Source organism: Elephas maximus, chromosome 5, assembly GCF_024166365.1.
Source record: "Elephas maximus indicus isolate mEleMax1 chromosome 5, mEleMax1 primary haplotype, whole genome shotgun sequence".
Taxonomy (NCBI): domain Eukaryota; kingdom Metazoa; phylum Chordata; class Mammalia; order Proboscidea; family Elephantidae; genus Elephas; species Elephas maximus.
In genome coordinates, this window is record NC_064823.1 from 122,099,152 (window position 1) to 122,171,240 (window position 72,089).

Here is a 72,089-nt window from a genome sequence, read left to right on the forward strand (position 1 = left end):
CTTATCCTTCATTTTGGAAGGACTATCTTGACATGCCGCATGTCACTGGACTCCTAGAAATTTAGCTGAGGTGGAAGACACCTGAATATTTGTCAGATTAATTTCCTGCCCTCTAGCACACAAATGTTTTACCAATTAGTCCAGGGTCATTGACACTTCTTCCCTACTAGGTCAAATCAGCATAATGTGATCAATGCAGTGGACCAGTGTGATGTCCTGTGGAAGGGAAAGGCAATCAAGTTCCCTGCAGACTGAATTATGACATAGGGCTGGGGAGTTGTTACATCCCCCAGGTAGGGCAGTGAAGGTATATTGTTGACCATGCCAGCTTAAGGCAAACTGCCTCTGGTGTTCCTTAAAAACAGGTATGGAGAAAAAGGCATTGGCCATATTAATACTTGCATACCAGGTACCAGAAGATGTATTAATTTGCTCAAGCAATGAAACTACATTTCTAACACCAGCTGCAATTGGAATCACCACCTGGTTAAGTTTATAATAATCCATTGTCATTCTCCAAGATCCATCTGTTTTTCTGCACAGGACAAATAGGCAAATTGAATGGGGGTGTGGTGGGAATCACCACCCCTGCATCCATCTAGTCCTTGATGGTGGCAGTATCTCTGCAGTCCATCCAGGAATGTGGTATTGCTTTTGATTTACCATTTTCCTAAGTAGGGGCAGTTCTAATGGCTTCCACTTGGCTTCTCCTACCATAAAACACTTATTCCACTTGTCAGGAATCCAATGTGGGGGTTCTGCCAGTTGCTGAGTATATTTATTCCAATTATGCATTTTGGAACTGGGGAAATCACTACAGGACGGGTTCAGGGACACACTGGACCCACTATGAGATGAACCTGAGCTAAGACTGTATTAATAACCTGACCTCCATATGTCACCACTCTGACTGGTGGGCCACAGTGACATTTTGGGTCTCCTGGAATTAGTGTCATTTCAGAGCTGAATCAAAAAAAACAAACCCATTGCCGTCAAATCGATTCTAACTTATGGAGACCCTATAGGACAGAGTAGAACTGCCCCACAGGGTTTTCAAGGAGCAACTGGTAGATTTGAACTGCCAACATTTTGGTTAGCAGTCAAACACTTAACTGCTTCATCACCAGGGACCCAGTTCAGAGCCAGTATCCAGTAATCCCTGAAAGTCTAATTATTTCCTCTTCCCCAACGAACAGTCACTCTCGTAAAAGGCTGTAGATCTTTTTGTGGAAGGCTGGGAGAAAAATTAACAGTATAAATTTTTTGCAGTGTAGAGGAGCCCTTCCTCAAGGAGACCCAGCCTCCCCTTTATTCAAGGGGTTGTGTGTGTGTAAACTGGCTCAAGTCTGGGAATTGATTGAGGGGCTGTGACTCTATTCTGGTGAGTCTAGTTAGACTGCTATTTACTTGACTTAGAATTCTACTTGTAAGATCAAGTAAATATTTGGTAGATTTCCCATCTATTTCACTCCTAGGGACATCATCAGAATCGACTCGATGGCACTGGGTTTGGTTTTGGTAGGGACATCATGACTAAGTAGCCAGTGCCATAAGTTCATGCTAGTCAGACTATTCTTATCACTGCTTTGACTGCGCTGTCCATAGCAGTAACCAAAACCACCTTGTCTTTGTCGACTGAGTGTTACCACTTGACCCCAACTACTATGTGGTTTATTAGACCCATTGTAGTTAGGTATCTTAATTCAGTTAGGGCAGTTCCCACTGTCAAATTTGACTTACATAAAATAGCAATTACAGCAGTCTTCAGAGATGTAGAGGCTCTCGTCACGTATTTGTTCCTCAACATTGTGATAAAAGGTGTGTCCTCTGAGCACTCCATGGGTGGGTCTGTGGATCCAACCTGATAAATGCACTCTAACATGCCAGTTTTCCTAAGCTCTTGTATACCTTCTTCGAAATATATAAAGGCAGGCTTGGTACTTCAGCTGTGATCCATGCTTCCAAAAACCAACCAAATGAACTATTAGATCCTTTCTCAACCTCTTGAGCTGAAACTCTGAATGAAGAATCTGTGCTCAATAGGCCCATATCAGCAAACTCAGACTGATCTGATTTTATGTTCCTTGCATCATTATCCCATACCCTAAATAGCCATTTCCACGCATATTCCCCAGGTTTTTGTTTGTACATATTAGAAAAGTCAAGCAGCTCTTTTGGAGTGTAGCCTACCTCCTGGGTCACGCTTTGAACTTCACCTTCTAGGGCTTGCTGGTACTTAAGTCTAGTTATAAAATGGGTGGTGGGAACGTGTTGTATGGCATCTGCCTCAGGCAATGCCCCAAGCAATGACTCAGACACTGCCCCAGGAGATAGCTCAGACTAAAGCTCTTCAGACACACCTGGGTGGATCTCATTAGATAGGGGTGAAGGGGCTAATGGTTTTATTGGCAGGAGCAATTCAATGGAATTTAGGAGCTCAGTGTCCCCAGCTTCGCAATTATCTTCCCATATGTCCCCATCCCAAGTTTCAGGATCCCAATTCCTCCCAATCCTCCCATTTCCTCACTTTAACTTCAGACACCATTTGACGTTGGGAATTCAGTTGCTGTTGTAATTCAGCCATGCTTACTATAAGACTGGGTTTGAGTTTTGGCAATATCAGCTCTGTTACTACAAGAAATAAGGTTTCCTTTCAGGGAACAAATGGCAATTTTCAGGTCATTTATGTGGCACTTGAGTTTTGATGAGCCCCAAGCTCATCTTTTTCTTTTACCACTTTATCTAGTGAAAGTAGGACCAAACAACCAGCTTCCTCATACTTCTCATTCTAACAAAATTGTAGAAAGGTATCAAATATATGATTACCCGTAGCCTCACCTCTTACCAATACTTCATCTATGTTGTTGCTGTTAGGTGCCATCAAGTTGGTTCCGACCCATAGCATTCTGTACAACAGAATGAAACACTACCCGGTCCTGCGCTATCCCCACAATCATCGTTATACTCGAGCCCATTGTTGCAGCCACGGTGTCAATGCATCTTGTTGAGGGTCTTCCTCTTCTTTGCTGACCCTCTACTCATCAAGCATAGTGTCCTTCTCCAGGGACTGGTCCCTTCTGATAACATGTCTAAAGTATGTGAGATGAAGTCTTACCATCCTCGCCTCTAGTGATCATTCTGTCTGTACCTCTTCCAGCACAGACATGTTCATCCTTCTGGCAGTCCATGGTACATTCAATATTCTTTACCAACACCATAATTCAAAGGCAGTAGGCAGCAAGAACCCAAAAAGGTCCATACCCTTTAAATTAGTCATTCTCCCTGTAGGAGTTTTTCCTAAGACAATAGTGAAAAATTCAAAGATTATGTAAAAGATTTTTTTTAAAAAAAACATTTTGTGAATCTTCCCTCAGAAAGATAACTGGAGATGAGGATGATCTTTGTCTGACATGTACTCAGGTCCTGACATGCCAGTTAAGTCCCTGAGTGGTACAAGCAGTTAAGGCACTTGACTGCTAACCAAGTGGTCAGCAGTTTGAATCCACCCAGAGGCACCTCAGAAAAAAGGCCTGGCAATCTACTTCCAAAAAATCAGCCATTGAAAACCCTATGGATTGCAGTTCTACTCTGGCACACATGTGGTCACCATCAGTCAGAATGACTTAAGACAACTGGTTTGGCTTTTTGGTTTGACATACTAGTGGCAATTTCAAAAATTCGGCTGGAAAGTTCTGAGTAGTTAGATTTCATTAAGAGGTAACTGTCTCAGTGATGCCGTTTCTCATTCTCACAAGCTTTAAGGGGTACAGTTTGATGCTACGGAATCTAAGCAGGTTGAGAGGCATTATGGTGTTGGGTGTGGAGAATGGAAGGGAAATGTAAGAAAGGAACAACCACTGCTCTGCCCATGAACATGAGCCCTAACCCCATTCTGAGAGGGGCCTCACCAATAAAGGCTCTGTGGTCAGAGCATTTGGTTCCTTCCTTATTGGTTAAGAAACCACACTCTGCAAATTAAAGTTGCTCCTTAGAAGATTTGGCTGTATCAGGGTGTGTGTGTATATGTGTGTGCACGCTTACATGTTCGTGCGTGTTCAATGGTTACCCACTGGACAATTGGAAGAGGAAAAAAAGAGGAAGGCCGACAATTTGGAGTGGTGTGGACAAGCTTGAAGGGAAAAAAAGACTCAGAGTGCTATTGCATCACATTGCCCTGCTGTCCTCCCTTTCCTGGGCATTACTCTCTGGACCTGGGCTCACAAAATCTAATGCATTTGGGGGCTAGAAATAAATTCGTAGTCATACCACCCTCATCTCCCGTAATGGATGGAGAGAAGAAAGAGGGGAAGTTCATTTTTTCGGTTTCAGAAATATATTTACACACACATTTCCCTATTCAAACCTGTTAAACAAAATCTGGTCTCAACTCACTATATTGATTTCAGGAACCCCTAATGGCTTGCAGAGTCCCTGGATGGTGCAAACAGTGAAGCGCTCAGCTATTAACCAAAAGGTTGGAGGTTTGAATTCACCCACAGGTGCCTCTGAAGAAAGCCCTGGCAATATAATTTTGAAAGTTCGCAGCCATTGAAAACTCCATGGAGTGCAGGTCTACTCTGAAACCCATGAGGTCGCCATGAGTCCGAGTAGACTCTATGGCAAATGGCTAATGGATTGCAACCTACAGTGTGAAAAACACTGCTCCAAAGGCATTCTAATTTAATTCTTTTGGAAGCACTGTGTAGACTCAAGTAAATGTATCTGTACACCAAATTCAGCCCATAGGTGGCTAGCTTGCAACCTTTTTCTTAACCGGAAAACTCAGGACATGTACTGCCAGGGGGAAGAGGAAAGGTTCCTAGGGTAGAACAATTCCTGTGAGTCTCCAGCACGGTGGGTGGAGAGCCCGTGACAGAGGGTGGAGGAAGCACTTTAAAGATGGATTCAGACCTGAGGGGAAGGCAGCAAATTAGGGACTCGATGTGCCCACAAGGGGCTCCAATGGGAAAGGGCATGTTTGGCTCACTGTTTTCAGTTTTTCCCTCCTGCAAGATAGTTACTTTCAGTCATTTCAACCCTTCAATGAAACGTGACTTACCTGTGTAGCCTTATGGGATGCTGGTTTGGAAAATGAAGGGAAGGGGAATAATAAGAAGTAGCTAGGCCCACTTGCACACATCCAACAGAACTGATGGGGAAGGAACAGTGGCCTTCAGAGGGGGCTTTTTTGAGAAGCTCCAGACTCCTTAGAGTGAACAGTGGCCCATGGAGGAGCATCCAGCCCTGAGGCACAACTGGAGCATGGACAACTCAAGGGACAGAAGGGGAAATATCCTTTTTCCATGTACCAGTAGGAGGAAACTTAAAAACAAGAAAGAGTCATGCTTAGTCAACATTTATCATACTAAAAGAGTGTAAACCACTCTCCAAACAAAAGAAAAATGCCTAAAGAAGTCAAGCTACAATCATAGAGTGGAATATTATGCAACTGGGATGAGGATGTTTTAAAAAAAATAATGATGTAATCTGAATATAACGTTGAAGTTTAGAAGTTGAATAAGAAACTACAAAACTAATACAAGAATTCAACTTTTAAAATGATAAATATATAGTATGTATGAGGAGTGTATAACAATGTAACAGTGGTTGCTTCTGACTGGTGAAATTAGTTATGATTTTTATTTTCCTCTTTTTTACTTTTCTTTATTTTCCAAAATCATTTTAATAGCACAAAGTACTTGAAATTTACTGCTTGGTTGTGACTGATCTGTTAAAAAGATTGTTATAATGAAATTTTATTCCTGTAAGTTTAGACAGGATTTAACCACTGGAATTCTGGTCACCTCACCAAATGGACTTTGCCCCCTTGAGTTGCCATTATTCCTTAATATTGTTAAAGCTTAGTATGGCCAGAGATGGAGAGAGAAATCTATCCCTCTATCCATCTATAAAAAGAGAGAGAGAGAGAGCCTATTATAAGTCAAAAAAAATCGGAGGTTCTTGGTTTAGGGAAGCTGACCTTGATAAGTGTGATAGAAATGCTGGTTACAGGAGAGGATTGTGGAGGGAAAGAAGGCTCCTGGATACCATTCAATACTCGGCTGAGGACAAGTTCAGAGGCAGACAACTGATATTCCTTAGCTTTATTTGCCCATTTGCTGTTTGTTATTTTGTTGTGATCGTTGTTACCTTAAGGGACAAGAATGGTACTATCAGGAGGAGGTGGGGCCAAGAAGGCAGAAGAGACAGATGCTTCTGGTGAGCCCTCTTAGAACAAAGACCCGAGAAAACAAGTGAAATGAGTATATTTATGACAAGATAAGAGCCCTGAACATCAAAGGCAAGGTTGGAAAACGAACTGAGGGGCAATTGGAGGAAGAGATGGTTCAGAAGCAGAGAGGAGTTACTGGAATTGAATTGCTGGGAGCCCTCAGGCACCATTTCCAGGAGTGGCTGTGGAAGGCTGGTACTAGCATTGGGCAGCAGTTTCCTCAAGGAGAAGCAGCCAGCCACACGGCTTACTCATGCCTCCAGAACCAGAGAAGAATGGTGCTCTCAGCAAAAGATAAGTACTTGCGTATATTTTACCATGCCCCCCCCCCCACCCCCAAGCTGGCCTCAGCAGCTGTTGATTTCCCTGGGCCTGAGGTAGGCCCTGTTGAGCACCTAGAGCCATCCTCCAGGCCCTGGAGAAGGAATAAGTTCACAATTGGGGGGAAAGATAATTTGCCAGCTCCACTAGCCCAAAAAAAAAAAATTTTTTTTTTACTAACCAAGGGAGCTCAGGACAGAAGTGGCTCCTGTCCAGGCATAAATGGCCAGTGGACTTTCAGAACCTTACCCCCTTGCATGGACATGTGTGGGCCTATTTCAGGAGACTAGGCCCTTATTGGCAGGCTACAACTGTTTCAGCTGTGTGGTGGAGAGGTGGGTGTTTGATGTTTGACACCATTTTGCCTATTAAACAGGATCCTCACCTACCCACATCAGGGGCCTAAGGACTGGTGGCTCCACTCAGGTCACCCAGCCACCCACGACAGGGGTCCAAGGATAACTGGTACCTCCCAGGCCTTACAACCAAAAATATTGGGTGCCCATGGTCCGTCTGCAGAACCTATCCACCTGTATGCTCTAGGGAACAGGAATATGCTTTTCTCAAAGACACGTGGGGGATGATTCTCAGCCCCCTGCCTTGTTCAGAGTGTGACCCTCTGCTGCAACCAGATACCGGTACCCATACCAATCACCCCTGGCCCTCTAAGACTGTAGGACAGAGCCTGTACCACACACTTGGTGATCAGCTACCTGGACACCTGAGCTGAATTCATACAAGAAAAGTATATGGACTCTTAGACTGATATACCTGATAACAGCTCTAGCCATCTGGGGACAGGAAGTCAGAGCTCCAAAGGCGAAAATAATCAAGGTAGCTCACTCAAGCAACTCATTTGGGCATATCAAAATAAAACTAAGCAAGAAGCTACAAAAAAATAAGCAAACATAAAATAAACAAATACAATAACTTATAGATGGCTCAGAGACAACAGTCAATATCAAGTCACATAAAGAAACAGACCATGATTGCCTCAACAAGCTCTCAAAACAAAGTATTAAGGGATCTTCTAGATGAAAGTGCCTTCCTGGAATTACCGGAGGCAGAATAAGAAAGATTAATATACAGAACCCTTCAAGACATCAGGAAAGAAATCAGGCAATATGCAGAACAAGCCAAGGAATACACAGATAAACCAGTTGAAGAAATTAAAAAGGTTATTCAGGAACATAATGAAAAATTTAATAAGCTAGAAAAACCCATACACAGACAGCAATCAGAAATTCAGGAGATTAACAATAAAATTACAGAATTAGACAACTCAATAGAAAGTCAGAGGGGCAGAATTGAGTGAGTGGAAGGCAGAATTTGTGAACTTGAAGATAAAGCACTTGGCACCAATATATTTGAAGAAAAATCAGATTAAAGAATTTAAAAAAATGAAGAAACCTTAAGAATCATGTGGGACTCTATCAAGAGAAATAACCTACGAGTGACTGGAGTACCAGAACAGGAAGGGATAACAGAAAATACAGAGAGAATTCTTCAAGATTTATTGGCAGAAAAGTTCCCTGATACCATGAAAGATGAGAAGACATCTATCCAAGATGCTCATTGAACTCCACATAAAGTAGATTTTAAAAGTCACCAAGACATATTATAATAAAACTTGCCAAAACCAAAGATAAGAGAGAATTTTAAGAATAAAAATAAACAAAAAGTCACCTACAAAGGATAGCCAGTAAGAATAAGCTCTGACTACTAGGCAGAAACCATGCAGGCAAGAAGGCAATGGGATGACTTATATAAAAAATTGCCAGCCAAGAATCATAAACCCAGTAGGCGGAGCCAAGATGGCGAATTAGACAGATGCTTCCATTGAGCCCTCTTTACAACAAATACTAAGGTGAAATCAGGACATTTCTGGATAAATGGAAGTTTAGGGAATTAGTAAAAACCAAATCAAAACTACAAGAAATACTAAAGGGAGTTGTTTGGTTAGAAAATCAATAATACCAGATATCAACCCAAGACTAGAACACTGGGCAGAGCAATCAGATGTCAACCCAGACAGAGACATCACAAAAATAAATCAAGATAAGAAACCACTCAAAACAGGGTAACAGTGATGTTATTATGCAAAAGAATACAACATTAAAACAATAAAGAGGGACTAAGAAATGTAGTCATAGATCCTTCATATGGAGAGGAAGACAAGGAGATACAAAGAAATAAAATTTAGGTTCAAATTTAGAAAAATAGGGGTAAATAATAAGGTAACCACAAAGGAGACAAACTATCCTACACATCAAAATAAAATATAAGAAAAAAATAGACTCAACAGAAACAAAATAAACAACAACGAATATGAGGAAAGGACAATTTCTAAAGATAATCTACTCAGAACAAAAAATTAAGTGGGAAAAAGAAACTGTCAACAACACACACAAAAAACATCAAAATGACAGCACTAAATTCATACCTATCCATAATTATGCTGAATGTAAATGGACTAAATGCACCAATAAAGAGACAGGGGGTGGCAGAATGGATTAAAAAAAACTGATCTGTCTATATGCTGCCTACAGGAGACACACCTTAGACTTAGAGACACAAACAAACTACAAGGATGGAAAAAAATATATCAAGCAAACAACAATCAAAAAAGAGGAGTGGCAAGAATAACTTTTGACAAAATAGACTTTAAAGTTAAATCCGTCATAAAGGATAAGGAAGGACACTATATAATGATTAAAGGGACAATATATCAAGGGGATATAACCATATTAAATATTTATGCACCCAATGACAGGGTGCAAGATATATAAGACAAACTATCAGCATTGAAAAGTGAGATAGACAGCTCCACAATAAGGGTAGAAGACTTCAACACACCACTTTCTGTGAAGGACAGGACATCTAGAAAGAAGCTCAATAAAGACACAGAAGATCTAAATGCCACAAGCAATCAACTTGACCTCATAGACATATACAGAACGCTCCACCCAACAGCAGCCAAGTGTACTTTCTTTTCTAGTGCACATGGAACATTCTCTAGAATAGACCACATATTAGGTCATAAAGCAAGCCTTAGCAGAATCCAAAACACTGAAATATTACAAAGCATCTTCTCTGACCATAAGGCCGCAAGAGTAGAAATCAATAACAGAAAAAGCAGGGAAAAGAAATCAAACACTTGGAAACTGAACAATACCCTGCTCAAAAAAGACTGGATTATAGAAGACATTAGGGATAGAATAAAGAAACTCATAGAATCCAATGAGAATGAAAACACTTCCTATCAAAACCTTTGGGACACAGTGAAAGCGGTGCTCAGAGGTCAATTTAAATCAATAAATGCACACACCCAAAAAGAAGAAAGGGCCAAAATCAAAGAATTATCCCTACAACTTGAACAAATAGAAACAGAGCAACAAAAGAAACCCTCAGGCACCAAAAGAAAACAAATAATAAAAAGTAGAGCAGAACTAAATGAAATGGAAAACAGAAAAACAATTGAAAGAACTTAGAAGACCAAAAGCTGGTTCTCTGAAAAAATCAACGGAGTTAATAAATCATTGGCCAAACTGACAAAAGAAAAACAGGAGAGGATGCAAATAACCTAAATAAGAAAGGAGATGGGCGATATTACAACAGACCCAGCTGAAATTAAAAGAATCATATCAGATTACTATGAAAAATTGTACTCTAACAAATTTGAAAGCTAGAAGAAATGGATGCATTCCTAGAAACACACTGCCTACCTAAACTAACACAAACAGAGGTAGAACAACTAAATAGACCCATAACAAAAGAGGAGATTGAAAAAGGTAATTAAAACACTCCCAACAAAAAAAAAGCCCTGTCCCGGAGGGCTTCGCTGCAGATTTCTACCAAACTTTGAGAGAAGAGTTAACACCACTATTACTAAAGGTATTTCAGAGTATAGAAAAGGTGGAATACTCCCCAACTCATTCTATGAAGCCAGCATATCCCTGATACCAAAACCAGGTAAAGACACCACAAAAAAAAAAAAAAAAAAGAAAATTATAGACCTATATCCCTCCTGGACTTAGATGCAAAAATCCTCAACAAAATTCTAGCCAATAGAATTCAATAACGTATCAAAAAAAAAAACTTCACCATGACCAAGTGGAACTCATACCAGGTATGCAGGTATGGCTCAACATCTGAGAAACAATTAATGTAATCCATCACATAAGTAAAACAAAAGACAAGAATCACATGATTTTATCAATTGATGCAGAAAAGGCTTTTGACAAAGTTCAACACCCGTTCATGGTAAAAACTCTCAGCAAAATAGGAATAGAAGGAAAATTCCTCATCATAATAAAGGGCATTTATACAAAGCCAATAGCCTACATCATCCTAAATGGAGAGAGCCTGAAAGCATTCCCCTTGAGATCGGGAACCAGACAAGGATGCCCTTTATCACCACTCTTATTCAACATTGTGCTGGAGGTCCTAGCCAGAGCAATTAGGCTAAATAAAGAAATAAAGGGCATCCAGATTGGCAAGGAAGAAATAAAAGTATCTCTATTTTTATTTGCAGATGACATGATCTTATACACAGAAAAACCTAAGGAATCCTCAAGAATAACTACTGAAACTAATAGAAGAGTTCAGCAGAGTATTGGGATACAAGATAAACATATAAAAATCAGTTGGCTTCCTCTACACCAACAAAAAAACATTGAAGAGGAAATCACCAAATCAATACCATTTACAGTAGCCCCAAAGAAGATAAAATACTTAGGAATAAATCTTACCAGAGATGTAAAAGACTTACACAAAGAAAACTACAAAACACTTCTGCAAGAAACCAAAAGAGACCTACATAAGTGGAAAAACATACCTTGTTCATGGGTAGGAAGACTTAACATTGTAAACATGTCAAACATGTCTATTCTACCAAAAGCCATCTATAGATTTAATGGAATTCCAATCCAAATTCCAATGACGTTTTTTAATGAGATGGAGAAACAAATCACCAACTTCATATGGAAGGGAAAGGGGCCCCAGATAAGTAAAGCTTTACTGAAAAAGAAGAACAAAGTGGGAGGCCTCACTCTACCTGATTTTAGAACCTATTTTACCGCCATAGTAGTCAAAACAGCCTGGTACTGGTACAACAACAGGCACATAGACCAATGGAAAAGAATTGAGAATCCAGACATAAATCCATCCACATATGAGCAGTTGATATTTGAGAAAGGCCCCAAAGCAGTTAAATGGGGAAAAGACAGTCTTTTTAACAAATGGTGCTGGCATAACCAGATATCCATCTGCAAAAAAATGAAACAAGACCCATACCTTACACCATGAACAAAAACAAACTCAAAGTGGATCAAAGATGTGAATATAAACTCTAAAACAATAAAGATCATGGAGGAAAAAATAAAGACAATGCTGCGAACCCTAGTACATGGCATAATCAGTATACAAAACATTACTAACAATGCAGAATAAAAAGTAGATAACTGGGAGCTCCTAAAAATCAAACACCTATGGTCATCCAAAGACTTCACCAAAAGAGTAAAAAGATTGTCCTCCGACTGGGAAAAAGTTTTTAGCTGTGACATTTCCAATCAGTGCCTGATCTCTAAAATCTACATGATACTGCAAAAACTCAACTACAAAAAGACCAATAACCCAATTAAAAAATGGGCAAAGTATATGAACAGACACTTCACTAAAGAAGACATTCAGGTAGCTAACATATACATGAGCAAATGCTCACGATCATTAGCCATTAGAGAAATGCAAATCAAAACTACAATGAGATTCCATCTCACTCCAACAAGCCTGGCATTAGTCTAAACAACACAAAATAATAAATGTTGGAGAGGTTGTGGAGAGACTGGTGGGAATGTAAAATGGTACAAACACTTTGGAAATCGATTTGGCACTTCCATAAAAAGCTAGAAATAGAACTACCATACGATCCAGCAATCCCACTCCTTGGAATATATCTTAGAGAAATAAGAGCCTTTACAGGAACAGATACATGCACACCTGTGTTCATTGCAGCACTGTTTACAATAGTAAAAAGATGGAAGCAACCAAGATGCCCATCAATGGATGAATGGATAAATAAATTATGGTATATTCACACAATGGAATACTATGCATTGATAAAGAACAGTGATGAATCTGTGAAACATTTCATACCATGGAGGAATCTGGAAGGCATTATGCTGAGTGAAATTAGTGAGTTGCAAAAGGACAAATATTGTATATGACCACTATTATAACAACTCAAGAAACAGTTTAAACAGAGAAGAAAATATTCTTTGATGCTTATGAGAGTGGGGAGGAAGGGAGAGGAGTATTCACTAATTATATAGTAGATAAGAACTACTTTAGGCGAACGGAAAGACAACACACAATACAGGAGAGGTCAGCACAGCTGGACTAAACCAAAAGCAAAGAAGTTTCCTGAATAAACTGAATGCTTCAAAGGCCAGCGTAGCGGGGGTGGGGGGGGGGAGGTGGGAACCATGGGTTGGGGGGACATCTAAGTCAATTGGCATAAGAAAATCTATTAAGAAAACATGTTTCGTCCCAATTTGGAAAGCGGTGTCTGGGGTCTTAAACGCTAGCAAGCGGCCATCTAGCATGCATCAATTGGTCTCAACCCACCTGGACCAAAGGAGAATGAAGAACACCAAGGATACAAGGTGATTATGAGCCCAAGGGACAGAAGTAGCCACATAAACCAGAGACTACATCAGCCTGAGACCAGAAGAACTAGATGGTGCCTGGCTATAACTGATGACTGCCCCAACAGGGAATACAACGGAGAACTCCTTAGGGAGCAGGAGAGCAGTGGGATGCAGACCCTAAATTCTGGTAAAAAGACCAGACTTAATGGTTTGACTGAGACTGGAAGGACGCCGGTGGTCATGGCCCCCAGACCTTCTGTTAGCCCAGGACAGGAACCATTCCCAAAGCCAACTCTTCAGACAGGGATTGGACTGGACAACGGGATAGAAAAAGATGCTGGTGAAGGATAAGCTTCTTGGATCAAGTAGACACTTGAGACTATGTTGATATGTCCTATCTGGAGGGGAGATGAGAGGGTAGAGGTGGTTAGAAGCTGGTGGGATGGACATGAAAAGAGAGAGTGGAGGGAAGGAGCGAGCTGTCTCATTAGGGGAAGAGTAATTAGGAGTATATAGCAAGATGTATATAAATTTTTGTATGAGAGACTGACTTGATTTATAAACTTTCACTTAAAGCACAATAAAAATTATATATTTAAAAAAAAAGAATGGTGCTATCGGGATGGATTCCTTGAGCATGCTGACAACAACTAACCCCCGCCCCCAAAATGGAACAAGATACCTTCGATGGTCCTAAACTAAAGGAAGTGTTTTAAGACTTTATCTGAGGAAAGAGATTCCTAGACAGCTTTCCTAGATAGCATGTCTTTAACATAGAAACTTTTAAAATCATTTTTTGAAGGAAGTTTGAAAATATCAATAGAAAAAATTTTCTTTGAAAACCAGTTTGTCTCATAAGACATAATTAGCATGTGTTCTAGATCAGCACATAAATTATCTTCCTTTTTATGAATGGGCTTTAGCAAAACTTTGATTGGAGCCCCTCTTTTTTTCTACTCTCAGCCACTTTTAAAAGTGGACTGATAAAACACAAGGGAAAAAGCAAAGCACCTGAAACCCCGCCCCACCAGCCCCACTCCCACGTCCACCAGCATTTTGACTCTAACCATAAATGACCTGTGGATTACTAACACAGCCTCCTTCACTTTGTTAGTGTGAATCCAGAATCACCAAGATATGGTTCTATTTTAATACAGGACTATCAATTAATCCAGATGCTATTCTATATATGAATAGGAAAAAATAGAATTCTGTTGTCGCTAGCTGCTATTGAGTCAACTGCAACTCATGGTGACCTTATATATAACAGAACAAAATATTGTCTGGTCCTGAGTCATCCTCACAATTGCCAACGTGTTTGAATCCATTGTCGTGGCTACTGTGGCAATCCATCTCTCTGAGGATCTCCCACATCCTCGTCGACCCTCTGCTTCTCCAAATATGATGTCCTCCTCTAGCGATTGATCCCTCCCAATGACATGTCCAGAGCAAGCGAGTCTGACAGTGTTCTGTTGTGATCCATATGGTTTTCTTTAGCTAACTTTCGAAGGTAGATCAGCAGGCCTTTCTTCCTGGGCTGTCTTAGTCTGGAAGGTCTGCAGAAACCTGTTCACCGTGGGTAACCCTGCTAGTATTTGAAATACCAGTGGCGTAGCTTCCAGCGTCTTATTGTTCTCGTTAGGTGCTATCAAGTCAATTTTGACTCATAGTGACTCCAGGAGACAGAGTAGAACTGCCCTAGCATCATAGTAACATACAAACCACCGTAGTACAAAACACTGACAGATGGATGGTGGCTATACTCACTACCCAGTGTAATATCAGTAGAATTCAGTAGATGGCATAAAAGAGCATTTCCCGCCCCACCCCCCCCAAATGTGGCTACTCAAAGATAAATATTTGAGGAAGTGCCTAAATTTCTTTCAGACTGCCAACCAGACAGAGAAGCAAATTGTCTTGGTAAGAAACACCTTCGTTTTTCTTTAGAAGAAAGTAATGTGATGCGGCTAGTTATTGGCTAGAAAAATCTCAAAAGCCCCTAGGACTGAGTCCTGGGTGTTTGTCTAAGTGGGTTATATTTCTAATAGGCACTTACTGTGTGGTTTGAACTAGCATTTGTTTATCAGCTCCTAGTCCTGAGTCAGAGAAAGGTTTTTTTGTTTGTTGGTTTCTCTCCCTGAATAGTACCTTGTGCATGATTTGCTTTCAAGAGAGACTTTTTAGTCAGGAGGAGAATATTTGGGTCACAAATGTCTTCTCATGGTTATCTTACAGAGCTGTTAGTTGATTTCAAATGCCATTGTTCTTTCTTCTCCCACCTACGTATTCTCTTTGCACTGAGAACTTTAAGGAAAAAGGATGTGAGAAAACTACTCCTGGAGGCAACGGCACGCTTCTTTACAACTCCTCAGTTTTTATGGGCAGGTCTGTTTTAATTTTTCCTCAGTGCCATTCCCATTACTTTTTTCTCTTTTCTCAGACCACTGAAACTGTTCTGGGGAAAGCAGATTTTGAAAATGTTTCCCAGGCTACTCCCAGTTTTGTCAAAAGACTTGAAAGTGAATGGGTCTTTATAAGAAATAACAAAATTTCACGAAACCGCATAGGAATCAAAGCAGAAAATACTCTTGACCTGGTCTGATCCTTTCAAACTGTGGTTAATAGATGTGGTCTAGTGCAGAGAAGACACTCAGTAAATATTGTGGGCCTGAACTAACTGGGTCAAGCTGATTATATGGCTATTATCCATTAAGATCAAAGTTCTAATTTGATGCCTCTCCCCCATTACAAAAAATGTAACTTAGATGTATTGATTGATTCATTGTATCATATAATGTGAGGCTGTCATTGTTAGTACTGCCATCAAGTCTGCCCTGACTCTTGGCAACCCCACGTACAACAGAACTCAGTGCTGCCCTGTCCTGCCTCATCTCCATGATTGATTGTGGTTCAAACGGTTGTGATCCATAGGATTTTCACTGGCTGATTTTTGGAAGTAGATTGCCAGGCTTTCTTTCTAGTCCATTTTAGCCTGGAAGGTCTCCTGAAAACTGCTCAGCATCAGAGCAAGCCTCCACTGACAGAAAAGTGATGCCTGCAAATGTGGTGCACTGGCCAGGAATTGAACCCAGGTCTCCTGCATGGAAGGCAAGAATTCTACCACTGAATCACCACTGCCCTGTAATGTGAGGCTAAATTTATAATAATCCTCAAAATTGACACAAACATACCTAGTGATATTTTATACTTCCAAATTAAAGCATCCTTATACTAATTAACTTAGCAAATAATACTTTTATTTAGTAGTAAAATGGTTTTGAGGTTCTAATATAGATGAAATTCAGTGATGGTCATTAGGACTTTGTTTAAAAAAGCACTTATTTGGTTTGGACTGGGGAAATGAGACATTGATTTTCATTGATTTGGCAAGTTTGGTGTAGAAAATTTAAAGATCCTTTAAGTACCTAAAAATTAGTTTCTTGTGTGTACAATACTTTGATTTATCAATTAAAGAAATAAAGATGGTTTCATAAACTGAGTACTTCACATTAATGACTTTAAATGAGAGGGCAAAATGGAAGTCAGGCAAATAGAAGATATTTGAGTCAATTTATCTAGACAGGAAGCCGAAACAGTGCCTTCATTAAACGCTTAGGGACCGGAGGTTTTATAAATTCGAGTCTTTTGTGGTGGTAGTGGTTTTTAAGGAAATAAGGACAACTTTCATCTTGCTTGTGGTGAGGTCCACTGTGTGCCGTGCACTCATGTCCTATCTCTGACCCTGTCTCTAGGTCATTTTCGGCATAGCATGCCTGGTTATGCTGATCATTGCTTCTAGTCCTTGAACTCTGGAGTTGGCCAGAAGGCAAAAAGGTGCTCAGATTGGGATCCAGGTTTCGGATTAACTAGGAAACCCCTCTTAAGTCTAAAACCCAAATCACTTTTATTTCACCTCAGCGTTTATCGATGTTTCTGTTTTGAGATGTTAAGCACTGGTCCTGGCAGTAACTGGGTGTTATCTTGATCCCTATTTAATTATCGTTTCTTTTGTAAGCAGTTCTTTCAGAAAGCTGAAGAGGAAGAACTGGGAAATTCCTGGGTCCTCCAGCCAAATACAACCAAAAAACCCCAAAAAACACAAAATCAAACCCATTGCCATTGAGTGGATTCCACTCATAGCAACTGTATAGGACGGAATAGAATTGCCCTATAGAGTTTCCAAGGAGCAGCTAGTAGATTCGAACTGCCGGCCTTTAGGTTAGCAGGCAAACTCTTATCCACTACACCACCAGGGTTTCCAAATACAACTAATGCCATAAAAAAATACAACCAGTGCCATAAAAAAAATACAACCAATGCCATAAAAAGCCACCTGTACTTTTAATATACACTTTAATATCTGTACCCCCTTCCTTTCTCAGACACTTCGTAAGCAGTCATGGGGATACCAGCCCTTCTTCTATGTTAGATGACATCAAGACAATCAAGATATCCTTGGAAACCTCAAGAAAAGGGTAAGTCTAAGAGAAACTCCGAGACCCAGATAAGTTTGCACATCTAGCTTACGGAATTATTGCAACACACGGTTGTGTCAGAGACGTGAGTTATTTAGGTCCTTCTGTGACTAATTGAGATGCATGAAAAGACAGCCCCAGCTGAAAGGGCCTCTGGGGGAGAGAGATGTATCACTCTCCAGGACTCACTCCAACACAACTCCCTCTGGTTGAATGTGCCACAGGAATGGTGATGACAAAATGGTGTCAGCGATGGTGGGTTACTAACTAGTGCAATAGGTATAACCTAGAGCAACACCTAGCACTTCAGAAGGAATAAATCCCTGTTTGATAAATGAGTAAATGAATGAAAAAAGTTTTCTGAATAAGAGAGAGGAGGAAACTGCTCCGATCTTCAAAACCCTCCAGTGCCTACTGCCCCCTGCCCAGGCCCCCGGCTCAGAGCAGAAGCCCAATCCTTGCAACGATCTACAAGGCCCTCTGTGATCTCAGCCCTAACTCCTTCTCCTTACTCACTGCATGTTAACATTGACCTCCTTGCTGTTCCTCAGACAAATCTACCTCAGTCCCACCTGAGGACCTTCGCATCTGCTTTTTCCCTTGACAGAATGCTCTTCCCCTAGACCTCCTCATGCATTATTCACTCATTTCATTCTGCTTTCTTCCCAGTTGTCATCTTCTCCAAAAGACTTTCTCTGAACAATCTATCTAAAATAGCCACGACCAAGTACCATCCATGCTTACCATTATCCTCACTTCACTTACCCTCCTTTTCTCGTCTTTACAGCACTTATCACTACATTGAATTAATTTCCTCATTTCCTTGTTTATTATCTGTCTCCCCACCAGATGATAAGTTCCCTGAGAGCAGGGCTCACTGCTCTATCTCCAGGTTCTAAAACATAGCCAGTAGGTAATGAAAATATTGGTTAAATAAATAAAAAGACCAGTGAATGGCTCTTCTGATCTAGTTACCTTTTGGATAAAACGAAAGTTAGGGCCCAAACCATGAAGGTAATAAAAGGTAATGCAAGAATAGTCCCAATCTCACTACATGGGAGGAGAACTCTCAAGAAAGCCATGGGGAAATGGACAGATCACTTAGAAAGAAAAATGAATGACTTAATCACTAATGAGGAAGAAGAGTTAAAAAGGAAGAACGAAGTGACTCAAATTTTGATTACATTGATAGCACTGGAAAGGGAGTTAGAAGGAAAACTTGAGTTGTGGAGGAGTCATAAGGAGCTCCTTCTTGGACTTGTTTAGTTGGAGCAGATGGAATGACTCCAAGTAGAATTGTCCAGAGAAAAATTTTAGAATAATCAATATAATTATCTATATATCTGTAATTGACAAATTTTATAAAGTACATAAAACCAAAACCCATTGCCATTGAATCGATTCTGGCTCATAGAGACCTTATAGGACAGAGTAGAACTGCTCTATAGGGTTTCCAAGGAGCAGCTGGTAGAGTCCAACTGCTGACCTTTTCATTAGCAGCTGAGCTCTTAAGCACCACACCACCAGGGCTCCAAAAAGTACATAGTGTGTGAAATGATTTGGAAAAGGATAGTGGAAATAGTTGGCACAACAACATATTGAATGTGACCGATGTTACTGAATTTTTCATGTTAAAATTGTTGAATTGGCCAATGTTTTGTTTTACAACAATAAAAACAAAACAAACAAACAAAAAAGAAAGCCATGGGCAGGTACATGTCAAAGGGTGAAATTGCCTATCACTAGTTGCCCTGGAGTTGATTCCAAATCATGACAACACCATGTATGTCCAAATAGAACTGTGCTCCTTAGGGTTTTCAATGGCTGATTTTTCAGAAGTAGATCACCAGGCATTTCTTCCGAGGTGCCTCTGGGTGGACTCAAACCTCCAACCTTTTGTTAATTGTTTGCATCACCCAGGGACCCACCAGCTGTGAATGTTAGTCTGAGTTCTAAATGATCTTGGGAGGGCTGGGGCCAGAGGACTTTCCATGTAAAGCCATCTGTACTAGTTTCCTGTGGCTACTGTAACTGTAACAAATTGCCATAAACTTGGTGGTTTAAAACAATGGGTGTTTATTCTCGGGTAGTTCTAGAGGCCAGAAGTCCAAAAACAAAGTGTAGACATGGTCTTGCTCTCTCTAGAGCCTCTTCCAGCTTCTGGTGGCTGTTGGCATTCATTGCTTGCGGCTGCATGACTCCAATCTCTGCTTCTGTATTCACATGGCTTTTTCTTCTGTGTCTCTGTCTTATGTTCTGTGTCAAACCTCCCTCTGCCTTTCTCTTATGAGGACATTTGTCATTGGATTTAGAGCCCTCCTGGATTATCCACGATGATCCGCTTGTCTCAAATTCCATAACTTAATTACATCTACAAAGACTCTTTTTCCATATAAGGTAATATTCGCAGGTTCTAAGGATGAGTGCGTGGATGTGTCTTTTATACACCATCAGTATTAAAGTTATTTGATTAGAGTTAAAATGCTTGTTTATCAACATGTATATTTCTCTAGTTTAATGTTTTATAACCCTGAAGAAGGTAGCCTTCATTTTATGAGTCACTGCTAAAAAATGTTTAATGTCAGCCCTATCTGATCTGATGGAATCATTTAATAGGGATTCCTTTTTCCCCAGGATCTGTATCTGCATCAGGATGTTCTGAACGGCCACGACTACAGTTAGGAATGTCTACTGTTACAAAATGACTAAAGCTAGTTCGGGCATCTTCCATTTTGCCGTCGTCTTCATGTTAACACTTGAGATCAGAATTCAGTTATCTGTAGAAAGTGAACTTGTCGTTGACAGGTCAAAAAAGAATCTCACCCATGTTCCCAAAGATCTAACTCTGAAAACAACAATCTTAGATGCATCACAAAACTATATATCTGAGCTGCAGGCTTCTGACATCTTGTCACTATCAAAGCTGAGGATTTTGATACTTTCTCATAATAGAATCCAGTATCTTGACATCAGTGTTTTCAAATTCAACCAGGAATTGGAATACTTGGATTTGTCCCACAACAAGTTGTACAAGATTTCTTGCTACCCGACTGTAAACCTGAAGCACTTAGACCTCTCATTTAACGAATTTGATGTCCTGCCTATCTGCAAAGAGTTTGGCAACATGTCTCAACTAGATTTTCTGGGATTGAGTGCCACACAGTTGCAAAAATCTAGCTGGCTACCAATTGCTCATTTGAATATCAGTAAAGTTTTGCTGGTCTTAGGAGAACTTTATGGGCAAAAAGAAGACCCCGAGAGCCTCCAAGACTTAAACACAAAGAGCCTACACATTGTTTTCCCCACACAAAAGAAATTCCATTTTGTTTTGGATGTAGCAGCTAGCACTGCAGTCAGTTTGGAACTGTCAAATATTAAATATGTGCCAGATGATAATGAATATTCTTATTTCATGAATGTTCTGTTAAGGCTTCAGAAGAATCCAAGGTTATTAGATCTTACTTTAAACAACATTGAAACAACCTGGAATTCTTTCTTTAAAATCCTCCAGGTGGTTTGGCATACGACTATAGAGCATTTCTCAATTTCAAATGTGGAACTAACAGGTGAACTTGACCACCAAGATTTTAATTATTCTGACACTTCAGTGAAGACCTTGTCCATACACCAAGTTTTCAGCTATGTATACCATTTTCAACAGGGTTATGTTTACAAAATCCTTTCAAATATGAAAATCCAAAATTTCACCATAACTGGTACCCGCATGATGCACATGTTTTGCCCTCTCCAAATTAGCCCACTTGTGTATTTGAATCTTTCCAATAATCTCTTAACAGATGAGGTTTTTAAAAATTGTACAAGTTTGACTGCATTGAAGACCCTTATTTTACAAATGAATCAATTTAAAAAACTTGTAAACATAGTTAATATGACCAAGGATATGAAGTCTCTACAACAATTGGATATTAGCCAGAATTCTCTAAGGTATGAAAATGAAGGAAATTGCTTTTGGACTAAAAGTTTATTAATTTTAAATATGTCTTCAAACATACTTACAGACTCTGTTTTCAGATGTATACCTCCCAGTGTCACAGTACTTGATCTTCACCATAACAGAATAGTGAGCATCCCTCAAGATGTCACCAGCCTGGAAGCTTTGGAAGAACTAAATGTTGCCTTCAATTATCTAACTGACCTTCCTGGATGTGGTACCTTTAGCAGCCTTTCTGTACTGATCATTGACTATAATTTAGTTTCCCACCCATCAGCTGATTTCTTCTATAGCTGCCAGAAGATTAGGTCAATAAAAGCAGGGAACAATCCATTCCAGTGTTCATGTGAACTAAGAGAATTTATCAAAAACATAGGCCAAATATCAAGTGAAGTGGTAGAAGACTGGCCTGAGTCTTACAAGTGTGCCTACCCAGACAGCTATAAGGGAACCCAATTACAGAACTTTCACATGTCTCAATTATCCTGCAACACAACTCTGCTGATTGTCACCATCGGAGTCACCGTGCTGTTTTTGGCTGTTATTGTGACCTTCCTCTGTATATACATGGATCTGCCCTGGTATCTCAGGATGGTGTGTCAGTGGACCCAAGCCCGGCACAGGGCTAGGAACATGTCTTTAAAAGAACTCCAGAAAAATCTCCAGTTCCACGCTTTCATCTCATACAGTGGGCATGATTCTGTCTGGGTAAAGAATGAATTACTACCAAACCTAGAAAAAGAAGACATACGGATTTGCCTCCATGAAAGAAACTTTGTTCCTGGCAAAAGCATCGTTGAAAATATCATAAACTTCATTGAGAAAAGTTACAAGACCATTTTTGTTTTGTCTCCCAACTTTGTCCAGAGTGAGTGGTGCCATTATGAACTCTACTTTGCTCACCACAAACTCTTTCAGGATGCTTCTGATAACTTAATCCTCATCTTGCTGGAACCCATTCCACGGTACTCCATTCCTGGCAACTATCACAAGCTCAAAAGTCTCATGGCACAGAGGACTTATTTGGAATGGCCCAAGGAGAAGAACAAACATGGACTTTTTTGGGCTAACCTAAGAGCCACCATTAATATTAAGTTGATAGAACAAAATAAATAGATCAGAAATCAATACAAAAATATTCCTCTTTTCAATGCTGCTGCTTTTGGAAGTTCCAACGAGTTTCCTTTTTTTGTGTCAGTACTAATCTGAACATAATTTTGAATTTGTGATGTCATTAAAAATGTGTGCTTTCAGGTGCCAATTTACTATTGATAAGTGGCAATAAAGTTAATTAAAAGTTAATTTCTAATACATGACAGATTCACCTGTTTTTCTGCTAGACCCAAGTTCGGTGAATTTATTATGTAATCAGGAGAACACCTGTTTAAACAACTCCAGTGATGCATACTTTTGTGTATCAAGGTCAATGTTAGAAAACTCCACACTTTCATGTCTATAGCTGGGTTTCTACAGCAATGCTGTTGGCACCCTCGCTACATCCACTCAGCATTCACCTCTATATATTGAAGTTGCTTTTTGCCAATGCCAGAGACTCTATGCCTGAAGGATTTTCTTTCTGGCCACAAGAACACAGAGGCTTACACAGAGGACAATCCAAACGTGCCGGAGAGTTAATGTTCTTGGAAGCAGTCCTTCAACCAATGTCAGAAAGGGAATTGGTGAACAAATACTGCAACTTTCTCACCCATTTTCTGGGACAACTCTGGGGTGTATTCTGCATTCTCCCTGAATTCCCCAATAGGCTAGTGTTCTGGTTTCCCACAGTAGAAATGGCCTGATTTTAGAGTATATTTATTCCCTTCTTTTTCTTGTCTCATTTCTCCATTTCTCTATGAGTGTTTCCTGGGATCACCTCTGAAACAAAGTACATGCAGATACTCACCTCAGTGTCTGCTTCTGGGGAAAACTAAACAAAGACAGTGTTCCACCTCAATCCACATGGAAATTCTGACTTTGGTCTTGTATGGCTAAATATGTCACTGAAATTCTAGTTGTACGAACTAGCATGAGTGAGAGCTTTTGTTCTTTTTATTGAAAGGAAGAATACAGTTGACATACAGTGTTTCTATTCATAGTATACCACTCTTTGGAGACCTGACAAGTAGGGCATGAACAGATTGAAGCAGTGCAAGAAATGGGCTGTATGAGTATTTTTCATACTCATGAGACATCTTCTCAGTCTATCTTTTTGCTCCAGACATTGCTGTGGCAACCAGCTCTGGACAGGTGCGGACCCATGGCACCTTGCCTTAGCTACACCATGTATCTTTTACTTTATACCCTGTGGCTTCACTATTACTGCTACATGATATGCTTATAGAAGCTATTTTGGTGCATGCACAAACTTGGAAGTGCCAGGGACATCCCCTGCACTATCCATGACCATTAGGAGGTGAGAGTCAGTGAATAAATACTCTTCTATTCTTGGACAAATAAATATGAGGCATAATCTATACCATTTCTCAAAGGGTCCTCAACAGGACTGAATCTCACTTACTAACAGGGATAACCAGCTCAATAACTCCCCCTTGGATTGATTTTCCCTCTTCCCCTGATTCATTCTTCCCAGTCTCCCAGCATCCCCCACCACCACGTTGAGCCCTGAGATTACTCCCCCAAACAAATTATCTACACAAAGGCTCTTGCCTAAATCTCCACTCTTGGGCAGAAACCCAAATAAGACAGACATATACAATCAGCTTCTGTCCTAAGGAACTTACAGTGAATCAGAGGACTTAACATGTATCCAAATAACTAAAATGAAAACCAATTACAATGGAAGTTCAGTGATCATTAAGACTGAGTAAAAAATACTTTCATGGAAATGATGGTTTTTCCTTGAAGGAAGACTTTAACTTTGGATTTTTCAATGTGTGATAATGAAGAATGGAAAGACTGTTCTAAATAAAGAGTTGAAGAGAGTAAAGTTAGGAATACCTTAGACTCATTCTGGGACTGGTCTCCCAATTTGACTGATACATGAGGTTTGTGAGAAATGACAGTGGGATAGGGTGAAAAGTTAGATTGCAACCATATTGTTAAGTATCTTGAAAGTCAGGGTATAGAGCTAGAAAATAGGTACAAAGGAAAGTTATCATTTAGACTTCTATGGGTAAAATGTCTCTAGGCAGAGCAAATGGTTTGCACTTGACTGTGAACCTAAAGGCTGGTGGTTCGAACCCACCCAGCAGTACCTTGGAAGAGTAGGCCTGGCGACATGCTTCCATTAAGATCACAGCCAAGAAAACCCTATGGAGCAGTTCTACTCTGTAACACATGGGGTCGCCATGAGTTGGAATTGAGTCAACTACAACTAACAACAACAACACAAGGTAAAAACTCCTAAACTTCTGTGGGAGCTGATAGTGAAAAGCACATTCAAACCGTGAAATGAATACTCAAACAGGATAAAAGCCTTTGTTTCTTAGTAGAAGTTGCCACATTTGTTAGACTTGGATTTTCCTGTTTTCTGTATGATGATTGCACTTCCTGTATTGAACTTCAAGGTTTCGTAATCAAGTTTCTAACTGTCTAGAAGCAGCAGAAGTTAACTACAAAACTCTATAGGTGTAAATATATGCTGTTGCCGTTAGGAGTCATCCAGTCAGTTTAGGCTCATAGGGACCCCATGTACAACAGAATGAAACACTGCCTGGTCCTGCGCCATCCTCGTAATTGTTGCTATGTTTGAGCTCATTGTTGCAGCCAATGTGTCAGTCTACCTCGTTGAGGGTCTTCCACTTTTTGGATGGCCTTTTTCTTTGCCAAGCATGAAGTCCTTCTTCAGGGACTGGTTCATGCTGATAACAGGTCAAAAGTATGTGAGACAAAGTCTCACCATCCTTGCTTCTAAGGAGGATTCTGGCTGTACACCTCCCAAGACAGATTTGTTCGTTCTTTTGGCAGGCCATGGTAGATTCAATATTCTTTGCCCATACCATAATTTAAAGGCGTCTATTCTTCTTTGGTATTCCTTATTCATTGTCCAACTTTCGCATGCATATGAGGGGCAATTGAAAACATCATGGCTTGGGGAAAACACACCTTAGTCGTCATGGTGACATCTTTTCTTTAAAGAGGCCCTTTGCAGCAGATTTACCCCTACTGCTTCCATGGGTGTTGATTGTGAATCCAAGTAAAATGAAATCCTTGACAGCTTCAATCTTTTCTCTATTTATCGTGATGTTACTGATTGATCCAGTTGTGAGGATTTTTGTTTTCTTTATGTTGAGGTGTAATCCATACTGGAGAGTGTGGTCTTTGATCTTCATCAGTAAGTGGTTCAAGTCCTCTTCACTTTCAGCAAGCAAGGTTGTTTCATCTGCATAATGCAAGTTGTTAATTAGTCTCCCTCCTATCATGGTGCTGTGTTCTTTTTCATGTAGTCCAGCTTATTGGATTATTTGCTTAGCATACAGATTGAATAGGTACGGTGAAAGGATACAACCCTGACACACACCTTTCCTGACTTGAAACGATGCAGTAATCCCTTCTTCTGTTTGAACAACTAACTGCCTCTTGATCTATGCCCAAGTTCCTCATAAGCACAATTAAGTGTTCTGGAATTCCCATTCTTTGCAATGTTATTCAAAATCTGTTATGATCCACTCAGTCTAATGCCTTAGCATAGTCAATAAAACACAGGTAGACAGACATCTTTCTGGTATTCTCTGCTTTCAGCCAGGATCCATCTGACATCAGCAATAATATCCCTGTTTCTGGCTTGAATTTCTGGCAGTTCCCAGTAGATGTATTGCTGCAGCTGCTTCTGAATGATCTTCAGCAAAATTTTACTTGTGTGTGATATTAATGATATTGTTTGATAATCACCACATTTAGTAGGGCCACCTTTCTTGGGAGTAGGCATAAATACAGATTTCTTCCAGTTGATTGGTCAGGTAGCTCTCTTCCAAATTTCTTGGAATAGATGAGTGAGTACTTCGAGCACTGCACCCGTTTGTGAAACATCTCAATTGGTGTTCCGTCAATTCCTGGAGCCTTGTTCTTTGCCAATGCCTTCAGTGTAGCTTGGACCTCTTCCTTCAGTACCATGGATTCCTGATCTTATGCTGCCTCCTGAAATGGATGAACATCGATCAATTCTCTTTGGTAGAATGACTCTGTGTATTCCTTCCATCTTCTTTTGATACTTCCTGCATCATTTAATATTTTCCCCATAGAGTCCTTTGATATCACAACTCGAGGCTTGAATGTTTTCTTCAGTTCTTTTAGCTTGAGAAATGTCAAGTGTGTTCTTTCATTTTGGTTTTCTAGCTCCAGGTCTTTGCATGTATCAAAGACATACTTTACTTTGTCTTCTCCAGGCACCCTTTGAAATCTTCTATTCAACCCTATTACTTCAACATTTCTTTCTTTCACTTTAGCTATTCCACATTCAAGAGCAAGTTTCAGAGTCTCTTCTCACATCCATTTTGGTCTTTTCTTTCTTCCTTCTCTTTTTAACAACCCCTTGCTTTCTTCATGTGTGATGTCCTTAATGTCATTCCACAATTCCTCTGGTATTCAGTCATTAGGGTTGAACATGTCAAATCTATTCTGGAGATGGTCTCTAAACTTAGGTGGGATATACTCAAGGCCATACCTTGACTCTCGTGGACTTGTTCTAATTTTCTTCAGCTTCAACTTGAACTTGCGTATGAGCAATTGATGATTTGTTCCACAGTTGGCCCCTGGCCTCATTCTGACTGATGATATTGAGTTTCTCCATTGTCTTTTTCCACAGATGTAGTCAATTTGATTCCTGTGTATTCCATCTGATGAGGTTCATGTGTATAGTCACTGTTTATGTTGTGGAAAAAAGGTATTTGCAATGAAGAAGTTGTTGGTCTTGCAGAATTCTATCACACAATTTCTGGCATTGTTTCTATCACTAAGGCCATATTTTCCAACTACTGACCCTTCTTTGATTCCAACTTTCGCGTTCCAATCACCAGTAATTATGAATATATCCCGATTGCATGTTCGATCAATTTCAGATTGCAGAAGTTGGTAAATATCTTCAATTTTTTCATCTTTGGTCTTAGTGGTTGGAGCATAAATTTGAATAGTAATCATATTACTTGGTCTTCCTTTTAGGCATATGGATATTATCCTATCACAGATAGCGTTGTAGTTTAGGATGGATCTTGAAATGTTCTTTTTGACAATGAGTCCATTCCTTTTCAAGTTGTCATTCCCGGCATCGTAGACCATATGATTGCCTGATTCAAAATTGCCAACACCAGTGCATTTCAGCTCACTAATGCCTGGGATATCAACGTTTCTGGGTTCCATTTCATTTTTGATGATTTCCAATTTTCCTAGCTTCATATTTTGTACGTATATGTTCCAATTATTAATGGATGCTTGCAGTTCTTCTCATTTTGAGTCATGCCACATCAGCAAATGAAGGTCCCAAAAGCTTCACTCCATCCATGTCGTTAAGGTCAAGTCTTCTTTGAGGAGGCAGCTTTCCCCCAGTTGTCTTCTGAGTGCCTTCCAACATAAGGCACTCATCTTCTGGCACTATATCAATGTTCTGCTGCTATTCATCAGGTTTTCACTGGCTAATTCCTTTCAGAAGTAGACCACCAAGTCCTTCTTCCTAGTCTGTTTTAGTCTGAAAGCTCAGCTGAAACCTGTCTGCCAGGGGTGACCCTGCTGGTATTTGAATACCAGAGGAATAGCTTCCAGCATCACAGCAACATGCAAGCCCTCACAGTATGACAAACTGACAGACATGTGGAGGCAATATGACGCATATGAGGCGATTGAAAATATCATGGGTTGACTCAGGTGCGCCTTAGTCCTCTAAGAGACACGTTTGCAATATGCTGTTTGATTTCTTTATTGCTGCTTCCATGGGCGTTGATTGTGGATCCAAGGAAAATGAAATCTTTGAAAACGTCATTATTTTCTTCATTTATCATGATGTTGCTTATTGGTCCAGTTGAGAGGATTTTTGTTTTCTTTATGTTTAGGTGTAATCCATACTGAAGGTTGTAGTCTTTGATATTCATCAGTAAGTGCTTCAAGGCCTCTTCAATTTCAGCAAGCAAAGTTGTGTCATGTGCATAACTCAGGTTGTTAATGAGTCTTCCTCCAATCTTGATGCTGTGTTCTTCTTCTTATAGTCCAGCTTCTCAGATTATTTGCTCAGCATACAGATTGAATAGGTATGGTGGAAGTATACAACCCTGACACACACGTTTCCTAATTTTAAACCACACAATATCGCCTTGTTCTATTGAAACAACTGCCTCTTGGTTTATGCATAGGTTCCACATGAGCACATTTAAGTGTTTTAGATTTCCCACTGTTTGAAATTTTACACATAATTTGTTTTAATTCCCACAGTTAAATGCCTTTGCATTGTCAGTAAAACACAGGTAAACATCTTTCTGGTATTCTCTGCTTTCAGCCAAGATCCATCTGACATCAGCAATGATGTCTTTCATTCCACATCCTTTTTTGAATCTGGCTTGAACTTGTGGCAGTTCTCTGTCAATATACCACTGTAATCGCTTTTGAAAGATCTTCAGCAAAATTTTATTCGCAAGTGATACTAATGACATTGTTTGATAATTTCCACGCTCTGTTGGATCACCTCTCTTTGAGTGGACACAAATATGGATCTCTTCTAGTCAGTTGACCAAATTTCTTGGCATAGATAAGTGGACGCCTCTAGCATTGCATGGGTTTGTTGAAACATCTCAGTTGGTATTCTGTCAGTTCCTGGAGTCTAGCTTTTTTTTTTTTATGCTTGTGGATTTTTTTTTTAGATAATTTTTATTGTGCTTTAAGTGAAAGTTTACAAATCAAGTCAGTCTGCCACATATAAACTTATATACACCTTACTGGATACTCCCATTTACTCTCCCCCTAATGAGTCAGCCCGCTCCCTTCTTCCAGTGTCTCCTTTTGTGACCGTTTTGCCAATTTCTAACCTTCTCTACCCTCCCATTTCCCCTCCAGACAGGAGATACCAACACAGTCTCAAGTGTCCACCTGATACAAGTAGCTCACTCTTCATCAGCATCTCTCTCCAACCCATTGTCCAGTCCCTTCCATGTCTGATGAATTGTGTTCGGGAATGGTTCCTGTCCTGGGCCAACAGAAGGTTTGGGGACCATGACAGCTGGGATTCTTCTAGTCTCAGTCAGGCCATTAAGTCTGGTCTTTTTATGAGAATTTGGAGTCTGCATCCCACTGCTCTCCTGCTCCCTCAGGGGTTCTCTGTTGTGCTCCCTGTCAGGGCAGTCATTGGTTGTGATTGGGCACCATCTAGCTCTTCTGGTCTCAGGATGATGTAAGTCTCTAGTTCATGTGGTCCTTTCTGTCTCTTGGGCTCATAGTTATTGTGTGACCTTGGTGTTCTTCATTCTCCTTTGCTCCAGGTGGGTTGAGACCAATTGGTGCATCTTAGATGGCCACTTGTTACCATTTAAGACCCCAGATGCCACACTTCAAAGTGGGATGCAGAATGTTTTTCTTAATGGAATTCATTTTGCCAGTTGTGGAGTCTAGCTTTTTGCCAAGTTCTTCTTTGCAACTTGGACCTCTTCCTTCAATATCATTGATTTTATCATATGCTACCTCCTGAAATGATTAAATGTCAAACAGTTCTTTTTGGACAGTGATTCTTTGTATTTATTCCTTCTTCTTTTGATGTTTCCTGGGTTGTTCAATATTTTGCTTATAGAACTTTTCAGACTTGCAACTGGAGGCTTGAATTTTTTCTTCAGTTCCTTCAGCTTGAGAAATGCAGAACATGTTTTTCCCTTTTGGTTTTCTAACTCCAGGTCTTGCACATTCCATTATAATACTTAAGTCATCTTGAGCCGCCCTCTGCAATCTTCCGTTCAGCTCTTTTACCTCATCACTTCTTCCTTTCTCTTTGCTACTCTTTGTTTAAGAACAAGTTTCAGGGTCTCTTCTGACATCCATTTTGGTCTTTTCTTTCTTTCCTGTCTTTTTAATGACCTCTTGCTTTCTTCATTTGTGATGTCCTTGACATCATCCCACAAATCGTCTGGTCTTTGGTCATTGGTGTTCAATGTATCAAGTCTATTCTTGAGATAGTCTCCAAATTCAGATGGGATATACTCAAGACTGTATTTTGGTTCTCACAGACTCTTTTTAATTTTCTTCATCTTCAACTTGAACTTGCATATGAGCAATTGATGTTTTTTTCTGCAGTCGGCCCCTGGCCTTGTTTTTACTTATGATGTTGAGCTTCTCCAAAATATAGTCAATTTGATTCCTGTGTATTCCATCTGGTGAGACCCATGTGTATAGTCTCTATTTATGTTGTTGCAAAAAGGTATTTGCAATGAATAAGTCATTGGTCTTGCAAAATTCTATCTTGTGATATCTGGGATTGTTTCTATCATCAAGACCATTTTTTTTATGTATCTATGTATGTATTAAAATATATCTGTAAGTTTATATATAATGTTTTCAGCCCCCAAAGACAAATAAAGATCGGGTTTATAAAGACACTGATAATAAAAGGCAATAATAATGAAAAAAAAAAAAAAGAGGTATTCAATGTTAGTCAGAATGACTTACCATGTAATTGTTGGAACAGAACCCCGTCTTAAGTCAGGTACTACCTGTATATGCAATAGTGTGCTGGTCAATGTTTAAACCAGGTTCTCTGAAATAAAAAAATGTGTTGTTAAAACTTCTAAGTTTAATCTACATTACTAATATTTTTCCATTACTTTCATAAGTCTAGAAAACTAATAAAAAAAAAAGATAAAGTGCTGATTTATACAGTTTGCCAGTTTCCTTGGTGTAAATACTCCCACCATGACTGATTTCAAGCTACCAATGTGATGTCACTGAACTCGGAGTTGGGAAGAGATGCACAGTAGCCCACCATTAAATAGTACCTTCATCATATTTATGTAATAGACATATAATAATCTCAAGATCATAGATAATAATAAAATGTTGCAAAATAATTAGAAAGTGATAGCTTTTGAGTATTTATTACCTTTGTTTTTAATATAGCTTATTTAATTGCAATAGTATATAATTTTAATAAGGGTCATTCTTAATAACTAGTTCACAAAATTCCTGAAAATTTAATGCTTCACATCATGAGCTAGTTCTGGGCAGATCCAGCACACCACAGGTTGTCTGAGAAGGTAACTTTGTAAGAAGGATTCAGTGTGCAGTTTTTTTCATATTCAATCAAAAACAACGGCATGTATTCTGGATGCAAACAATGAAATTCGGGGGATTCTTTATGCTGATCATGCTTGTTACATGATTCAGTTTTTTCTAACTCTGCCTAGGCTAAATGCTAGCCAACTGATTAATAAAAACATAACAATAACTATCACCTGGATGAAAATTCCAGGCTTTCTCATTCCCTTCTCAATGCTTTTCCTTTTGTCCCTCCCTTGTTTAGCCTATATATTTTATTTTCTCTGCCCATTTTCTCTTTCCTTTTTCTCTCTATTGCCTTCCTATCCTTTGCCTCCCATCCTGTTTTTCTCCATTTTCCTCTTCCTATTCATTCTCCTTTGTTTTCTCCTTTTGATCTTCTGTCCTCTCTGTTTTTCACCTCTATTTTCTTTCTCCTGTCCCCTTTAATCTTTCTTTAATGTTTGTTTATCCTCTGTCTTCTCTCCCCCATTCCAACCTTAATTTTTTTTTCTCTTGTCTCTAAAGCTTATAGGGTAATTTCTGAGGAAACAAATCCTGATAGATGGTTCTATAACAGTATCATTAGCAGAGTAAGCAGGATTAGTTAAGCAGTGGAGCAGGAGCTGGAGTCAGGGAGTAGCAAGTTGGGGAAATGAGAAGTATTACTATCTGGCATCACTGGGGAGAATTTTGTGGGTGAATTAGAGTTCCAGCTTGTTTGTAGGATGGTCATTTATGAACTTAAGGCTCTAGTCCTAAGCTATTCAATATGGTAGCCACTAGAGGGTCAGCCAAAATGAGGGAAACCATCAATGAGATGGATTGACACAACCACTGAAACAATGGACTCAAACATAGCAATGGTCATGAAGATGGTGCAGGACTGGGCAATTTCATTCTTTATCCATAAGGTTGCTATGAATGGGAGCCAACTCAACACCACCTAACAACAACAAGAAGCTATATGTGGCTGTTGGACATTTAAATGTGGCATGTTTGAATCAAAATGTTCTGTTAAGTGTGAAACATGCTGTAGATTCCAAAGACAGTACAAAAAAGAATGTAAAATATTTTGTTAATAATTTTTTAAAAATTGAAGATTTTAAATAACATTGTTATAGGGGTTAAACAAAGCAATTATTAAAATCAATTTCATTTGCTTTTGGTCTTTTTCAGTGTGGTTACTAGAAAATTTTAAATTACTTATGTGACTCTCCTTATTTTTATATTCTATTGAATAATGCTGCTCTAGTCCTTGATGACATTTACCAAATCTCTGCAAAGTCTTCAATTAGGTTCCCACAACATATCTAGGGCCATTTAAATTTACTTATTTGAACTAAAATGTTCTTTCCTTACCTTCACCAAGTATAGTAAATGAATGGTAAACTATTTGGATTTTCTAGCCATGTGAGAATCCTATTATCTTTTATTTATTTTTTTCAGCAGAAAAATAATGTGTCAGTATTTTCACTTCCTTATACCTTTAATTGGAGCTCTCATGGTGCTGTGACAAAGAGCTATGGCTGCTAACCAAAAGGTCAGCAGTTCAAATCCACCAGCTACTCCTTGGAAACCCTATGGGGTAGTTCTACTCTGTCTTATACAGTTGCTATGAGTCAATATCGACTTGATGGCAATGGGTTTTTTTTTCCTTTTTTTATATGTCTTTCATTGGAGTCCCTGGGATGCAAAGAGTTAACATGCCTCGGCTGCTAACTGAAAAGTTCGTGGTTCAAACCCACTCATAAGCACCTTGGAGGAAGGTCTGGCTGATTTACTTCAGAAAAAATCAACCATTGAAAATCCTATGGAGCACAGTTCTACTTGGACACACATGTAGTCACCATGAATTAGAATCAACTCAACCACAACTGGCTTATAATTTTAACTAAACTAAAAGAACTTTTTCAATTAACACATGCTTCATACTAGACAGTGAGCAGCAAGAGAGCTTGGTCTGCAGTGCTCTTTAAAAGGCAAGCAGCCCCAGGACCTTCCTTCCACTAGAATGGGCAGCCTTAGGTCATGTGACTTTCTTACTTGCCTGGATTAGGGATCTAGGCCCAAACACAAACAAGACACAAAGCAAGCCAGCAGCCTATCAGGTGGTTTGATGCAGTCCTCTGCCCAAGAGAGATGCTCCATTTTGGATAGTGAAACAAAGGTCCAATCAGATTTTTCATCTTGGGGGTAATACCTCAGTCCTGCCCAGAAGCTATGACACTAAAAGAAGGCTGTGGAAAGAAGTAGAGGCAATGGCCACAATAAAAAGAAGCTGGGAGTAGAAAGAGAAGCAGATTGAGAAAGAGGCAGAGTCAAAGAGAAGCTGAGTCATAACTAGAGTAGGGAACAACCTAAGTCCTATTGGAGGGCAAACAAAATGTCTGAACACCAGGGCAGCCACTGGGTGTCCCGAGATGACAGTGTTCAGGTTTTGGTAAGGACTGGCCCTATCGCTGCTGTGCTTCCTTATCTCCTGTAGTATCTTTAAAATAAACTTCCATCTACTTCAGGTAACCCAAGGCTCTCTGTTCATTGTAATTTACATGTGAAGACAGAAGTATGGCAGGCAGAAGTCTGGAATTAGGAGAAGGTATAAAGGAGGAAATGAATGCAAGTCTGTGTTTGTGTGTGTGTGTGATTGAGAGAGACAGAGGCAGAGAATTGAGATAGAGATATCTGGTTGATATCTGAAGCACAGGATAACAGGAAGAAAAAGGATAGAAAAAGGGGAAAGATTGAAAGGGAAGAAAACAATTACATCCCAAAGTTACCAGTACATACTATTCTGAGCATACTACTCTTGTTGCTAATTGGGAATAAGGATTATAAAAAAAGAAAAAAAGGATTATAGCTACTAGAAATTTCAGGTGAAATAAATAAATAAACGTTGTTTTTATTAGTTGCTCTTGAATCGGCTCCAACTCATAGCAACCTTATGTGATAACAGATGAAACACAGCCCAGTGCTGCACCATCTTTGTGATTGTTGGTATGTTTGAGTTCATTGTCTTGGCCACTCACGCAGGGCCTCCCTCACCTTCTCCTACTCTCCAGTTTACAACCACGAAAGCGAGCTGAAGTCTCACCAGCCTTGCTACTAAGGAATATTCTCATATTTCTCCTAAATAAAGAAAATAAGTAAAAGAAATAAGAAATAAAATAAGTAAAGAAAATTTCATTCACTGACAGTTGAAACATGTTCAGTTCTGGAGAAAGAATGAACATGTCTTTGGACACCAAAAACCCCAAAATGATTATTCTTCCTTGAGAGGTTAATATAGAATGTGAATGTGCTGATCATAGTAGTTTGAGAATTTCCGAGATGAAAGATATTTTAAAGCTTAGTTCATCCAACGAGCTAGGAAGACTCTCTCTGACGTTCCTGAGGGGTGTGTATCCCATACTTATTTTCTTGTGTACATATATGTAGACGTATTTGTATATGTTTAGGTGGGCAGGAGAGCAGATTAGTTGTTTGATTATTTTTGTTTCTATTTTGCTTTCTAAAGTTCTTTATTGTATAATTTTTTCCTATAATATTTGTAGAAATGTGAGCCCTACATTTATATATTAAAAAAGACATGATTATAAAAAAAAAAATCATAGTTTCAAGATCTTCCTCCTCAATTTCTCATTTATGTTGTTAACAGCCATAGAGTTGGCTCTGACTCATGGTGACCCCATGTACAACAGAAGGAAACATTGCCTGGTCCTATACCATGTTCGTGATCCTTGGTGTGTCTGTGTCCATCATTGTGGTTACTGTGTATTTTGAGTGGCTTCCAGCCTAGGGGCTCATCTTCCAGCACCATATTGGACAATATTTTGTTGCAATCCATAGGGTTTTCACTGGTTAATTTTCAGAAGTAGATTGCCAGGGATTTCTTCCTAGCCTGTCTTAGTCTGGAAGTTCTGCTGAAATCTGTCTACTGTGGGTGGCTGTTATGGATTGAATTGTGTTCCCGCAAAATATGTGGTATAAATTCCTAACTTTATGCCTGTGGTTATAATTCCATTTGGGATTGGCTTGTCTTCAGGGGCCTATCACAGAAAATAATGCCTAAGGCAATTAGTGTTAAATTGCTGAATGATCTCTCACAACTGGAGATGGAAACTGTGATGGCCAATAGAAAGTGTTCATTGGCACGCTGCCTCAAACAGCACCCAGGGCACTCACCCTACCTGTGCCACCCCCCACCCAAGGCCTCTGGTTGTCTTTGTTATGTTAATGATGCAAAATTAGTGTAGGGTGTTCTTGAGTCAATCTCTTTGGAGGTATAAAAGAAATTCAATAAGCAAGCAAGCTAGCAGTGATGGGGGAAGAGAGATGCCAAGCTACATGCAGAAGCTCAGAGAGACAAGGACTTTCCTCCAGAGCCAGCAGAGAGAGAAAGACTTCCCCTAGAGATGGCACCCTATGTTTGAACTTCTGGCCTGTTAAACTGTGAGAAAATAAATTTCTGCTTGTTAAAGCTATCCACTTGTGACATTTCTGTTATTGCAGTGCTAGATAACTAAGACAGTGACCCTGATGGTATTTGAAATACTGGTGGCATAGCTTCCAGCATCACAGCAACACACAAGACACCCCAATACCACAAACTGACAGATTGGTGGTCGATCATTTACATAAACCTATCAAAATCATCCCCTTTTTAAGTGTCCGTTCCTCCAGGGGAAAATTCATTTGGAAATTTCATCTTCACTGGTGATCTCCAAAAGTGTCACTTGAATCTTAAGCATAAATAAAAACATCTCAGAAACTGTTGCTTTAAAAAAAATTGATATGTACTCTGCAATCTACATAAAAAATACAAAGCTTATTTTACCACTGCACTTCAAGACAAGGCTTCTAGCTAACCTCTCCCATCCTGTTCCAATCACGTAATGCTGAAATTATGGAGCCATCATTCCTATTCCTCTCATCACCACTTGGCTACCGTACCCAATTGGTGGATAGGATAAATGACCTGAGCCTTGACCCATCAAAGTCAGATAAGATTACAGAAGTCTCCAGGGCTATAAACGTCCGACTTATGGACAACTTGTACTTGCCCTTTAGTGTTATATAAACTTGCCCTCAGTTGTTCATGGATTGAATTGTGTCCTCCCAAAATACATATGTCAATTTGGCTAGGCCATGATTCCCAGGGCTGTGTGATTGTCCACCATATTGTCATCTGATGTGATTTTCCTATGTGTTATAAACCCTACCTCTGTGATGGTAATGAGGTGGGATAGGTGTCAGTTACAGTAATGAGGCAGGACTCAATACACAAGATTGGATTGTGTCTTGAGCAAATCTCTTTTGAGATACAAAAGAGAGAAGTGAGCAGAGAGACAGTGGGACCCTGTACCACCAAGAAAACAGGGCCGGGAACAGAGCTCGTCCTTTGGACCTGGGGAGAAACTCCTGGACTGGGGAAAGATTGATGACAAGGACCTTCCTCCAGAGCTGACAGAGAAGGCCTTCCCCTGCAGCTGATGCCCTGAATTTGGACTTCTAGCCTACTAGACTGTGAGAGAATAAACTTCCGTCTGTTAAAGCCATCCACTTGTGGTATTTCTGTTACAGCGGCACTAGATGACTAAGATACGTTCAAACAATTGAACTAACCCCCACTTGCAACAAATTCTTCATCACAACCACCGTCACTTGCTGCACACTCAGATTTTAAATCATTGAAAGGGCTTCGAGCTGTTTCTTGCACTAAATTAAGGCTAAATAAATATTCTCCTGTTTGGACTTACCTACGAATTCTTAAATACACACCTAGGAACAGATCTCGTTCGTAACCTGGGGACTGCCTGTCTCATGCAATGCCACCAGCATGCAGTAGGGGGCAAAGAGGAGTTCAAACTTCACAGTAAAGCTTGATTCAACGCTCTCCTGTAGCCAGTTGTGGCCCTGTCCTTGACTCACCCACACCTGCAGCTCCGACTGAGCTGGTGCCAGCCAGAGGGTAAGAATTTTCAGCTTCATTTGTTCTGACACTTATGAAAAAGAAATAAGAGTTGCATGGGTCTTTTCTAAAAAGGAGATAATTTGAACTAGTGTAGATGGAAGGAAAGAAGACATATAAGATTTTTAGAATTTATTACTTTGCCTACATTAATCTAAAGATTCAGCGTTAGTGGTCTTGAGACTATTGATCTGTGGAATTCTTTTGCAGTTTTTTGAGGGGTTGGGCTTCTTAGTTGTTGATTAAACCTGGTCAGTCCTCTCCAGAGTGGATGATTCAGGGATTTGTGGCAAGTTATCTCCAGCTTTTATTTTCCTATAATGCATGTTAACAATAACTACTGGATGAAATCTTTGACTAGTTAAAGCTTATTTTTTGCTCCTTTATCCAGTTTAGAAAGATCTGCATTCGTGTAGTAGTTCTAAAAGTAGGGGCATATATGATGGATCTTGTACAACATAGCTCTTGCTCAGTTTCCCTCAGAACTCCAGAATAATCAAAGGTGGCTGTGTGGCTGCTGTAGGGTGGGGCCTAATTTTAAAAATGTAGACATTTAATTTCTAGAAGAGGTTTCTCACAGATTGCCTAAACTGAGCTATTAATTGGGGATGTGTGTACTCCCTGAGTTTTACTTCAATTCTCATGAGTTTGTAACACTTTTTAAGCTATATTTACACATAGGCAAAGTCTTAGACACTGAGACAGCCAGCAGAGTGTCACATAGTAGCTGCATACTGCTTCAGAGAGAGGTACACGAGGTGGGGAGGGATGAAGAGGCCTCTTTCATAGTTGGCCAGGACAACGGAATGAACCTCGGTAACCACAACCTGTTGTTGTTGTTAGGTGCCATCCAGTAGGTTCTGACTCATAGAGATTCTATGCACAGCAGAACCAAATACTGCCCTGTCCTGCACCATATTCACAGTCGTTGCTATCTTTGAGAACATTGTTACAGCCACAGTGTCAATCCATCTTGTCAAGGGTCTTCCTCTTTTTCACCGACTGTTTACCTTACCAGGCATGATGTCTTTCTCCAGGGACTGGTCACTTCTGATAACATGTCCAAAGTACATGAGATGGAGTCTAGCCATCCTCACTTCTAAGGAGAGCTCTCACTGTACTGCTTCCAAGACAGGCTTGTTTGTTCTGGCAGTCCATGGTATATTCAACATTCTTTGCCAACACCGTAATTCAAAGGCATCAATTCTTCTTCGGTCTTCCTTATTCATTGTGCAACTTTCCCATGCATATGTGTCAACTGAAAATACCACGGCTTGGATCAGACTCACCCTAGTCCTCAAAATGACATCTTTGGTTTTTAATAACACTTTAAAGAGGTCTTTTGCAATAGATTTGCCCAATACAATACGTTATCTGATTTCTTGATTGCTGCTTCCATGGGTGTTGATTGTGGATCCAAGTAAAATAAAAATCCTTGACAACTTTAATATTTTATCCTTCTACCATGATGTTAGGAGCTCTGGTAGCACAGTGGTTAGGAGCTCAGGTACTAACCAAAATGTCTGCAGTTCAAATCCACCAGATGCTCCTTGGAAACCCTATGGGGCAGTTCTACTCTGTCCTATGGGGTCATTATGATTTGAAATTGACTTGAAAACAACAGGTAGGTTTTGGTATCATGAGGTTACTTGTTGGTCCACTTGTGAGAATTTTTGTTTTCTGTATTTTGAGGTATAATCCATACTGAAGTCTGTGGTCTTTGATCTTCATCAGTAAGTGCTTCAAGTCATCATCACTTTCAGCAAGGAAGGTTGTGTCATCTGGTAACGCAGGTTGTTAACAAGCCTTCCTCTAATCCTGATGCCCCGTTCTTCTTCATATAGTCCAGCTTCTTGGATTATTTGCTCACCGTATAGACTGAACAAATACAGTGAAATGATACAACCCTGATGCACAGCTTTCCTGATTTTAAACCATGGAGTATTCCCTTGTCCTGTTTGAATGAGTGCCTCTTGTTCTATGTACAGGTTCCTCATGAGCACATTTTAGTGTTCTGGAATTCCCATTCTTCACAATGTTATCCATAAGTTGTTATGGTCCACAGAGTTGAATGCCTTTGCATAGTCAATAAAACACAGGTAAGTATCTTTCTTGTATTCTCTGCTTTCAGCCAAGATCCATTTGACATCAGCAATGATATCCCTCGTTCTACATCCTCTTCTGAATCTGGCTTGAATTTCCGGCAGTTCCCTGCCTTTGCATGGCTGCAACCATTTTTAAATGATCTTCAGCAAAATTTTACTTATATGTGATATTAATGATATTGTTCAGTAATTTTTGCATTCCACTGAATCACCTTTCTTTGGGATAGGGATGAATACGAATGTCTTCCAGTCAGATGGCTAGGTAGCTGTCTTGCAAATTTCATGGCATAGAGATGAGCACTTCCAGTGTTGTTTCTGTTTGCTGAAACATCTCAGTTGGTATTTCATCAATTCCTGAAACCTTGTTTTTCACCAATGCCTTTTGTGCATCTTGGACTTCTTCCTTCAGTGCCATTGGTTCTTGATCATCTGCTGCCTCCTGAAATGGTTCGATGTTGACCAATTCTTTTTGATACAGTGACTCTGTGTATTCCTTCTGTCTTCTTTTGATGCTTCCTTTGTCATTCAATTTTTTTTTCTTTTTTAAAAATATTTATTTGTTGTGCTTTAAGTGAAAGTTTACAAATCAAGTCAGTCTGTCATAAAAAAGTTGTACACACCTTGCTATGTATTCCTAGCTGCTCTCCTCCTAATGGGACAGCACATTCCTCCTCTCCACCCTGTATTCCCCGTGTCCATTCAGGCAGCTCCTGTCCCCCTCTTCTCATCTCACCTCTAGACAGGAGTTGCCCACATAGTCTCATGTGTCTACTTGAACCAAGAAGCTCACTCCTCACAGTATCATTACCTATCTTATAATCAAGTCCAATCCCTGTCTGGAGAGTTGGTTTCAGGAATGGTTCCAATCTTGGGCTAACAGAGGGTCCAGGACCATGACCTCCAGGGTCCCTCTAGTCTCAGTCAGACCATTAAGACTGGTCTTTTTACAAGAATTTGAGATCTACATTCCACTGTTTTCCTGCTCCATCAGGGACTCTCTGTCGTGTTCCCTGTCAGGGCAGTGATCAGTAGTAGCTGGGCACCATCCAGTTCTTCCAGTCTCAGTCTGATGGAGTCTCCAGTTTATGTGGCCCTTTCTGTCTCTTGGGCTCATCTTTACCATATGTCTTTGGTGTTCTTTATTCTCCTTTGCTCCAGGTGGATTGAGACCAATTGATGCGTCTTAGATGGCTGCTTGCTAGTGTTTAAGACCCCAGATGCTCTCACCAAAGGGGGATGCAGAATGTTTTCTTAATACATTTTGTTATGCCAATTGACCTAGATGTTCCCTGAAACCATGGTCCCCAGACCCCCATCTATGCTACTCAGGCTTTCGAAGTGTTTGGTTGTATTCAGGAAACTTCTTTGCTTTTGGTTTAGTCCAGTCCTGCTGACTTCCCTTGTACAGCATTCAATTTTTTGTCCATGTTGTTGTTGTTGTTAGGTGCCGTCGAATCAGTTCCCACTCATAGTGACCCTGTGTATGACAGAACAAAAAACTGCCCATTTTTGCCCATAGAATCCCTCAATATTGCAACTCTAGGGTTGAGGTTTTTCTTTAGTTCTTTCAGCTTTGAGAAATACCAAGTATTTTCTTCCGTTTTGGTTTTATCTCCAGGTCTTTGCACATTTCATTATAACACTTTGCTTTTCTTCTCAAGCCACTGTTTGAAACATTCTATCCAGGACTTTTACTTCATCATTTCTTCCTTTCACTTTAGCTACTCTGCGTTCAACAGCAAGTTTCAGAGTCTCTTCTGACATCTAATTTGGTTTTTCTTTTTTGTCTTTTTAATGATCTTTTGCTTTCTTCATGTATGATATCTTTGATGTCATTCCACAACTAGTATGGTCTTGGTCATTAGTCTTCAACGTGTCACATCTATTCTTGAGATGGTTTCTAAATTCAGGTGGTGTACACTCAAGGTCATACTTTGGCTTTTGTGGACTTGTTATAATTGTCTTCAGCTTCAACGTGAACTTGCATAAGAGCAATTGATGGTCTGTCCTGCAGTCGGCTCCTGGCCTTGTTCTGATGGATGATATTGAGCTTCTCCATCATTTCTTTCCACAGATGTAGTCGATTTGATTCCTGTGTATTCCATCTGGCTTGGTTCATGCATATAGTCATTATTTATGTTGCTGCAAAAGGTATTTCCAATGAATAAGTTGTTGGTCTTATAAAATTCTATCATATGATCTCCAGCAGTGTTTCTATCACCAAGGCCATTGTTTCATATGACTGAGCCTTCTTCTTTGTTTCCAACTTTTGCTTTCCAGTCACCAGAAATTATCAATGTGTCTTGATTGCATGTTTGAGCAATTTCAGACTGCAGAAGTTGATAAAAATACTCTGTTTCCTCGTCTGTGACATTAACGGTTGGTGTGTAAGTTTGAATAATAGTCAGATTAACTGGCCTTCCTTGTACGGGTATGGATATTATTCTATCACTGACTGTGTTGTATTTCAGGATAGAATATGTTACGCCATCCCTCTTCAATTTGTCATTCCCGGCATAGTAGGCCAATTGGTTGTCTGACTCAAAATGGCTAATACCAGTCCATTTCAGTTCACTAATGCCTAGGATATTGATCTTCAAGCGTCCCATTTCATTTTTGACAACTTCCAATTTTCCTTGATTCATATTTCATACATTCCACATTCCGATTACTAATGGATATTTGCAGCTGTTTCTTCTCATTTTGAGTTGTGCCACGTCAGCAAATGAAGGTCCGAAAGCTTTACTCCATTGATGTCATTAAAGTCAACTCTACTTTGAGGAGGCAGCTCTACCCCAGTCATGTTTTGAGTGCCTTCCAACCTGAGAAGCTCATTTTCCAGCAGTATATTAGACAATGTTCTGCTGCTATTCAAAATGTTTTCACTGTCCAGTTTTTTCAGATGTAGATTGCTAAGTCCTTCTTCCCAGTCTGTCTTAGTCTGGAAGCTCTACTGAAATCTATCCATCATGAGTGACCCTGCTGTTATTTGAAATACTGGTGGCATAGCTTCCAGTACCACATCAATGCACAAGCCACCACAGTAGGACAAACTGACAGACAAGTGGTGGAAATCACAATCTAAGCCACTTCATTTCGGGATTGAGATGCCTTCAATTTGGATTTGAGTACCATCCAGGAAGGGTTAAACAGGCCTGGGTTCAAAACCCTGCTCTACCACTTACTTGCTGGATCACCTTGGGCATGCTATTGATCCTCTGGGCGTTAGCTGCTCCATCTATATAATAGGGATAATAGTAGCCACCACTTCACAGGGTTGTTGATAATATATGAAAGATAATATATGAAACACACTTTGTTCCATGCCTGGCATATAGGAAACACTCAGAAAATGTCATTCTTACTGTTATGTTGTAAATATCATTCAGTATTCAATTCATTTTTAACCCCTTCTCCATCTCTCTGTATCATTGGGAAAGGAGAAATTAAATGATTATTCCTTGGCAGACCACCAACTGTGGTCTCCTAGTGTCTTTTGATTTGACATTTAAATAATAAGCTAAATTTTTTATGAGAGACTAACTTGAACTGTAAACTTTTGCCTAAAGCACAATTAAATAAATAATAAGCTATTAAGAAACATCGTTTTGTTTTTCACCTGCTTTCAGCATAGTAGTAATAGGAGGAGAAATACATTAATAATATATAATATTATTTAATGCATTTTTAATCAAAGGTTAAGTTTTAATGAAATGCCATAATGTGTATCTATTACTTGAGAGTTAGGCACTTTTTATTTTATTATATTAAGAGAAGTTCAAGGAGAGTTATTTTGGCGTTGGGCAGGGGGAAAGCGTGGGTACAAGATGTAAACTGTGATATCTCAACCCGGGGAATTCCAGATGAAGCAACAGGCTTTGATTCTGCTGCATTTTTCTAAGGGTTTAGCTCTCAGACCTAGAAGCTTAAATAAGTTAATACAAATTGAAGTATTCTGTGAAATGATAACTTTAAAAGCAACTTTATCAGCTTAATCATTATAATTGCCAGTTCCTGCCAAGTCATATTGGAGCCTGAGGCAAAAGGAAAAATCAGTAATACTAATCCTGTTTGTATTAAACATTTTGATATTTTATTAATCATTAATTTTTTGCATTAATTTTTGTTTTAAAAATGTATTTCATTAAAATATCCTTTATCTTTGTTGTTGTTGAGAATATACCCAGCAAAACATACACTGATTTTTTTACAGGTACAATTCAGTGACATTGATTGCATTCTTAAAGTTGTGCAACCATTCCCATCCTCCTTTTCCGAGTTCTTCCTTCCCCACTAACATAAACTCACTGCCCACTAAGTTTCCTATCTAGTCTTTCAGGTTGCTATCTTCAGTTTGATCCCTTATAGATAGATCTTGAAACAACACAATGCTCAAGGCAGACATTCTTTACTAGTTAAGCTATTGTTTGGTTTAAAGAAGACTTCAGGGGATATTTTTGGTTTAAGGTTTAAAGATTATCTCAGGGCAGTAGTTTAAGGGGTTCATCCAGACTCTGTGTCTCCAGAAAGTCTGGAGCACATGAGAATTTTAAATTCTGTTTTGCATTATACCCCTTTGGATCATGATTCTTCTACAGAAAAATGTCCTTTATCTTGATTACTAAGTTTCTTGGTACCCCTTAAATTTGCCTCACCCTAGTGGAGTCCCTGATAACTGCTACCATTTGTTCAGTATTATATGCTAAACATTGTACCAAATGATTTATGTGTATTGTCTCATTTACTCCTATGCACAAACTTCATTTTACTGATGAGAAAACTGAGCATTTAAAAAGGTTCATAAATGGTCTAATTAGTAATTAAGATTGGACTGGAGCACAGCTCTATCAATTCCTAACACCAAACTCATTCTCTAACCATTATGTACTACACCATATCAGGAATTCACAACACAAATTCATTCATTCAGCACATATTTTTTGAGAGTATATTATGTGTCACCTTTTATGAGGGGATAAAAAGTTGCAATCATTCATGCATTCATACGTGCAGCCAAAAAGTTTTTACGGAGCATGTGTCACGGGTAGGAACTATTATATGTGCTGAGGATACAGCAATGAACAAAATAGATAGATCCATGCCCCCAAGGGATACTAGGAGTGGGGGGAAACAGTCAATAAACAAATAAATTAACAAAATTTTCAGATAGTGGTAAGTGCTCACTTCCATTGAAAAATAAGGTGATATGAACTAATAGCAGGTCGGCCACTTTAGACTAGTTGGTCAAGGTATGTACCTTAGAGGAGATAAATTTTAAGCCGAGACCTAAATGACAAGAAGGAGCCAGCCAAGGGAGGAGCTAGGGGAAGAGCATCCCAAGCAAAAGCTGTGCAAACATTGTAAGGTCAGAGTAAGCTTAATGTGGCCAAGGAACAAAAAGAGGGGCAGTATGCTACAGTGTAGTAAGCAGCGAGAAGAGTAGGATAAAAAGAGGTCCTAGAAAGAAGTAAGACTAGTTCATGAAGGGTGTCAGGCTCAAGAAGGTTCTCGACCATTGGAGTGGATAAGCAATTTTCTGAATAAGAAAATAGTCATTTTTCATTAAAATGAGTTGAGTCTTTGAAGAACTTTGAGTCTATGTTAAATCTAACAGGTGAATTAATATATGGTGCATTAAACCTAAGTGTAATGTACACGTCAATTTTCAGTGAGTATAAAATTTCCATATATTGATCAACCTAATTTACTAAAATTGTATACTGTCTTCCTCATCATGCAAGTTCTCAGAGTTGTGTGACTGAAAGTTAAGAGAAAAGAAATCCTTTTACATTTATATGGTGGTAGATAATTCTGATTGAAAACCTAGATTCTGGAGTCATTCTAATTTCAAATCCTAGGTATGCCATTGAGCTCTCTAATGGATATTGATAGTAGCTATCTCATAGGCTGTTGTGAAGTTCAAATGAGATGATTCACGTAGCTTGGCACATAGTCAGTGCTATATAAATTTTAGCTATTGTTAGATTATAAAGAAATACAACATTGACTAACTAAAGGGGAGAACTCTAGTTCTTTTAATTCTTGTGTGTCATTAGGTATTTTGCCTTGAAAGAGGAAACACAAAGCAAATAACCTGTGTATCAGCTATTTTTCCAGGCTACATATTGTTTCTAGGCTACACATTGTTTCTGGTATTGCCATCCTAGTATCCAAAACCTATCCAAAACTTCCCAAGTAAATTTTATTTTTTAATATGGTAGCCCTAAAAATGCTCAACACGATGGCTCAGTCTGTATCAGTCCTTAGAAGTAGTTGATATAAAACCTAAATTGAGTGGCATTTGCAGACTTAGTCATTAGGGTTCTTAGACAGTGTATTAGAAAACTTGAAAGAATCAATATGACTTAGGAAAATAAAGTTTCATTTGATTAAAGTATTATAACATATTCTGGAAACAGATTTGCCTTGACTTACCCTAGAGAGACAAGATAGCAGAGTGGCTAAGAGTCCAGGCTCTGGACTCCCACAACTTCAGCTCCACCATGTAATATTAACCTCGTGGCTATGAGAAAATTACACGAACTCTCTTTCTATATCTGTAAAAGGTGAATAGTGATAGCATTGACCTTATAAGGTTGGTGTTGTGAGAATCAATCTGTGTAAAGTACTTAGCTCAATGTATGCTAGTTGTTATTAAAAAAAAATCAAGTTGCATTGCTGTCATTTGCATGATAGAGTCAATAGAAATGGAGATGCCATCAAATTCCCCTGATAAATATAAATGTATAGCTTCATCAATAGAACAATTTACTCAGGTCATCCTAAATATGGGTAAGGTATTACAATTATGGTACTGGTAAAGAATTTATTTTGCTGGGTTTGTGAAATCTGGAAAGTTACCATGGAGATGAAGTCGTATCATGGAGGCTTTCTTTTTATGTTCATATTTATTCTTACGTAGATCACTGATTACTATTTTAAATCCCATATAAAAGGGAGATGACCAAGAATGAATGGATTCATGAAAGGATGAATTGGATGGATTGGAGGAAATAAAAGTAGACAGAATATCTAAGTGGGATCAAGGGAAAATCCCAGGCCAATTCCAGACTCCCATCTCCTCAATGCCACCTGTGAAATGGTGGCAGTAATAGCTTCATCAGTACCTGTCTAAATTCTGGGGAGTGGGGGGGGGGTGGCCGGGGCGGGGATAATGCCAGGATCAACCCAAAGTTGATCTCTATGAGGTGGATGTCATACATACCTCCACCCTCCAACATTTTTTACCAATTCTGACGTAAGCCATCCCCTCATGGCGCTCTCTGCTTCTCTTATGACCATACTTAGAGTTAAGTGGTTTATTAAGGAATAGGGTACAACTCAGGATCAGGATTAGGAAGCATGTAGGCAAAGCTTCCCTTCTTCAGTGCAGGACAGCTCTCTCAGCTCCTCTTGGCCATGCAGGCTGCCCCTTAGCCCCCTGAAGATAGATTCCTCTCAGCCCCCTCAGGACAGGCTCCTCTTGGCCCTGCCATCTGTCACCACTGAGCCTGCAACTGAGCCCCTTCTGGGCCTCTCATTGTCTCCAGTGTCACAGCCCTCGAGCTGTGTTACAGCTCTTTATAGGAGCCTCCTTGCCTCTTCTCTCTTTCTGTTTCTTCTTTCTTCCTTCTGCTTCTTCCTGCTTTCTTCTGTCTGAAAAATCTCCGTGGGCTGGCTGCATATATATACACAATTCTTTGTTAATTTCAAGGCATGCCGCCTCCCAGCAGGGGCCGCAAACTGATCAACCCCCTCTCAGTAGGTCACAAACACTTCATTTGTGTAGTAGGCTATAGTCATCTTATTTGCATAGCTCATGGTCACTTCATTTGCAGGGGTATATTGACCAATTTCTGCAAGGTGCATACCAATCACAGGGTAGGCTGCAGCCAGGGCCAGGCAAAAAGTCAAGTTATAAAAAAAAAAAAAAGTCAAGTTGTTTACAGTTTACTGAGGAAATGTCAATCAACCTGGACAAAAGTAATAAACCTTCTGGGGTAGAAATTGCTTCGGGCAAAAAATCTCTCAAACTGTTTTTGCAAAGAACCAAGGCAAAAGCCCACGTAAAGGAACTCATTTTACCACAGGTATCTACCAGCCAAAGCTTTGAGATGGAACCAAGTCTCCATTCTATAGGTAGCACTCAATTTCAAACCTTGGTGAATACAGACAGATGTTGTCATTGTTTGTTTGTTTTTAAATAAAAATTCTACAGGATTTAACAAACCAAATAAACATCTAACATCATATGCTGTCTTTCTAGGGTTTTGAACTCATCTTCATCATTCATACATGGGAACCAGTGATAAAAGTGTTGGAAACAAGGTGAGACTTCTCAGAAATACTTGCATATTTTGTAGTATTGTTATATCAGCACAGGGCTGGACTCCAAAGCAGCCGGAAGAAGGGGAACTGACTACCAACTGCTCCAGCATGTCTCTAAGAAGGGTTCCTGAGGATTTGACACCAACCACAACCACGCTGGATTTATCCTACAACCTCCTTTTTCAAATTCAAAGTTCAGATTTTCGTTCTGTCTCCAATCTGAAAATTTTGATTCTGTGCCATAACAGGATCCAACAGCTGGATATCAAGGCCTTTGAATTCAACAAGGAGCTTAGATATTTAGATTTGTCTCACAATAGACTAAAGATTGTAACTTGCTATTCACTGCCAGGTCTCAGGCATTTAGATCTTTCTTTCAATGACTTTGACACTGTGCCTATTTGTGAGGAAACTGGCAACATGTCACACCTGGAAATTCTAGGCTTGAGTGGAGCAAAAATACAAAAATCAGATTTCCAGAAAATTGCTCATTTGTATCTGAATACTGTCATTTTAGGATTGAGAACTCTTTCTTATTATGAAGAAGGTAGCCTGCCCATTTTAAACACAACAAAACTTCACATGGTTTTACCAAAGAACATAAATTTCTGGGTTCTTTTGTGTGATGGAATCAAGACTTCAAAAATATTAGAAATGACAAATATAGATGACAAAAGCCAATTTGCAAGTAACGAAACTCAACGGAACCTTAGGTTAAAGAATGCCAAGACATCTATTCTGTTACTTAATGAAGTTGATTTGCTCTGGGACGATCTTCTGATCATCTTCCAACTTGTTTGGCATATGTCAGTGGAATACTTCCAGCTCCAAAACGTGGCTTTCGGAGGTAATGTTTATCTTGATCACAATTCATTTGACTATTCAAATACTGTTATGAGAGCTATAAAACTGGAGCATGTCCATTTCAGGATTTTTTATATTCCACAGGATAGAGTCTACCTGCTTTTCACCAAAATGGATATAGAAAACCTGACAATATCAGATGCACAAATGCCACACATGATTTTCCCTAATTACCCTATGAGATTCCAATATTTAAATTTTGCCAATAATGTCTTAACAGATGCTCTGTTTAAAAAACCAATCCAATTGCCTCATTTGAAGACTCTCATTTTGAAGGGCAATAAACTAGAGACATTTTCCTTAGTGAGTTACTTTGCCAGCAACACATCCTTGCAGCACTTAGATCTGAGCCAAAATCTGTTACAACATGAAAATAATGAAAACTGCTCCTGGCCAGAAACCTTGATCACCATGAACTTGTCATCCAATAAATTTCCTGATTCTGTTTTCAGGTGTTTGCCAAGAAGTATTCAAATACTTGACCTGAATAATAACAAAATTCAAACTGTCCCTAAAACGATTACTCATCTGAAGTCTTTACGAGAGCTAAATGTTGCATTTAATTTTCTAACTGATCTCCCTGGATGCAGTCATTTCAGAAGCCTCTCAATTCTGAACATTGAAATGAACTTAATTCTCAGCCCATCTCGGGAATTTTTTCAGAGCTGCCGGGAAGTTAAGATTCTAAATGCAGGAAGAAATCCATTCAGGTGCACTTGTGAACTAAGAGATTTCATTCAGCTGCAAAAAAATTCAGAGGGTATGTTGGCTGGATGGTCAGATTCATATATCTGTGAATACCCTTTGAATCTAAAGGGGACTCAGCTGAAGGACGTTCATCTGCCTGAATTATCCTGCAATACAGCCCTGTTGATCGTCATCATTGTGGTCATGCTATCTCTGGGGATGACAGTGGCCTTCTGCTGTCTCCACTTTGATCTACTCTGGTACATTAGGATGCTAAGTCAGTGGACACAGACATGGCACAGGGTTAGGAAGACTGCCCAAGAAAGACTCAAGAGAAATGTCCAATTCCATGCATTTATTTCATACAGTGAACATGATTCTCCCTGGGTAAAGAATGAATTAATTCCCAATCTAGAGAAAGAAGATGGTTCTGTTTTGATTTGCCTTCATGAGAGAAACTTTGACCCTGGCAAGAGCGTTACTGAAAATATCATAAACTGCATTGAGAAAAGTTACACCTCCATCTTGGTTTTGTCTCCCAACTTTGTCCAGAGTGAGTGGTGCCATTATGAACTCTACTTTGCCCACCATAATCTTGTCCATGAAAATTACATAATCTTCATCTTGCTGGAACACATTCCACTCTACTGCATTCCTAACAGATATCATAAGCTGAAAGCTCTCATGGAAGAGAAAACATGCTTGAAATGGCCCAAGGATAGGCGCAAGCACGGACTTTTTTGGGCAAACCTCCGAGCTGCTATTAACATTAGTTTATCAGAAACCAGAGACATGTGTGAACTACAAACATTTGCAGAGCTGAATGAAGAGTCTCGAGGTTCTACAGCCTCTCTGATAAAAACAGACTGCCTATAAAATCCTACCCCCTCGGGAAATTGGGCCCTACACACATATTGAGATATAAATTGGTATAACCTTTATGATGGTCATTTGTTAATATCTATTAAAATGAAAAATGGTCATTCCTTCATAGCAGTTCCTTGAAGTATTTCTAAGAATGTATCTTATAGAAATACCTGTACAAGTTTGCAAAGGTTTATGTAAAAAGGTATTCATCTCAGTGTTGTTTATAATCATGAAATTGAAAACAGCCTTAATGTTCACAAAATAAGGATTAATTAAATAAATTGTAGTAAATTAATGCCATAGGATATCAAAAACCAAACCAGTTGTGTTGAGTCAGTTCTGGCTCATGGAGACCCCCTGTGTTTCAGACTAGAACTGTGCTTCGTAGGGTTTTCAATGGGTATGATCTTTCCAAAGCAGATTGCCAGGCTTTTCTTCTGAGGCACCTCTGGACAGATTTGAACCACCAACCTTTCAATTAGCAGCTGAGCACTTAACCATTTATGCCACCTAGGGACTCCAAAAGGATATTAAGCAGTCATTAAAAAGAATGAGTGGCTCTATATTTACTGGTATGGAGAAAATTATATTAATATATTGGTTTATACAAGAAATAAAAATCTGAAGGAATCTACACCAGTACACTGTGTTTTTGGTCTGGGAGGTTGGATTACAGGGAGTACTTGCTTTCTACGTTGCATATTTCTATGATGTTCAAACTGTTTAGAATTAACCTGTATTTCTCTATAAGTAGAAAAAACAATAGAGAGAATTTTGAAAGCCTATACATCCTACTTATTTTGCTTGATTCTGTGCTTCTAGTTTCACTGGGCACAGAAAACATGCTCTCCTGGATTTTGCAAAATTATATGTCAAAAGGAAACATCATATTACTTCCCAAGTTAAAACATTTAGTGGTTCACCTACATGATAAAGGAAGAACATGCCATGTCCTTTAAGATCCATCACCAGTATTCTCTTACTTCATTGAATTCTCTCATCTAGTCCAATCAAAGTATTGACCATTTCCAGAATATCTAGTTTCTGTTTATGTCCCCAGAGCCTTGGCACTGTGCTTGCCTGCAATGCCTTTCTCTCCCTGGTCCACTCAGGAAATCTTACATATCCTTGAAGGCACAATCCAAATGCCAACTCTTCTTTGAAAACTGCCTTACCTCTTCCCCTAAGCATGTTGGTGTTGTTGTAGTCAAGTCGATTTCTACTTATGGTGACCCCATATGTGCAGAGTAGAACTCCTCCATAAGATTTTCAAGGCTGTGACCTTTGGGAAGCAAGTTGCCAGGCCTTTTTCCGAGGCACTTCTGGTTGGGTTTGAACTGCAACCTTTCCGTTAGTAGTCCAGCGCTTAATCATTTGCACCACCCAGGGACTCCTCCCCAAGTATGATGTTCTTCAATTCTCTGTAACACTTTAGACATATTTCTGCTACCAAACTGATTACGTACCTTTTTGAAGTTTCCCTTCCTCATTAGGCTATGAGCTTCTCAAAGGCTAGAACAGAACTTTGCATCTGCCCTTGTATCAGCAGCAGTTTGCAGAGTCCCTAGTTCAGAGAAAGTGCTCAATGAATGTTTCTGGAATGGATGCTGAATTGGCTAGAGGAATTTAGTGGAAACGCAACTGACCTCAGGATAGATAGGGATGACAGTGGCCTTCTGCTGCCTCCACTTTGATCTGCTCTGGTATATTAGGATGAAGTCAGTGGACACAGACATGGCACAGGGTTAGGAAGGCTACCCAAGAAAGACTCAAGAGAAATGTCCAATTCCATGCATTTATTTCATACAGTGAACATGATTCTGGGTAAAGAATGAATTAATCCCCAATCTAGAGAAAGAAGGTGGTAGAATTGTAAGGCAAATTCTGGGAAGCTAGAGACAAGATAAGTGAATCCAGAATTGAAAGATTTCTGAGTATAGCTTGAACCTTATGAAATTATCAACATTTGATTACTTTCGACCTACAAAAACATCAATTTCATATGGTTCAATCTAATAAAACTAGTCTCCTAAAAAAGGTAAAACTGGATTCTGCATCTACTTTAAGTATAACTTTTTAGTTCCTTTTTGTATGTGTCTTATGAATTCCTCATGCAGTAATGATTTTTTTTTTTTAATTGTATTCAAGATGGCCAACAGAGAGCATAAGGAGAAAACTGCGTATCAATTTAGAAGCCAGATTGTAGTCCCATTTGACCAGTGGCCTATCTACTCTGAGGAGTTAAAGTTCGGCAGCCTTGACGTTGACTGTCTCTTTTTCCCCTCCCTGCTGGCCCCGTGGTCTTTTTGGCAGAAGGGGAAGTCCAATGAAACCGCAGTTGGGGTGGGGGGAGGGGAGTGAGGGCAGAAAATGGAGAGATTGATCTCCTCCCAGCTCTCAGCAGCTAGGCCACTGATATCAGTGTGATTCATAGCCTCTGGAGGAGAAGACAGGTACTGTACGAGGGAGGGTTTTATAAATCTTGAGTCAATTCCTCGGTGTGAGACTTTTAGCTTTAAGGATTAATTTATTGAGAACATGAAAGTAAGTCCTAGAGTCACCGGGATTGAGTTATCCCACAGTTTAGTAGTACGTTTTTTTAATAGATATATTTATGACACTTTTTCAAATAACATATGTTAGGCTTTGTTGTTATTGGGTGTTTTCGAGTGAATTCTGACTCATAGCAACCCTGCAGGACAGCGTAGAACTGCCCCGTAGGGTTTCTAAGGAGCGCCTAGTGGATTCAAAGTGCCGACCTTTTGGTTAGCAGCCTAGCACTTAACCACTACGCCACCAGGGTTTTCGTATTAGACTTAGCTCTCAGCAATGTCTGTTTTTCAGCACCTGGACAACGCCTAAATCTTACCTATCAAACCCTTGTACCATCCTTTCTCAGAAAGGTAGACTGTCCAATTCTTTTTCTGTTGTTGTTGTTGGGTGCCACTGAGTTGGCTCTGACTCATAGTGACCCTATGTATAACAGAACAAAATGTTCTCCCATCCCGAACCGCCTTCACAACGGTAGGTATGTATGAGCCCATCGTTGCAGCCATTTTGTCAACCCATCTCATTGAGGAGCTTCCTCTTTTTCGCTGACCCTCTACCAAGCATGACGTCTTTCTCCAGTGATTGGTCCCTCCTGATGATATGTCCAAAGTAAGCAAAATAAAGTCTCACCATCTTCGCCTCTAAGGAGCATTCTGACTGTACTTCCTCCAAGATAGATTTGTTTGTTCTTCTGGAAGTCTATTGTATATTCAATATTCTTCACCAACACTGCAACTTAAATGTGTCAATTCTTCTTCAGCCTTCCTTTCTCATTGTCCAGCTTTCACAAGAAAGGAGGCAATTGAAAATACCATGGCTTGAGTCAGGCCCACCTTAGTCATTAAAGTAACGTCTTTGGTTTTCAGTACTTTCAAGAGGTCTTTTGAAGTAGATTTTCTCAATGCAATACAGCGTTTGATTTCTTGACTGCTGCTTCCATGGGTGTTGATTGTGGATCCAAGGAGAGTGAAATCCTTGACAACTTAAATTTCTTCATTTATCATGATGTTATCGGTCCAGTTATAAAAATTTTTGTTTCCTTTATGTTCAGGTGTAATCCATAATGAAGGTTGTAGTCTCTTACCTAAATCGTCTTTTCTTTCGGCAAGCAAGTTTGCCTATCTGCATATCTGAGGTAGTTAATGAGTCTACCTCCAATCCTGATGCTGTGTTCTTCTTCATGTAGTCCAACTTCTCAGATTATTTGTTCAGCACACAAATTGAATAAGTAAGGTGAAAGAATACAACCCTGCCACACAACTTTTCCAATTTTAACTGACACAGTATTCCCATGTACTGTTCAAAAACTGCCTCTTGATCCATGTGCAGGTTCTGCATGAGCACAATCAAATGTTCCGGAATTCTCATTCTTTGTAATGTTATCCATAATTTTTATGATCCAGATAGTCGAATGCCTTCACACAGTTGATAAAACACAGATAGACATCTTTCTATTATTCTCTGCTTTTGACCAAGACCCAGCTGACATCAGCAATGATATCCCTCATTTCTTGTCTTCTTCTGAATCTGGCTTTAACTTCTGGCAATTTCCTGTCAGTGTATGGCTGTAGTCATTTTTTAATTATCTTCAGCAAAATTTTGCTAGCATGTGCTATTAATGATATTGCTCAAAAATTTACACATTCTATTTGATCTCCTTTCTTCGGAATGGGCACAAATATGAATCTCTTCCAGTCAATTGGCCAGGTAGTTGTCTTCCTGATATACTTAATTTTGGTTATTATGACTTATAACTAAAGAAAAATGAATTTTACATGAGCTTAATGTTATTTGCTTTTGGGGCTTGAGGTACAAGTAACACTTAGCCTCATGCAAACATGATGATATATTTTTACCCAAGAAACTTCAGATTTCAGTAAGTGGCCCACTCTCCTCAATCACAATGTTGATGGCAAAGTGTGGTTACATAGATCCCATGATGAACTAAAACCCAGTGTAACAAGGCTTTTTGAAAATGACTCTAGGGCTTGTAAATTCTAGCAAGTTCTTCTTTATTTCCCTCCCATTTGTCAGCCTGGAGCTTCTTCCATTTGTTTCCAAGTAGACTGAATTCTATATTAATGTGGTTGAAGTCTCTCCCTGTGGAATCTTTCAGGAGGGTGGTCCCAATCACTGTGGATTTCTGTGGAGAAATGGCAACATCTCCTGGGATGGTGTTATGGATTGAATTGTGAACCCCCAAAATATGTGTTATAAATCCTAACCTGTACACCTGTGGTTAGAATCTCATTTAAGAATGGGTTGTCTTTGTTATGTTAATAAGACAGGATTAGTGTAAGGTATGTTTTGAGTCAATCTCTTTTGAGATATAAAAGAGATAAACAATCATGTGAGAAAAGCAGAGATGGGGGAAGAGAGATGCCAAGCCACATGAAGATTTCCCAGGAGCAGAGGCCCAGAAAATACAAGGGCCTTCCTCCAGAGCTGATAAAGACAGAAAGCCTTCCCTTACAGCCAGTACCCTGAAGTCAGAGTTCCAGCTCCTAAACTGTGAAGAAACGAATTTCTGTTTGTTAAAGCCACCCACTTGTGTATGTCTGTTATAGCAGCACCAGATCACTAAGACAGACTTTGGTACTGGAAAATTGGGGTGCTGCTCTAACAGATACCTAAAATGTTAAAACAGTTTTGGAATTGGGTAATGGGTAGAGACTGGAAGAGTTTTAAGGTGCCTAATAATAAAAGCCTTGAAGAGACTGTTGGTAGAATTATGGATGTCAAATGCAACTCTGATGAGGGCTCAGAAGGAAGTGAGGCAAGCTATAGAGAAAGTCTCTATTGTCCAGAGAATACATATGGCGCCAGAAACAGAATGTTGCTGGAAATGTGGATGTTAAATGTGTTTCTGGTGAGGCTTTAGAAGAAAATGAAGAGCAAGTAACTGGACAATGGAAGAAGAGTGATACTTTTTATGTAGTGGCAAAGAATTTGTTTGCATTATGTTCAAATGTTTGGTGGAAGGTGGAGCTTATAAGTGACGAACTTGAATATTTAGCTGAGGAGATTTCTAAGCAAGATCTTAAAAGGGCCTTGTGGTTTCTCCTTGCTGCATATAGTAAAATGTGAAAGAGAGATGGACTTAAAAAATGAACTGTGCAAAATAAAAACAAAACTTAAAGATTTGGAAAATTCTTTTGTACAAACTAAGGACATGTGTCCTAGAATTTTCACCAAGGATATGGCTACACAAACTTTTATTAAAGAGATTAAGCCTGTGATTGATGAATCTAACCAACTACCACAGCAGAAAACCCATCAGCTTAGCTCTTTAGTTACCATCAGTTTAATGGTATACCAACCACTGTTTATGCCTCTGGACCTGGTAAAAAAAATAGTACAATATTCCAGTTCTAATTTTTTTTTTTTTTTAATACATTTAGCATCAAGGTGGGTCTCCTTTGAACTGCATGAAGCTCAGCAGACCAGAGTTGGAGCCTCACTGTTGTGTATGTTGAGCATTCTATTAGATGATGCTCCTTGGATGTGTTAGTTTTATAAATTTTGTAAACTTTTGCCAGTTTTTCCTTTATTTCTGTGAGCTAAGTCTTGCAAGCATAATTATGGCTTTCCTGTGTAATAGGGAGCCCTGATGGGTTCGTTTTGATTTTTCTGTGTCATGTTTGGAAAATCAGAGGTTCCCCATGTAACCTAATGGAAAGGCACATGCAATAAATTCTCTTCTTAGTTCTTACTGGTACATTGTCATACTACACATGGGTGGTGCCAGAGTGCACTCACCTTATTGGTGGCTTGTATTACTAGATCATATTTCTGAAAATCCATATTACCCACCCAAAATTTAAACGTACTGAATTAGTAACCACGCATTCCAATACTGAAAACATGCCTTCAAAATTTTTTTGAAAAACCTAAGAGTTTGGTAACTAAAGGGTTAGACTGAAGGGAACAGAGAAAGAACAAAAGGAGCGAACACTTCTAGCCTCTTAGAACTTGACAGCCAGGAAACAGGCCAAAGGACACAATCTGTTGTCATCCAAGAAAAGAAAAAGATCAGCCCTGGAGCAGCTCAGATATCAGCGAACTGTTGGAAGGAACACAGGAAGCAAGGCCTTCTTGGTTTTGAACAGTGGGGCCACTGCCCCCTCAGTTTCAACGAGTTGGTTCTTTGCCAACTTGGTTCCAGAGTGTGGGGCTGCTGTTACGGTGTGCCAGAGGGATGGGGCTGCTGGCCAAAGCTGAGGGGGCGGGGCTCCCATGCCCAAGGGGCAGAAGAATGGGTCCTGGAGAGCCAAGGGGTTTGCTTCACCACTCAGGTGGACTAGGAGAATGGGGCCACCCAAACCCAAAGGATCAGAGTTACCATCCCAGTGGACCTGAAAGGCAGAGCTGAAGCATAGGGCCCAGGGGCCTCCACCCAGAATTGAGAGGGTGTGGCCAACACCAAAAGTCTGGAGGGTGGGGCCATTGCCCCGATGGTCTCAGAGAACAGAGGATTATTTTCCAGTTTTGAGAGCTTATGTAATTTGTTCTGCTGGGTTTTGGACTTGCTTGGTGCCCGTTATACCTCCTTTCCCTCCAATTACTCCCATTTGTAATGGAAATGTCTTCCTTGTGCCTGTTCCACCATTGTACTTTGGAAACAGATAATTCATATTCTAGATTACACAGGTTCACAGATGAAGAAGAATTTGCCCCAGGATGGAATATACCTAAAGTCTCACCTATATTTGATTTAGATGGTTCAGAAGATGAGACTCTAGACTTGGAGTTGATTACAGACTTCTGGAATGATGTGATGGGATGAATGCGTTTCGCATGTGGCAAAGATATGAATTTTGGGAGGCCAAAGGGTAGAATGTTATGGGTTGAATTGTGTTCCCCCAAAATATGTGCTGTAAATCCTAACCTCTATGGCTGTGGTTATAATCCCATTTGGGATTAGGTTGTCTTTGTTATGGTAATGAGACAGATTACTGTAGGGTGTGTTTTGAGTCAATCTCTTTTGAGATATGAAGGAGGTTAAACAAGCAAGGGAAGCAGAGATGGGGAAGAGAGATGCTAAACCCCATGATGCTGGAACAGACAAGGACCTTCCTCCAGAGCTGACAGAAAGAGAAAGCCTTCCCCTAGAGCTGGCACCCTGAATTTGGACTTCTAGCCTCCTAAACTCTGAGAAACTAAACATCTGTTTGCTAAAGCCACCCACTTGTGCATTTCTGTTATAGCAGCGCTAGATAACTAAGACAGGTGGGAACAGTAAATGCAGCAAAGAGGGCTGTGCTGAAATAAGACTGTAATTCTTTAATTCTAAGTGGGTTTGGAGGGGGAAGGAAAGGTCTTTAAATCTAATTTAAGGCAAATGCTCCCTCAGGCTCGAGTCTTGTATCTATTATCTATAATATCTTGTATCTAAATAAGCTGTCATAATAGATATATCTAAATTGATTGAGCATTTAGAGACCATCAAGCATAACTATCACTTTAAAAAAGGGAAATTGAGGAAAAGACTCACCTAAGCCGAGGGTCAAACATTGATGTGTGTCAGAATTGTGCTTCATAGGGTTTTCAATGGCTGATTTTTTTTTGGAAGTAGATCTCCAGGCCTTTCTTCCAAGGTGCCTGTTGGTGGACTCAAATCTCCGACCTTTCAGTTAGCAGCTAAGTGCATTAGCCGTTTACACCCCCCAGGGACTCTTTTCTGACTCCTAAACTAATGCTTTTCCTTCCAACCACAACCAAGTGGTGTTTGCTTTTTGCATTGATTTTATTATCTCTATCTTTTGTTTTCCATTCTCAAGATAAGCATCCTGGATTGGACCGTTCCCGTATCCTGCCCACGCTCCCTATAATCATTTGGAATCAGGACTCTACCCGCAGTCTCTCCCCACTGCCAAAACATTCTGGATTCGCCCCCTGATTCCCTTCTGTAATACAACATTCTCATCCTCTAAGTAAGTCCCTAAGGAGGCCACCCTTTTTCCACAATCCAGAAAGTGCTCTCTCTGTAAAGGAGGTGTGGCTCAGCTATTTTCCGTTTGGTATTCTGCACTCAAGTTACATTTATCTGTTGAAATTGCCATTTTATTAAACATTTTTCATGCACAGTGGGTTCAAGATATGTCTGAAAATATTTCTTGCTCTTTTTTGATTTTGCTCACCTTAAAAGGATCTGGGCAGACATTATGAAAATGAAAGATTGCATTTAATATATTTTTTAAACTTTGTAGGACAAAAGATGACTGGCTGACCTTGAAGTGACTATTGTACAGTGGTTATGCACATGCCTCAAACCCTGTAGAAGAAAATGTTTGCACTTGCAGCCCATCAGAGGAGTAGATGGTGAAAGCTGTGATTCAAACTTTGAAACATAAGTGTTCGCTTTCCCAAAGCACGAAAGCAATTGCCATTAAAGGTGAAAACCTAGGCTTCCATGGATTTTGATTGATTTTCCTCATTTTGAATTGTGTACACGTCCATTGCTACATCAGTTTGATATCGGTGTCGAAAAACTACCAGTTATATTTGCTGTTTATAATCTATTTGTAGATTAGGATTAAAATGGATTTAGTCCATTTTTAAAGCCTTGTGAATTTTTCTTAACAGGAACAACTATTTGTGACATAGGTTTTCACAGTGATTAAACTGACTATAAATTTTATCATCAGCAGTGACCACACATGTTCATATACCAAACCAAAAAGCCAAACCCAGTGCCATCGAGTCGATTCCGACTCATAGCGACCCTATAGGTCAGATTCGAACTGCCCCATAGAGTTTCCAAAGAGTGCCTGGTGGATTTGAACTGCTGACCCTTTGGTTAGCAGCCGTAGCACTTAACCACTACACCACCAGGGTTTCCCATGTTCATATAAAAAAAAAATGTTCATATAGCAATGTCAAAATACGTTAATGAATATGTGGTAAATCCCAATAGACTTTACCATTAGCATAATTTTGTGTTGTACAATTAAATTCCAATTACATCTATAATTTTGGATAACATTCATTGGTTAACAATAAAGTGACAAAAGCTCAAAAAAATAAAATAAAAAAAGAATAACTGGAAGCCTGGTTTCTTCCGGACATTTTAAGGGCAACTTCATCTCCAGCACCCTCCTGGGGAAATTTCCCATTCTCACTTAGCTCAGTTTTCCAAATGGTGTGCTGTGACAAATGGTGGGCTGCTGGCATTGGCCCCCTTACCCCACTATGGGACTCCTCGAAGGGCCATTTGAGGGAACAGGAGAAATGGTGTGCCCTGAAGTCCCTACAGGTGGCAAGCACAAGGAGCAACTTCAGACCCTGATAGTAGATTCAGAGGTGATCTACCTGAACATCCATGTCAACAGTTAACTGTAGAGCACAACAGGGGGCCAAGGAGCTGCTAGAGAACTTCAGGTTCTGGTTATCCCAGGAGAAAACCTGCAGCCAAATGTAGGCCAGCCAGGGTTACAGTTAGATTCCAACTCATAGCAACCCTATAGGCACTATAGCTGAGTAGATATGAAAGCAGCCTCTATAATCAGACGGTCTTAGAGTTCTGTCACTTCCTGGCCCAGCTGGTGGGGGTATGTGGAGGACAGGGCTGTGGTCCACACTGAAAGAGATCACTTTGTAGATATGTAGTGATTATTGCCTAAAGAGTCCAAGAGAAGACATGGCTGGAAGATATGTTGTGTTTACACTTTAATATTCTGAATGGTAGATTTAATGTGACCAGAAAATTAATATTGATTCACACTTCCCTGCATACCCTGGGGACAACTTGCATTTGTGGTCATCATGAGAGAAGCCTAGTACAGACCCCTGAGAGAATCAGCGGACAGAAGATGCAGCATCATGAATCATGATGTAACCAGCTTTACAGTCATCTCTTAGGAACCTGCAGAGGCAAGAAGACCTATATGTTCAACATAAACAGGTTCTGGAGAGCCATGTTTTTGTGATTAATGACAGCATTGCTACCATTCTATCATGGTGGGAGATATCAAATTAGCCAGGAACAACACACTGGACAAATGAAGTACATGAGGAGATGGTTCTTGGTTTTAAGCAGGAAGAAATGGTACTTGAACCCTAGGAAGAATTTTCTCATCCACTGACTAGACAATAAACAATACATACAAGAAACTCCTCTCTACCCATCTTCACTGGTAAATCACTATAACTTGTTGTTGCTGTTGTGAACTGCCATTGAATTGGCTCCTGACTCATGATGACCTCATACACAATAAAATGAAATGTTGCCTGGTCCTACACCATTCCCAAGATGGGTTGCAGATCAGACCATTGTGACCCATGGGGTTTTCACTGGCTGATTTTCAGAAGTAAATCACCAGGCATTTCTTCCTAGTCTGGAAGCTCCATTAAAACATCTTTAGCATCGCACAGCCTCCACCAGCCTGAGCCCAAAAGAACTAGATGGTGCCCGACTGCCACCATCAACTGCTCTGACTGAGATCACAATAGAGGTTCCCAGACAGAGCAGGAGGAAAATGTAGAATGAAATTCAAATTCACAAAAAAGACCAGACTTACTGATCTGACAGAGACTGGAGGAGCCCCCCTGAGACTATAGCCCCTGGACATAGGCCTGTAAAACAAAAAGTAACACCTATGAGGAATGTGCTCTTTAGATCAATCAAGTATACAAGGCCAAATGGGCAACACCTGCCCAAAAGCAAAGATGAGAAGGCAAGAAGAGGCAGGAAAACCAGACTAATCGAAATAGGGGACCTGGGGCAGAAACAGGGAGAGAGCTAACACATTTTGGGGATTGCAACTAATGTCATGAAAAAAATCTGTGTATAAATTTTTGAATGAGAAACTAATTTCTGCTGTAAACTTTCAACTAAAACACAATAAAATGTTTAAAAAAAAAAAAAGAGATTCAGCATCATAGCAACATGTAAGCCCCTACTGACAGAGGATGGCTGCACAGGAATTTGCAACTTATTTTTTACTCTAATTGTTTATATAGACAGGGACCTGCACTGCAAGAGGTCTTTGCCCCAGGGCCCTGCACATGTAGGGACAACCCTAAGAAGGAATATATTCTAGCTTATGTAGCCATGTTCCTACTAGAACTTACACTACTGCTTGTTTCTTGGCTGTACAATAACTTATTTCATTCCTAAGTCATTGGCAGTGGAACAGTTGTTTGTCCTGAGTGCTAATGGATGAGGTGGTGAAATTCAGTGGAACGATGGATCCATCTGACTGATTGGAACAGGCAAATACTAGTACCACAATATTACGGTGGTTGGAAGTTCCTCCTACAGTTTTATTGAAAAAATAATAAAAAGGAGAAGAGGCATTTCCTCTTTTATGTCTTGTTGGGTTAAATATCATTAAGTTCTTTTCTCCCATGGAGGAATTTAGACCACTAATTGTGCCCAGGGACTTTCTAGAGTTCTAATTTTCTAAAGTGTCTAATTTCCTGGCAGCAGTACCTTTGGCCTTGGGGGGAATTCATTCAGAGAAAGATGCTGAAGAAAGCTATTTTGGGTTATCTCTAATAGTCCCTTAGAACCAATATCTTCTTTTGATTTCTGGACTCATAAGTACTGAGGAGACCCAGAAACTCACCAGGCCTCAACTTCCTCTTGGTTCTTTTATTTCTGGAAAGATTTGAATCAGTATCCACAAGGTTGTGGTTAATACCCTGGACTTATGCTAAACAGTAAAAACTGCTAACACTTCTTGAGGTTTAAATGTCTAGCCACTGTTCTAAGGCTGTCATGAGTTATACATGTTATTTCTCATAGACCTATGAGTTAAATTTTATCGTTTTTCTCATTAACAGATGAAGTGCCCAAGGCACAAAAAATTAAGGTTTCATGGCTAGGAGATGACAGAAATCTAAGGCCATCTGATCACAGAGACTGATTTCACATCTGTTCAGCTTTACTGCCTCACAAGAGCTTGGGAGCTAGTTTCTTTCAGGCTTATGTTCACCCTGGAAATACTCATTCCCTTGTCTTTTCAGTTGCCTCAGATGCATGTGAAAACTGGGCAATGAAAAATGAAGATCGAAGGAGAATTGATGCATTTGAATTGTAGTGTTTGCAAAGAATATTGAACATACCATGGACTGCTAGAAAAATGAACAAATCTGTCTTGGAGAAAGTACAGCCAGAATGTTCCTGTGAAGTAAGGTTGGTGAGGCTCTGTCTTGCTTACTCTGGACATGTCATCAGCAAAGACCGATTGCTAGAAAAGGACAATCATGCCTTATAAAGTAGAGGTTCAATGAAAACGAGGCTAACCCTCCATGAGATGGACTGATATGGTGGCTGCAACAATGGGCTCCAACATACCAGAGATTGTGAGGATGGCACAAGACCCGGGAACAATGTTTTGTTCTGTTATACATAGGGTCACCATGAGTGCGAGCTGACTCAGCAGCAACTAACAACAATCTGTGGTTCTCAAAACCTGGACCCTATTCTTCGATGGAGATTGCTTGTTGCTTAAGAGCAATTCTCATCATTTAATGTGTAACTCTGGAGCCCTGGTGGCGCAGCGGTTAAGAGCTTGGCTGCTATCCAAAAGGTCAGCAGCTGAAATCCACCAGCCACCCTTGGAAACTCTATGGAGCGGTTCTACTATGTCCTGTAGAGTTGCCATGAGTCGGCATCCATTTGACAGCAACACGTAGTACGTAACTCAAGTGCTGCTGATCCTCACCAGCCTATGACTACAAAGAAAGCACACCAACAACAATGATTCTTGTTCTTGTCCCTGCCTACTTCAGCAGGGTTCCTAGCCCTCATGCAAAGCTCTCCATGGGTATGCCCACAAGTTCCCAAAAAGTCTTGGATGTGCTCGTCCATCACACCATTTGGTGCCATGGTAGACTACTTCTACTCTCTGTTCTTATACCTGGGGACTTTGAACATCCTTGAAAGAGCCTGTCACTACTGACATAGCTGAATGGAGGTGCCTTCAAGACAATGCTAACGTCCATGCTATTTGTGCTTTTCCCAGTAATCCCAAATCCAATCACTCTTGAGATGAGGAGCCATACTGAGCCCCCATAGCAGTAGGTTCAACATCTCCCTCCTCAAAACTGGTTTCAGTATCTCTGCATCCCAAAGTGGCAGTATTAGGATCCAGAGTCTCATCAAATCTCCCACAAAATCCATTAGTTCAGCACTCACCACCCCCCTCCAAGGGGGATCCAAAGCAGTCCAGCACCCCACCCCTTCCGTTGTCCTTGTCCCTTCCCATCTCTTCTTTCCAACCCCCCAAATACCTCTCCTTCCTCTTACTGTGCATATAGATGGGAGGGATGAACATCACCCAAACAGCCAAACTTTTATTACAAGATTGGTTCCAGCTAGGACACACTACTGCATATCTTATGCAAGTAGGATGAGGAGGCTTGTCCCCTTAGGACGCCCAAACTAAAAAAAAAAAATATATATATATGTGTGTTTATATGTATATTTATTTGGATCCACAATCAACAGCCATGGAAGCAGCAGTCAAGAAATCAAAAGACATATTGCATTGTGCAAATCTGCTGCAAAGGACCTCTTTAAATGTTGAAAAGCAAAGATGATACCTTGAAGGTTAAGGTGTGGCTCACCCAAGCCATGGTATTTTCAATCGCAACATATGCATTGAAAGCTGGACAACGGATAAAGAAGATGGAAGAAGAATAGATGCCTTTAAATTGTGGTATTGGTAAAGAATATTAAATATACCATGGACTGCCAAAAGAATGAACAAACCTGTCTTGGAAGAAGTACAACCAGAATGCTCCTTAGAAGCAAGGATGGTGAGACTGCATCTTACATAATTTGGACATGTTGTCAGGAGGGATCAGTCCCTGGAGAAGGACATCATGCGTGGTAAAGTACAAGGTCAGTGGAAAAGAGGAAGACCATCAATGAGGTGGATTGACACAGTGGTTGCGACAATGGGCTCAAGCATAACAATGATTGTAAGGATGGCGCAGGACTGGGCAGTGTTTCATTCTTTTGTGCATAGGGTTGCTATGAGTCGGAACCAACTCAACGGCACCTAACAACAACAACATATATATCAAAAACAAATTGCCATTGAGTTGATTCTGACTCATGGCAACCCCATGTGTGCAGAGTAGGATGGTGCTTCACAGGGTTTTCTTTTTTTTATTTTGTTGCTGTTGTTGAGAATATACATAGCAAAACATACACCAATTCAACCGTTTCTACATGTACAATTCAGTGACACTTATTACATTCTTTGAACTCTGCAACCTTCTCGCCTTCCTTATCTGAATTCTTACTCTCTGTTAACGTAAACTCACCACCCCCTAAATTTTCTGTCTAATCTTTTGAGTTGCTGTTGTCAGTTTGATCCCATGTAGATAGTTCTTAAATGAGTATAATGCTTAAGGCAGACATTATTTACTAGTTAAGCTAAACTATTGTCTGGTTTTAAGAAGACTTCAGGGGATATTTTAGGTTTAAGGTTTAAAGATATCTCAAGGCAATAGTTTCAGAGGTTCATCCAGCCTCCATGGCTCCAGGAAGTCTGGAGTCCATCAGAAGTTCAAATTCTGTTCTGCATTTTTCCCCTTTTGATCAGGATTCTTCTATAGACTCTTTGGCCAAAATATTTAATAATGGTAGCCAGCCAGGCACCACCCAGTTCTTCTGGTCTGTTGGCAAATGAGGCAGCTGTTCATGGAGGCAATTAGCCACACATCCCATTTGCTCTTCCTATTCCTGACTTTCTTCCTCTGTTGCTCCAGGTGGGTAGAGACCAATTATCATGGCTTATATGACCACTTGCAAGCTTTTAAGACCCCAGGCACTACGCAATGAACTAGGAGGCAGAACAGAAGCACTAAACACGGTATTAGGCCAATTAACTGGAATCTCCCATGAAAACATGTCCCTAATCCTCCAAATCAAGAAACCAAATCCCAGGGGGTTTTTGGTTATACATAAGCAGGCTCTGCAGCTTTTTTCTTTTTGTAAATATATGTATCACACAACTTTTCCAGTTCTACTTTTCATAGGTGTACAAGTTATTGGTAACAATTACGATAATTGCCTGTCCAACCCTACCTTAAATCAATGTGATTTTTCTGTCATTGCCAACACTGCCTTTCCTCCTCCCTTCCACCCCTGGTAACCACTAATCAACTTTGGTCTCTATACATTTGCCTTTTCTTATCTTTTCATGTAAGTGAGGTTGTACCATATCTATCCTTTTGTGATTGGCCTATTTTGCTCAGCATAATGCCTTCAAGCTTCATCCATATTGTAGCATGTATCAAGACTTCGTTTCTTCTACTGGCTGAATAGCATTCCATTGTACATATGTACCAAATTTTTTTTATCTGTCATTTTTTGATGGGCATTTAGGTTGTTTCCACTTTTTGGCTGTTATGAATAGTGTTGCAATGAACACTGGTGTACACGTCTCTGTATAAGTCTCTGCTTTCAAGTCTTCTGAGTATATGCCTAGGAGTGGAATTGCTGGGTCATATGGTAGTTCTGTTTTTAGTTTTTGAGGAACTGCCATACCGTTTTCCACAACGGCTGTCCCATTTTGCATTTCCACCAGCAGTGGATGAGGGTTCCGAATTCCCCACATAGTCGTCAACATTTGTTATTTTCTATTTTTTATCTTAGTCTTCCTAAAAAAAAAAAAATTTTTTTTAGTCTTCCTAGTGGGAGTGAAATGGTATCTCACTGTGGTTTTGGTTTGCATCTGTCTGATGGCTAATGATGTTGAGCATCTTTTCATGTGTTTGTTGGCCATTTGAATGTTCTCTTTGGTGAAACTCCATAGGGTTTTCAATGGCTGATTTTTTGGACATAGATCACCAGGACTTTCTTCCAAGGCACCTCTGGGTGGACTCCAGACTCAAACCTTCAACTTTCAGGTTAGCACCCCAGCGCATTAACTGTTTGCATCACTGGAGTTGCCCTGTTGTTAGAACCTTATAGAAAACTTACAGAGTCAACATCCTCCTTGGCATTTACAAGCAGGGAGCTGGTAAGCGTTAAGCTGGCTGATGTAATAGATAAAAAAAAGGATATAATTTTGTTTTTAATTTTTAAATCTGTCTGCCTTAAAACTCAACTTGAGGCTCAAGAAGAAAAAGGACAAAAATGATATAGGAAGATCATGAAAAAGGAATCCCTCCCCCCCACCCAAAAAAAAGTACCAAGAGAAAAAGAAAGCATAGCAGGACAGCTACAATGCAAATTCTCATTTTGCAGCACAGATCTATCACCATACAGCAAAGCCTGACAGAAGCTAAACTCTCAACATTGTGGTTAGAAGCAGTTTCACTTCATTGGTTACTCTCTGAAGCCCCCTGCACTGTGGAAAGGAGAAGTCCAAGGTATTAAAATAGATCCCATTGTGCATGCAAGGGTAACGCTACCAGCAAGCATCTCTTCCTGTTATTCTACTTCTTCAATTCTCAGGTTGGTTCTTTTTCAGCCCATTTATATGGACTCTCTTAGACACCCTGAGCTGGCTTTTATAAATTGGAATCGACTGACAACAACAGGTTTTTTTTGGTTTGTTTCTTTGTTTTTTGGGCGGGGGGGGGGCGGTTTATGGAATGTTTGCTAAAACATTTGACCTCTTACTGTTTTGTAAATTCTGTAATAAATTTTCTCATGAGCTCTTGTACCAGAGATGTAAAGGGAAGATCCATTCTGACCTTCTCTACAGCTCACCGTGACCAGGACACCTGCTCCTTCAGAATCAGTCCTCAGTAGGATGAACTGCAAGACACTAGCGAGATGGCAAGAGAAAGCTAACTGTGTTGGTTTTGTTTTGATTTTTGTTTTTCTTCCTTTTTACTACCTCCTAAATAGAATGGGGCTGTTTTTCGGATCTACTTAATTCTTACTCCTGTCAGAATCAGAAACAATGAAGAATTGCTGAAAGCCATAGTCTAGCTGGAGTCCCCAGGTGGGGTAAAGGGTTAAAGTGCTTGGCTAACAACCAAAAGGTTGGAGATTTGAGTGTATCCAGAGATGCCTCGAAAGAAAGGCCTGGTGATATACTTCTGAAAAGTCAGCCACTGAAAATCCTATGGAGCACAGTAGTACTCTGACACACATGATCACCATGGCCAGAATCCACTAATAAACGACTGGATTTTTATACTCTAGCTAGAACCTCGGTACAGCATCAACATCACCTAGGCGCTTGTTGGCAATGCAGAACTTCAGAACCCATCCTAGACCTACTGAATCAAAACCTGCGTTTGAACAAGATCCTGGCTGATGTGGTCACGTTAAGGTTTGAGTAGGGTCGCTATGAGTCGTGGGTGGGAAAGAAGGCTTTAAACAAACGGAGGTCTTGGGTGTAATTTTGATGATAGCGCCACCTGGTGGTTACTTTAATAGTTGCTGTTGCTCTTTTAGGTGAGAGAGCTTGTCGGACAGAACAGTACAGATGACCGAGAGGTCTCTGAGTTCATCTTTCTCCACCACACTGTCAGCTGAATAAACATGGGCCCTCTTCCAAAGATTTCTTCCACCTGAGCTTAGAACTGCTCATAGGCTCGGCCATTTTCTGCATTAGGAGCAGCATGATCAATAGATCCCAAAGAATTTCTTCCCCTTTCACAAGATTTTTTATAAAGCCATTAAAACTTAGCTGCACAAAGGGTGATTTTAGAGATCATCTAAATGAGTGGTCCCCACCTTCAAGGTTGAGGATTGCTGTATAATAACAGTTGGCATTTACTGATTTTTTTTTTTTTTTTTACTATGTTCTAGTTCTGCCCTGTGCTCTAGGGTCTCTGTGAGTTGAAATTGACTGAACAGCAATGGGTTTGCTTTAGGCACTATTCTAAGAACTTGCAGATACTTTAGTTATTTGAATCTCACACCAATTCAATGAGGTAGGTACTATGTTGTCTCTATTTTGTAGACCTACCTATGACAGTAATTTTGTTTGTAGTATTTGTTGGTTGAGAAAATCCATATTCATAAGAAACTACTAATATGAACTTAGTCACTTGTGAGGACTCCCTGTGTGGAGCAAATGGTTAATGAACTTAGCTGGTACTTGAAAGGTTGAAAGTTCACCCAGAGGCACCTTGGAAAAAAGGCCTGGTGATCTACTTCCAAAAAATCAGCCAATCAAAATCTGTGTTCACACAATTCTACTCTGACATGCATGGGGGTTGCCATGAGTCAGTCTGGAAAATGCATTTATATTTAATTAAGTCCCAAAACTTCCATATGTATATTTAGGAAAAGGTACTGAACCGAACCCTAACCTGTTGCCGTCGAGTCGATCCTGACTCATAGTGACCCTATAGGAAAATGTAGTGGAGGTGTATAAGACATGTTATCTATCCAGCCTCAGACTATGATTGGGCATATATAGATTTGGGGACCTTTGGCAATAGCTCCAGGGCTCTTCAAAGGAGTCATAGCCACAGGCTGGCAACCCACAATATAAATATGCACCCCAAAAGCTTTGTAGATGACATAAATACAGTCCTGAACACACATAATTTCATCTGTAATAATTAGCAGAATCATGGCTACTTTGCTTTGTATAAGAGATTTTTGGGAAGTAGCAGATGAGAAAACTGACCTCAGAGAAGTTGACTGACTTGTCCATGGTTTCACTTCTAGCTTGAAAAGCTACACGGTAGAAACAAACATAGCCCACAGTCAGTCTCTTCCTTCTGTTCTTCAAACTATATAGGAAGGTTAATTTTCCTAAAACACAGTTCTGCTTGGTTTATTCCCCAACTAAAATTGCCTCCAACAACACCCATCTGGTTATGTAAAATAAAAGCCCATTCTGCTTATCTTGGTGTTCAAAGCAAAATCTAACCTCAGCCAACCTGCTTGCTGCTAACCACTTCATGTCCCCTATGCTCTAGCCAGCCTATTCTTCTTGTCTTCAGTGCTGCCAGTGGACAATAATGGCCTCAGAGGGCACCTGTAGGGAGGCCAGCTAGTATGGCCTTGGTGAAGACACTAGAATGCAGGGTTAGGTCCCACACACAGGTAAAAAAGGCTGGGCAAGTAATAGAATTCTCTCAAGATGAAGCACAAGTTTGCTGTGAGAAGCAGAATTACCAGGTTGACCAAATAAGCACACATGCTGGTGGGTAGTCTCTCCCACAAGCCCTCACTGGGAAAAATATCATAATCAGACAGTTGCTTGCTCAGCACATGTCTTGGCCATTTCTTGTTTCTGGTTCCTCAGTATCAATCACCTCTTCTACAAGTACATCATTTCCTTGTCAGGCATTCTTTCTTCCCATTGTCTAGAATACACTACCAAGATTTCTGCCCTCTTCTAGTTAGTGGGCCGAGGTGACCCAGGCTAAGACGATTGGATGCTCTCTTCCTGGCATGTAAATCTTGATCAAAGGATCACAGAAACAGAAAATAATTCTATTTTTTTCCTGGAGTGGACTTTGAGTCCTACCTTCCAGAAATATCGTGGCTTCTGCCTGTTTCCAAGTCTCTGTCCTTTTTTGATTCCTTAAGGCTTGATCATCCTTCAAAAAAATAAATATCCCTTTTGATTACGTTAACATACTAGTCACCTATTGCTGGAACAATGCTGTGTTAAAAAACAAGCCTCAAAAACTCACAGGTCTATAGCAACACAATTTTATTTTTCTAAGTCACAGATCTGTTGGTCGGCCAGGGTACTTCTGCCTCAGACTGGTTAGGTCTGCCTTCTGCTCTCATTTGAAGACAACAGCTACTCAGTGCATGCTATTATTAGATGGAAGACGGCAAGGCAAACCACACAAACACATTTAAAGCCTCTGGGTAAGCATTGTTATGGATCGAATATGTGCTGTAAATCCAAACTTCTATGCCTGTGGTTATCATCCCATTTGGGAATGAGTTGTCCTTGTTATGTTAATGAGGTAGGATTAGCGTAGGATGTGTCTTGAGTCAATCTCTTTTGAGATATAAAAGAGTTTAAACAAGCAAGGGAGAGAAGCAGAGATGGGGGGAAGAGAGATGTTAAGCCACATGAGATCATCCAGGAGCAGAAGCTTAAAGACACAAGGACATTCCTCCAGAGGTGACAAAGAGAGAAAGCTTTCCCCTAGAGCTGGCACCCTGAATTCAGACTTCTAGCCTCCTAAACTGTGAGAAAATAAATTTCTGTTTGTTAAAACCATCCACTTGTGTTATTTCTGTTATATTAAAAAAGCAAGACAAGCATAATATGTGTTATGCTACATCCCATTGGTCAAAGCAAGTCACATGGTCAAGCTTAAACTCAGCTGGGGAGAGGTGTGTAGTCTGCCTACTCTAAAGGCCAGTTGCCAATGAGTCAACTCTGCTCCACAGGGTTTCAATGGCTGATTTTTTTGAAGTAGATCCAGGCTTTCCTTCCTAGGCACCTCCGGGTAGAACCAAACCTTCAACCTTTTGGTTAGCAGCCAAGCACGTTAACTGTTTGCACCATCCAGGATATCACTCTAAAGGCAGACACCACAAAGTCACAATGTAAAGGGCATAGATGTATTATTCTATTATAAGGAGTTGGTGCAAAGTTGGGAACATTAATTTGTCTTAGGCTGAGTTCTCTAGAGAAGCAAAACCAGTAAAGTGTATAAATATGTATATAGAGAGATTTATATCCAGGAAACAGCTCATGCAATGGTAGGGATTGGAACATCCCAAGCCCGTGGGTCAGAACAGAGGCTTCTCCCAATTCACATAGCTGCAGGGGCTGGCGGACCCAAGGTTGGTAGGTTGGAGAGCAGGGCTCTTGCTCACAGGCTATGAAGATCAACAAATCCCAAGATTGGCAGGCAAGCTGATAGCTCAAGTCCCAAGAACCAGAGGTGAAACAAACAGGAGGCAGCCACAGGATCCAGAGTGAGCAAAAAGCCAGAATATCTGCTTATATTCGGATGCAGGCCACACCCCCAAGGAAACTCCCTGTCAACTGATTAGCTACTCA

The 72,089-nt window shown here is 40.0% G+C and overlaps 2 protein-coding genes across 3 annotated transcripts; both read left to right on the top strand.

Moving 5' to 3' along the window:
* The first annotated feature begins 17,586 nt into the window (after positions 1-17,586).
* TLR1 (toll like receptor 1) lies at positions 17,587-32,923 on the top strand. The gene is made up of 2 exons (XM_049886354.1): positions 17,587-17,675; positions 20,310-32,923. The coding sequence occupies exon 2, from the start codon at positions 20,377-20,379 to the stop codon at positions 22,741-22,743; it is 2,367 nt and encodes a 788-aa protein (XP_049742311.1). The 5' UTR covers positions 17,587-17,675; positions 20,310-20,376; the 3' UTR covers positions 22,744-32,923.
* On the top strand, positions 17,590-50,753 carry TLR10 (toll like receptor 10). Of its 2 annotated transcripts, none has more exons than XM_049886351.1 (2): positions 17,590-17,675; positions 48,146-50,753. In XM_049886351.1, the coding sequence occupies exon 2, from the start codon at positions 48,175-48,177 to the stop codon at positions 50,632-50,634; it is 2,460 nt and encodes an 819-aa protein (XP_049742308.1). In that variant the 5' UTR covers positions 17,590-17,675; positions 48,146-48,174; the 3' UTR covers positions 50,635-50,753. The 2 variants fall into 2 exon arrangements, with proteins under 2 accessions (XP_049742308.1, XP_049742309.1); XM_049886352.1 differs by lacking the exon at positions 17,590-17,675 and adding an exon at positions 34,886-37,774.
* Positions 50,754-72,089: the final 21,336 nt, after the last annotated feature.

Excerpts from the sequence above, each read along its gene's own strand:
- TLR1 (XM_049886354.1), top strand. The coding sequence starts at position 20,377 with ATGACTAAAGCTAGTTCGGGCATCTTCCATTTTGCCGTCGTCTTCATG.
- TLR10 (XM_049886351.1), top strand. The coding sequence starts at position 48,175 with ATGGGAACCAGTGATAAAAGTGTTGGAAACAAGGTGAGACTTCTCAGA.